Here is a 71,332-nt window from a genome sequence, read left to right on the forward strand (position 1 = left end):
GACCGACTCCCACCTGGCTGCAACCTCCTGTCAGGGAATTGTAGAGAATGATAAGGTCCTCCCTGATCCTCCTTTTCTCCAGACTGAGCCCCCCCAGCTCCCTCAGCTGCTCCTCATCAGACTTGTGCCCCAGACCCTTCCCCAGCTCTGTTGGCCTTCTCTGGATATATTCCAGCACCTCATATTAAGATTAAAAAACAAACAAACAACAAAATAAACTTTGAAGTAATAATTTTATTTTAAAGCAAAGTTTCTCTCTATATATTTATTCTAAAGCAACACTTTTATAAATGGGCAAAAAAAGGTTTTGTACTTGTGGGTTTGCTCATACTGAGAATGAAAATATACTGTGAAACTTTGACTTTTACCTTGAAATGGAAATGCTGAGTTTCAGGCAGCTCAAGTAAATTTGGTAAAGCCTTGCAAAGATGAACTGTACAACATCTTGAGCACAACCAAACTCATAAAGTGGCTCCACAAGAGGACATGTAAGTACCACTGCCAGTCTTTGTTGTGTCAGTCCGATCCCCTCCCACCAGATGTTTGTTGGATGATAGTCCAGACAAATCAACATAAAGTTTCTCATGAAATTACCCCAAACATAATAGAGCCCTTGCATATTTGAAAAGCTCTATTCAGAAACACAGCTTCTTACTTGGTACTTACCCTCAAAATATTCTTCACTGTCAGCAGCTATTAAAAACAAGAATAACAATGGCTATTTCTATAATAGCTGTGTTTTGAAATCTCAGAGCACTTTGTGAACTTAACAGATCTATCTGAGCTGTACGGACTCATATCAACTATTAGGGAATGCAGCTCCGTTTGGGGCAAGAACTGGACTTCTGTTCTCAAAAACTCTATAAAGAAATACAGATAAGCATGAAGACAGATTTATGAAAGCAGGGATACCTTCCACTATACCAGGTTTCTGGTCCAAACTGGCCTTAACCACTTCCAGGGATGGGGCAGCCACAGCTTCTCTGGGAAACTTGTGCCAGTGCCTCACCACCCTCACAGTAAAAATCTAAATATAAAGCCTTTTGACTGCTAAATCACCCTCGTAATCATCCTACTCTAATGAGCATTTGGTGAATGCTTCCATCACTTCCAGCATACTGTGTAATTGTCACTTGTGCCAGGCAAAATGATGGAAAAGAAAGAGTATTTTTTACTTGCATTAATTCACTTGAAACTAGATTTAGTACTCTGCAACATGCAGAGGAAAATCAATTCTGGAGAGAATTTTAGTATCACATAAAATGCCACTCGTGTTTTTCACATTATTAAAAGAATAACCTAAAGTATTTTAGGATGGAATAATCTAAGATGGAAGGAAAATACAAAAATAGGCTAGGAGGGACATGACCTGTTTAACCAGGGAAAAGGTCGCAAACACAAAAAGCTCTGGCTACTCCTTTTCCATAATTTTTCATCATTTTCAGTCTTGTCAGCATGAATAATACCATTGATTTTTACTATGATTGCAGAATACAAAACAAAGTTGAAAAACAGTCGAAAGACCATTTCTCTCTTTTGCTTTCAATTGAAACACCCTTTCCAAATGCAGACAAGTAACGAAGCTGACTAAGACTCCACAGAACATACCTGATCAGTGTATAGTCCAGGTTTTGAGGCAACTTTTTAAGAAATATTTTTAAACAATAAAAAAGAAGTTACTTGCATGTTATAGCAATCCTGTTTCTAGATGAGGTTGTCACCTGATTTAGTAAGGAAACAAATCTTCTCTGGTCATTCCTTCTGTTTGTTTCTCTGTCTTGCTCTCTGTCCTGGGAAATTGTCCCTGGGTCATGGTAACTCCTAAACTGCACCTGGAAATTGTGTAGGAGAGTTTTAGTTTGCCTGGATCCAAGCCAGAGTAACCTGGTCCAGTGGCAGGTGTCTCTGCTCATGGCAGGGGATTGGAACAAAATGATCTTTAAGATGCCTTCCAAACCAAACCATTCCATGATTTTATGATAAGCCAGGCCAGTACCTTGTTGACTATAGATGGATTGAGTTCTCCTGCCTTGTGCAGGTGTCTGCTGCTGTTTAATTTGTTGGTGTAGCCTGGTAGAGACAGAGAGATGGATGGATAACATCCAAATGGCAACTGGGATCTAGCCATCCAATTCTGGAGGGTGAAATTCACAATAGGGCATGACCAGATCACACCAAAAGGGCTCCAGCCAGCAAAAAAGCCCTGCCACATAGAATCATAAAATCCTAGAATGATTTGGGTTGAAGTGACCTTAAAGATCATCTCATCTTTGTCTTTCATATCAAAAAGGCACGAGAAAACTGCCCCATCCCTGGAAGTGTTCAAGGCCAAGTTGGATGGGCCTTGGAGCAATCTGGTGTAGTGGAAGGTGTCCCTGCTCCAGGCAGAGGGGTTGGAATCAATGACCTTTAAAAAGTCCCTTCCATCTCAAACTGTTCCATGATTCTATGAAGAGAAAAAGAGCAAATTCAGTAGAATGGACCATGCTCAATTTACCAGAGAAAAGGCTCTGTATTTCCAGGTTTTCCTGAGTTCTACCTTGTAATAGTTGTCTCCTGATTTAGGGAAATGCTGTGTATGTCAATAAATCAAACTTTGTTTCCAGTACTGAGAGCTGAAAACACATAAGAGCACTGCTCTGTTCTCTGTGGGCATTTGGTGTTAGAAGGCTCTGTCCCTAAGTGGTGCTCAGCTCTTTGTCCTCACTGATGTGTTTTCTCCTCTTCCCTCTGGAACAGACTTCAGTGGAGCTGTTTGCAAAAAAAAAGGGGGGTGGAGGGGGAAAGGTCAATGGCTTCATGAAAAAGAGAAACAAACAACATCCCAGCAGGTTTTACAGTAAAAGAAGCCAGTTAGTTAGTATGTCTTGGTTTGTTACTGCAACATCCTGGCTCTTACAAAGCTCTCAGCTCCTCACAGTCCTAACACAGCTGAAACTGTGCTGACAAACCCTTCTGGAGATATTTCCCTCTTTACATTACCTGCTCATGTAATTAATGACTTTATTTCCGACTTGTCCAGCCTTTTTTTCTATGCTTTTCTGGCTGGATTTGTATTCAGTTACCACCTCTCCTACTCTTATTGCCAGACCATAACTGCTTTTACATTATTTTCCCAGGAATAATTCTCTGACTTTTCCTGGCTTAAAAGTGACATTATCTTTTATCCCTGGACTTTCAGGCTTTTTGTTCAAGTAAGAGATATTTCCATATTTTTTGTTATATGCCCTGGCTGGCAATATCCTGAAGGATACTGATACAAGATTGTATGAAATTACTGTCACAAGTCCTTCCAACCTACAGCCTTAGATGCATGAGGATAAAAAACACTGCTTTAGCAGCAGCGTAAAGTGATTACACTCTCAAATTACACACTTTAGGTCAATATCTTATGTTAGTTGAGGTAAAGCTGGGCAACCATTCTGGCCACAAAGATGTCCAAAATCCATGCTTTAAATAATTACATTTTATTGGGGTTGCTTCAATTTCTCATAATGTCCAATATTTCACAGAATCACAGAATGGTTTGGGTTTGTGGAAGGGACATCTTCCACTAGACCAGGTTGCTCCAAGCCCCATCCAACCTGGCCTGGAACACCTCCAGGGGGCAGCCACAGCTTCTCTGGGCACTTTGTGCCAGGGCCTCACCACCCTCTCAGGGAAGAATTTCTTCCTAATACTCAACCTAAATCTACCCTCTTTCAGCTTAAAGCCATTCCCCCTTGTCCTATTCCTTCCAAGAATCTTACCACAACTCTTGTTGCGTGTTAGAGTGTGGGCATAAGCACTGTTGCAGACAGACTCTTCTCACTCCAATGCAAGTTGAATTTGTAGAAGGTAGTTTTGTGTAATGGGCTGGTAAAGGCAGCCGCAACCTTCCCCACACCCACTTTTCATGGCCACATTTATTCCTCAGCCATTGCATGATCACTTTATTCACTGGATGATGGCATCATGAAGAACTAGGGTGAGAGTTACAGTTTGTTCCTTTATGAAAAAGAGTGAAAATAGTTTCAAGGGAAAAGACTTGGCATTTACAGCTTTGTAAGGACTATGCAGAGTTTTTCAGGTTTTCTAGTGAAGGAGCTATCTTCTTTTTCAAAGAAGATTTTTTTAAAGTTCATGCTTTTAAAAAAAAAGGAAGAATGAAAGCAGATATTAATCTCCTTTCAGTGAGAATATGAGCAACTAAAATGAGCTGGGGGTGTTTATACTGGAGAAGAGCAGGCTCAGGGAGACCTTCTCACTCTCTACAACCACCGGGCAGGAGGTTGTAGCGAGGTGGGGGTCGTTTTTTTCTCCCAAGTAACAAATGATAGGACAAGACGAAACAGCCACAGGGGAGGTTTAGATTGGATATTAGGAAATATTTCTTCACAGAAAGGGTTATGAAGCATTGGAACAGGCTGCCCAGGGAAGTGGTGGAATCACTATTCCTGAATGATTGAAAAACATGTGCTCAGAGACATGGTTTAGTGGTGGACAGTATTAGGTTAACGACTGGACTAAGTGACCTTAGAGGTCTTTTCCAACCTGAACAATTCAGTGATTTTAAGATTCACAATGGGTTTCTTGCAATTTAGTCTCTTTACAACAGCTGAGGGCTTTTTTGCATTTTGAAAGTCACCCATGGAATGGGAACAACAAATGTGTGGAAAATGATCTTCCCATTAGCTTTGATAATTACAACTGAGGTTCTATACTTTCCCTCCTCGATTTCTACTTGAAACTCCGATCTTCTCTACTTCCCCTTCCCACAACAGACTGGACCAGTGGAACAGGGGTAGGATTATTGAGATCCGTCCAGTATTTCAGGTTGTTCCACTGCAGAGCCTGTGGCTGCAGAGCCATCTTGTGGAGGAGGCTCAGACGGGTCTGCCAGGAGGAGACTTTTTTATTACTTTTTTTTTTTTTTTTACATGCTACAGCTTGATCTGGCAGGAAGAAGTCTAGGCAAGACATCCTGCCCACCCAGCATCTACTTCACCCACCCTAGAGTAGCAACAAGTCCTCTGACTCTGTAGAGATTCCCAAATTCCCTGAGAGCTGAAACATAGAAGCCAATATTTCTCTCATCATTTCCTAATTTAATACTCCCAGTTTGGAGGGTTTTGACAATGCTCCTGTTGAGAGGTTTTGCCACTTCTACTTGAAAATAAAAGGATGCCATCTGAATTTAACACACTGAACAAATGTGCCTACAAATGGGTGCAGCTCCATGTATGCCAGGTACAAGGCTCTGAAATTAAGGTACGTAATTAGTTCTTTACAAGTTTTTTGGGGGGGAAGAAGACAGGAATAGGGGAAATTCCTCTCATTGGAATGGCTAAACATGCCACCCCTTCTGGAGATACCACTACCGAGTACAGGGTCTGGAAAATGAGAGCTGGGAATCCTATAGCAGTGCAGGATGTGGGATCACAATTGAGGGGGGTTATAAAATACTGCCAGGACCAGGCTGCTGGTAGCAGGGGATCCATGGGCTGACAGGACAAGGACTAGGCAGGGTCTGTCATCTGTTGTGTTCAATTCTGGTCTCCACAGTTCAAGGAAGACAAGGAGCTACTGCAGAGGGTCCAGTGGAGACCGTGAAGACGATGAGGGGTCTGGAACACCTCTCTTATGCGGAAAGACTGCAGGAGCTGGGCCTGGTTAGTCTGGAGAAGAGAAGATTGAGAGGGGATCTCATCAATACATATAAATATCTCCAAGGCAGGTGCCAAGAGGATGGTGCCAGACTCTCTTCAGACTCCCTTCAGCATCAGGACGAGGAGCAATGGCCATAAAGCAAAATACAAGAAGTTCCATCTCAACAAGAGGAAGATTTTTTTTACCTTGAGGGTGACAGAGCACTGGAACAGCCTGCCCAGAGATTTTGTGTATTTTCCCTCTCTGGAGACATTCCAAACCCACCTGGATGCATTTCCATGTCACCTGTTCCAGGTGACTCTGCCCCAGCAGGGTGTTGGACTGGATGATCTCCAGAGCTCCCTTCCAAACGCAACTCACAGAATCAGACAAGCAAAGAATCACAGAACGGTTTGTGTTGGAAGGAACCTTAAAAATCATCTCATTCCAACCACCCTCCCATGGGCAGCGACACTCTATATGTATATAGAATTTATATATGCATATACCTACATATTTGCACATGTAAATGTGTCTGTATGAAGATTTATGTATTTCCCACTCTCACCCTTTCAGCCTGATCGGCCAAGGGGAGGGAACAGGATGAAGCTTACAGTGCTGTTTGTGTTTCCACGAATTTCCTGACTTATGCCTGTGACTATTCTATGATTCTGTTAGCCCCCAGCGGGGAAGGATCCTTATTGTGAGCACAATCCCTGTCTTAAGACTCTTAATGATTATTAGCTGAGACCTACTTTTGCAGAAGGAGAAATAACAAAATTGCCTAAAACGGGAATAGGTTTCGCAGAACTTTTGAAACACCCCACCCCAACCCAGGGCGCATGTAAGGGGCAAGTTAAATTCAGTTTCAGACCAATAAAAGCACGTTAAAAACTGAGCTTTAAGCCACATTTAAAAGCCACAGCGCTGGGACAAGACGCCCCCCAAACGAGGGCGGGCGGGGCCACTCCTCAGGCCACGCCCCTCCGCTCCGTCCAATCAAGAGGCGGCGGCCCGGCGTCCCCTGGCCCTTTCCCCGCCGCGCACGCGCGCGGGGGTGGAGGTTGGATTTCAGCGCGGATCCGGACGGGCCGGGAGATGTCGGGCATTCCAGAGCCGGAGGGGGACAGCGGTAAGTGCCCGATGCCCTGGCAGGGACCCAGCGTGGCTCCCGCGGGGGATGAGGAGCCCGAGTGACCGGAGAGAGCGGGGAAGGTTGGGGGAGTGAAAATGCGCGGGGCCTGCTGGTGCTTGCGCATGCGCCCTGGGCACAGAAAGGTGGGGGTCTTGGGGTTTTCTGGGAATTGCGTTGATTGTCTGTCTCTGCCCGCAGAGCCAGACGTGTTTCAGATCGTGCTGCCAATCACTGTCTTGATGCTCAGCGATGAGGATTTTCTCCAGGGTGATGCTGAGGAGCAAGACGTGTCCTTTCCCAAGGTGGAGCAGGATTTTAACTTAAACAACAGCGTTTACCTAAAAGATGTTGTGGCACCTTCAAACGACTGTAGCAGTGTAGGCAGCTGGGACGAAAACAAGACTATTTCAAATGAAGATAGTTGTATTAAATACTCTGAAGAGAAGTGGCTTGCTGAGGGTGTGTGCAACGCATCAAAATCATCTTTAAGTGATGGGTGTGGTGCAGGCCTGGAGAAATGTGGCCAAAATTGCACGTTACCTACATCGCCTCACAAAACAGAAATAAACAAAAGCAGTGGTGGAAAAGAATGTGATGGTGGCTTTCAGAAGATTCGTCCTCTCCTCTCTGCTGGCAGTGAGGACAGAGATGATACCAGCCCATTGATGTTGCCAGTGGTACCCAAAAAAGAAGAAGAACCTGGTAGTGTTGCAGGTGTTCTTTGTGATGGCAGTCCAGAGGGACAACCAGAAATCCACAAGGAGATGGAGGCAGTTGCTGAAATGAAAGGTAACTTCTTTAATAAGATTAGTGCAAGAGTTTAAGAAATCTGGTAAATCTAAAGTTTTTGAAATAGGAAAGTGTATAAAACAATATCAAACCCATTTATTTTAGAGTAAGCATTTAAAATTAGATTAATATCATGTGCAGCAGAAGGAGAATATTGGCTGGAATAGGCTTAGTTCTTTCACACACTTGTGAAAAGTAGTGAAAGTCCAAGAAGTTAGTACTGTTTCACTCTACTGCAGTGACCAAAGGAGTGGCCTTTCATCAGGGAAAAGGTTCTGAAAATAAAAAAGTTGAAAAAGGATCACATGTGCAAGAATGGAGCCCTAGCAATGTTTGATGATAGTACTTTGATACGAATCCTGGCATGAGGCTGTTTTGTTAAAAAACTGTAAGGAATGCAGTGTTGTCCTGCGAAATTCAGCTTTGAGTGAAAAGAGAAAGTGGAAAAAAGGAGGCTTTTCACTGGGAGCAGCATTTAAATGTTGGGGGCAAAGGGGAACGTGAAGAGAGGCATTAGTAAAAAAAGTGGATAGAGGGAAATACTAAGGAAGCAGAAGAGTGCCAAGCAAGTCATTAGGCAATTTGGGATTATTACTACCAATTAATAATGAACATTTGTGATTGTATGAAATGTCATACATGAGTCTTTTTATATCTTCCTGTAGATCCTGATTCTTCGAAGAATGATAACGAAGCTGATACTGAAGCTGATAACAGAAAAATAAGCAAATTTGAAGATGAAACTCTGAGTTCTCTTCTGGAACATGGCTTAGAGGAAGAACAGAAATTTACCTATTGTTCTGATCCATTTCTTAATGGATGTTCTCCTACTTCTAAAGAACTTCCAAAAGATGTAGGGAAACTTGAGTTGAATGTTTCCACTTCTACTGAATCAAATACTACTGGAGAGCATATTTATAAGACATTAACACCGTTTCCTAGAAAAAGATATCGGCAACAAAAAGTTGTTTCTTCTCATGCAAACCAGAAAGAATTCCAAAGCCAGCAAGAAGGTTTAGTGTGGCAGAGTAATACTTTGACCCTCTCACCCCTTTCTAAAACATCTCGTTCTACAAATAAGCATGAAAGATTGAATTTCAAGTGCAGGTTTTGCAGCTCTATGTATAAATGCAGTGCACACTTAAAGAAACACATTTATTCAGCTCACAAAGATGAGAAAATACATAAATGCTGCTTTTGTAAAAGAACCTTTTTCTTCTTTTTCAACCTTAAGAATCACCTTAAATTGCATAAAAAAATTACCAGGTTGCAAAAAGCAAGAAAAAACAGAACAAGTGCAAGAAAAGGGAGGCAGAGAGGATCTGAAGAAGGGACATCTGAGACCAAGAAAAGAGAACGTAAATATGAGAAATTTTTTGTTAAAATTGAAAGGGACTTTACACCTCTGTGTGTGCCAGTTAGTTTTTCCTGCAGAATGTGTTTCTTTGCTTCATCAAATCCAAGGAGTTTTATTCATCACATGAAGGGCCATAAAGAGAGACCACCATACCAGTGCCCTCAGTGTGACTACTCCTGCACTACCTTTTCCTGCCTGTTAACTCACATGTACTGGCATGCTGGGTATAAGCTGTACCAGTGCAGATTCTGCAGCTTCTTTTCATTATATTTTGCAAGCATGGTGAGGCACAGCTCCATCCACACAGGGGCTAAACCATGTTCCTGGGAGTTCTGCCAGTCAGCTTTCAGCAGCAGCTTGGAGTTAAAGAGACACAGGAGGCTCCACACAGGGACAGAAACGTGCCAAGGGCAGGAACTTGACGGTGTAAGTGGAAGGAAGAGAACTCGAAGATCTTTAAAGAATTATTCATGTGATGAATGTAACCTGGTGTTTTACACTAAAGGAGATCTCAACTTGCACAAGAAATCTCATGAACAGTTCAAGGCTAATGGTTATACAGATCAGAGCAATAAATACCACAAAATATGCAAAGCTGAGAGTGATTCTCAGGGCCACGTTTCTCTCTTATGTAGAGAAAATGATTGTCTCGGTGGGGCAATGCTGACTTCAGAAGTAGACTGTGAGCAAGCAGGTGATGTGCAGGGCAATAAAAAAATGTACTCTGGAAAGAAATTCCCTGAAAACAGTCTTGGAAGCAACAGCCTGGCTATTACTGGGAATAGATCAGAAGTCGCTCAGACGTCACACAAAATGGACGCTGTCCTTTACAAAGAGGAACCTCTCTTCAAGTCAGAGGCCTCTCATTCACAAGTGCAAGATGACAATGCATACCATAACTCTGTGGAAAACTCAAAGGATTCATGTTCTTCCACTTTAAATACATTCAGAACATACATGTGCCAACACTGCAGTTATGCTACTGATGTTCAGAACAACTTCAGGCTACACCTAAAGATACATACAGATGAAAGACCATTTGTATGTAAAGATTGCAATAAGACATTTAAAACATCAAACCATTTGCAGAAACACAGCCTTCTTCACGTAAAGAATGAACAGGAGTTGGGCAGTTGCCTCTATGTAGAGAAGTGTTTGAAAAGTCTTGAATTGCATCGTGAAATTTATGGAGGCACGTGTCCAGAAAGGGATTTTGGTTCCTCAGAAGGTTCAAACAGCTCCTTCCTTGGTTCAAAAGTCTTTGGAGTACAGCCAGATGTTCAGAGGGACAGCAAAAACGATTTGCTAGCACAGAGTCAGCCACCATTCTACCAGTGTGCAGAGTGCAGGTACAGTACTTACAGTTTAAGCAACCTTGAACTCCACATAAGAACTCACACGGGTGAGAAACCTTACAGCTGCACTGTTTGCCAGATGAAGTTTCGTACTTCCAGCCACCTGAAGAGACACGGAGTGACACATTTTAACACAGAGCATTTCAAGTGCAGGAACTGTGACTACTCCACAAACCAATGGCTGGCCCTGAAAAGTCACCTGGCTTCGCACTCGGGCGAGGGAAGCTCATCTCTGGGCACAGCTGATCTCTGCGATCACAAGATGCTCCCTGTGAAAACGTACCGGTGTGAGGAGTGTGGCTATTGCACGGCCCACAACGGGAACATGAAGCCCCACCTGCGGATCCACACGGGGGAGAGGCCGTTCAAGTGTGGGCAGTGTGCCCTGGCCTTCCGCACCTCCAGCCACCTCAAGCGCCACCTGCTGACTCACTCGAGGCTGCGCTGCAGGAGGTGTAAATACTCCACGCTGGATAAACGGGCTTTCCAAAAGCACACAAAAACACACAGAAAAAAGTACATGTGCGGGAGGTGTAATGTGGCACTGCCTACCCAGAAACTGCTGGAAAAGCACGAGCGGCAGCACAAGGGTGGGATATAAGGTTGGGAGTTGGCACTTGGTTCTAGAGTGGTTTGTGTGTTCTGAATTTGTTGAGGCTTTACGTTTCAGAACAAGGGCTGGTAAGGGATACATCCAGCATTTTGGTCCAGAGAGTGAAACTTGGAGGACTGGTTTGCTCCAGGTTTTTCAGAGAGGTTCAGTTCTAGCACAGGCTGTGCTAAAAATCTTGGAGACACTTCTTCATGCCTGAGTAACTGCTTAATACCATGAGTCCTGTTAGGATTTGACCATCACTTTAAACAGTTACTCTGTGCCACTTATTTTCTTGTAAAAAATTAATAAAAATCTTTTTTCTAACTGAAAGAATGCTTAAAGGGAGGGAAAGAAGTACATGTTATATAAAAATTATCAGTGCATCTGGAGGCTTAATGCTACCTCCCATCTGCTGAAAGTTGCCTCCTAGGTTCTTTTGCAATACTTGTAAGAGAAGAAAAAAAGTCTCTCACAAAACTATGGAAACAAAATATTCATGTCATCACTGCATAACTGTGATATGAAGATGTTTTCTATATGTATATAAAAGGTTTATTAGGCAGTTACCTTGTTTGTAGTTTTGATAATTTTGTGAGCAGTCTGACAGAAAGGGTAATGTCCTGAATAATTTATTTTATGATACTGAGAATCCTTAAATTAATCTTCAATTTTATGTTAGTGTCTAATGTTAATAACTGTGGTAGAAAATGCCTTACCTTTTCTCAGGCTGGTAGTTACTGTGTTGTTTGTTACAACAGATGATGTAGTTTTCAAATAACTTCTGTTATTTTGAGCACCTGCTGATAATTGTGAATGCTATTTAGTTACACTGAAAACCTTAGGAATGTCTTGAACTGCTTAAATTTATTTTAAGAACTTAACTGTTCATCTAAAATACCATGTAAGAGCCACCTGCACCAAACAGTTGGTACAGAGTATGGTGAAGGCAGGTGGGTGCTGCTTCCAGTTTCTATTTATATCTAGACAAATCTTTGATTGTTTTACAGTTACAGAGTGCTAGAAACTTTGAGTGGACATCACTGACTGTGATAAGTGGTTTTGATAACAATGTTTTACTCTCTTGTGTGAGGAAAGACAACAGCAAAGGGCTGGTGTGAACTGTCCCCTGATGTTACAGCTCAGTCCATGAAGAAGCAGAATAAGCCTGTAGCTTAATTTAGAGAATGTAAACATGGCACTCGTGGAGCTTTTCTGTTGTTCCTAAAATGTGTGCTTTTCTTTAGAAATATAGGTAATGTCTTGCAGAGGGTTTCTGGTAAAGCAGGAGGGAGGTTGGATATTTAAAAGCCATTACATGATCCTGGGCAACCAGCTCTGGGTGGCCCTGCCTGAGCAAGGGCTTGGACCAGATGTTCTCCAGAATTCCTGCAGCCATTCCGTGATTTGGAACACGATTTTTCAAGAGTGGACTGAAACTCATGAATAGATGCTTGGAGTTAAGGCCAGATCAGCAAAGGTATTCAAGTGATCTAGTTCTTTGCAGCTGAGGTAAAGTCAGAAAACTGCCTGAACCATGGTGGTTACCAGATGTTTGTAGTACAAGCTGGGAAGTCACCATTTGGGAATGAGTCATTCAGATCTTGGAATGATTGAGGCAATCACCTGATACAGTTGTGAGAAGAATGTTATCCTGTATGAAGAAAGAAAAGTATATTAACAGTTACACAAATTTGGAGGCATTTTTACTTGCATTACTGTACAATTCTGATGGTTTATTTGAAGAAAAATTCCAAAGAACAGGTACGAAGAAGAAACAAAAACAACGAAGAAATTGTAAGCCTTTATATCAGATGAGACTAGGAAAGCTAAATCTGGTAGAGTTTAAAAGTGTGGTGTACAGTGATAAGGGAGCCCAGTTTATAGGGATAAATTAATTTCAGTAAATTTTTACAAGAGTTGGTAAACATCAGTTTCTTCAAGATGTAAGAACAACAAGATATTTTCAGATGGAGCTTGACAATTTTGTTAAAGTATTCTAGGTTGTTGCTTCTAATAAACAGTTTTTTGACTCCTGACATTCTCCTCTGTTCTTTATACACTGCACTGCATTTTGAGGATTCAAAGGTATTCTCAGTCTGCCAAGTCAGTGAAATTTAAAGGTAGAGGCCTACTCAGATAAGACATGGGCTGTTCTTGGTAATTTTTTGGTAGCTAAAAGTGTAATACTTTTTATTCCTGTGTACTTTAAACAAAAGCCTTTCCTAAATCATATTAAGACGTTTCCTATTTCAACCAAAAAACTGCTTTATTTTCTCTTTGAACATATCTTGAATAGAGACAAACAACTTGAGCAGAAGGGTGTCATTTTAGCTGCTGTGCATCTTCTAAATAAGTGAATAAAAGTTAAAGAGAGGGTGAAGTCAGTGAATATAGGTCAGACCTCTGTGGTGTGGTGGTGCATCCTCCCTCTCAGGCCACACTCTGAACTCAGAAATGCTCCTTAGGCCTCAGCCTTGAACAGCACCTGGGCTCAGCTCCTCTTGAGCTTATCAGAAACACTGTCTGCTCCTGGGGACTAGTGCTGTCTAATGAGCTCCTGGGTTTTAACAGCCTTGGAAAGTTATTTTTAATGCCTGAATAACAACCCAAGTGGAACAACATTTTTGTTACTAAACTCTCAAAGTTACTGACCCGAATTGCAACCAGGCTGGAAAATCAGTGTGACCAAAGCCAACTCTCTTGTGACCCTACAAGCAGTGGTCCTAAGGGAGACCCTTGGAACTCTCCTGGCCCACAACAGGCTGTGACCAGCACCTCCCTGTGAGCAGGATACCTCTCAGAGCCAGTGGACTCTCAGGTTTGCTGTACTTGGAGGATCACTGCCAAACAATGGCAACAGATCCTGAGCTGATACCCCCACTCCTCAAGGCTCAACCCTTCACCCATTGAGAAGATTCAAAGGCATCCAGTGTGAGTATGTCTCTGAACTGGAGGGGAAATTTTCACAGATATACCTTTTACACACTCCTTTAGGTCTGTGTGCGTGTGTGTGTGTGTGTGAATATGTCTTAGCAAATGTGCTATGAATGTTTTTCTCCTAGATTCTTAAGTACTTTAGACTTGTAAATAAGATAGGCCTGTGAGTTACTGTTCTGCCTATAGTAAATTCTACATGAATCTTTTGTTAAATTGTTTAAATTAAATTATTGATTAAGTGCTGTTGTGCTGTTAAGTTTAAGTGCTGTTAAACCTTCAGGCCTAAACCACTGGTCAAGCCTGGGGTTAAGTTTGGCAGCAGGGTCCCCTCTGAACCTTGTGACTCAACAGGATGGTCTCATTCCTTTTTATTGTTCCCTTTCCCATCCTTACCGTTTTTTTTTTTTTTTGTCCCCAGCATCCACATCCATAATTTTTGGTTGATTTAGTTTTATATTGATTGATTGTTTTTAGATATTCAGATTTCTCTTCCTGTGCTTTAACCACAGAGTAAGTAGTAGTGTGAACATTGCCAGCTTTTACCTTTATATTAAACCTGCTGTAGCTGATGCCTTTGTCAGTGATACTCTGAGTGACCTAAAGGACTCATTTGTGACAAACTGGTGTGGTTGGCAGGAGATATCACTGACTACTTATAAAAGCATGGAGTAAGTCCAAATCCTCAGTCCTCAGATGAATGGGCTCAGGGTAACTGGCATGACTGGAAGGGTGTGGAGGAACATTTAAAAGCAGCTGGGTATAAAGTCTGGGAAAGACTGCAATAAAAAGACATATGGTTAACCACCAGCCAAATTTACCTACAACGGAAGGAAATTAGACAATTTGGGGTTTACTTTACTGAACATTATTATGTGCTGCTGCCTCAGTGTCCATTTGGGCTACATGGAATGGTTTGGGTGGGAAGGAACCTTAAAGACCATCCAGTTCCAACCCCCATGGCAGGGACACCTTCCACTATCCCAGGTTGTTTCAAGTCCCATCCAGCCAGTCCTTGAACACTTCCAGGGATGGGGCAGCCACAGCTTCTCTGGGCAACCTGTGCCAGGGCCTCACCACCCTCACAGGGACGAACTCCCTCTGTACATAAATGCACGGGTTTTTTCCTCAGATTAACAAAACACACTATAAACATGACATTACGGAAACCTGATTTCCCTCCTGCCGTTCCTACCCTTCCTTATTTGAGTCCCTTGGGGAAATGTGAAGGGATTTATAGCAAACCCCCTTTACTTCTCCGGCGTCGGACGGGCCCCTCTGCCGGGCGCTCCTCCGGCCGTTAGGGGGCGCCACCGCGGAGAGCCGCACAGGGAGCGCAAAGGTGGTGCGCATGCGCGGAGCCGCCAGACCCGCTTCCCTGGAAGAGCACGGGCCCCGCTTTCCGGGAAAACCCGCCGACCCCGCTCCCTGCTTCCCTGGCAGATCAGCCGGCCCCGCTTCCCTCGCCCTCGGCACCCCCTCCGGCGCTGAGGGCGCCTGTGCGCGGTCCGGGCCGGCCCCGCTGAGGCGAGCGGCGCTCCCGTCCCCTCTCCGCTTTCTCGCTCCAGGGGCTCGCCCCCCCCTCCCTTCGCCGCCAAGATGCCGCGGATTATGATTAAAGGCGGCGTGTGGCGGAACACCGAGGTAGGACTCGGCGGGGTTTGTTTAATGCCTTGTTTCCCCCTCAGGGCCTGGGGGGGAGCCCTCCCTGGTGCGCAGGCGCGGGGGGAGGGGGGGGAAGAGTGGAGAGGGGTCGTGTTGCGCTTGCGCAGGAGGCTCAGGTTTTAGGGTGTCTTTGGGAGGTTGGGATTTGCTGGGTCCTGCTGGATCCCGCTGGGTCCGGGCATGCGGAGGGTTTGGGGGCTGCAGGAGCGAGTCCGGAGGAGGGCAGCGGAGCTGGGAAAGGGTCTGGAGCACAAATCCAATAAGGAGCGACTGGGGGGCTTGACCTGGAGGAAAGGAGCCTCAGGGGAGATCTTATTGCTCTCTGCAGCTCCCTTAAAGGAGACTGTAGCCAGGTAGAGGTCGGGCTCTACTCTCAGGCAACCAGCGGTAGGACAAGAGGACAAAGTCTTAAGCTGTGCCAGGGAGGTTTAGGTTGGGCATTGGGGGGAAATTCTTCACAGAAAAGGTGATTAGACATTGAAAGGGGCTGCACAGGGCGGTGGTGGAGTCACCATCCCTGGAGGTGTTCAAGGAAAGACTGGATGTGGCTCTTAGTGCCTGGTCTAGCTGACAAGGTGGTGTTCAGCCATGGGTTGGACTCCATGATCTCAGAGGCCTTTTCCAGCCTAATTGATCCTGTGATCCTGTGGCTCTGTTGGACTGCATTTCCCAGCAGCCTGTGCCTCCCTCCTCACCTGCTGCCTCAGTGGGCAAAGGTCACATTGATGTTGTTTCTCCTGAGGGCTGCAGATTGGGAAGCTCAGCCATGTGTGTGTTGTGTCCTTTCCTCCAGGGAAACCATCCCCACAGCCCTGGAGGGAAAGGGTGAGCTCTGCTGTGCTCCAAGATGTCCCTCTCACAGGCTTGTACTACATAGTCAGGTTCCTTATGCTCTAGGGGAATGAGGCAGCAGAAATCTCTTGCATTTGGAGGTCTTTCCAAATGTGAAAATGGCAGAGTCATAGAATTTTTTGGGTTGGAAAAGACCTTTAAGATCACCCAGTCCAACCATCAACCTGGCACCACCACCACGGTCACCATTAAACCATGTCCTCAAGTGCCACATCCACCTGTTTTTTTAACAGTTCAGGAATGGTAACTCCACCACTGCCCTGGGCAGCGTGTTCCAATGCTTTACAACCCTTTCCATGAAAAATATTGTCCTAATAAGTAATCTAAACCTCCACTGGTGCAACTTCAGGCCATTTCCTCTTGTCCTGTCAATGGGTATGGGCTCTTCCTCTGCAGCCCCAAGTGTTCTGTGTGTTGTTCCAAAAAAGAGCAACTCCCCCTTCCCCCCTATTTTTGCTGTCACTTGCTCTCAGAACTACAAGTGGTCGTGAAAAGAAAAATTGTAACAGGAGAAATCAAGGATGTGAGTTTTTTTAGAGACATGTTTAAAGCAAAAGGATGTACCTGGCACTGTAAAACCCAGAACTCTGTCACTGCGTGCTGTGAACACCAGGCATGTGCACAGTTCCAGAAAGCAGTGAAGAAAAAGTAACAGAAGATAAAATGTGCTGTGTGTGCTTTTTAAGCCCTTGTGACATGTCAGTGATGTGCCAGGAGGCAGCTGAATTGGGGGTCAGCAGAGGACAGGAAAACCCAGGTTATGTTCACCCCATCCCTATGGCCTTCCATAGCTGATTAATTTTGGTGACTGTGCATTAAATAGAATCATAGAGTGTCTTAAGTTGAAAAGGACCCAAAAGGATAATCGAGTCCAACTCCTGGCCCTACATAGGACACCACCAACAAACCCACAGCGTGCCTGAGAGCTTTGTTCAAATGCTCCTTGAGCTCTGTCAGGCTTGGTGCCATGACCACTGCCCTGGGGAGCCTGTTCAGTGCCCAAATAGGTCACTGTTTTACCAGTTTTTGCTCACCAGAGATAAAATAGGTGCAATTTTTTTTAATTAACATTTTGGTTATACATACAACATTAACAATACAGCGTGGAACCAGCTGATATCAAGTCATTCATAAAATGACCAGTTACTTGCAAAAAAGCCTGTTAATGCACCAGTGAGGCTCCTGTGTCCCATAAAGTGCCAAGTGAATTTGGAAAAAAACCAAAGGGAGGGTTTATTATTTATTTCATGACAGTAATGACATGAATTGTTTCCTGTAGCAGCTGGAGCCAGAGCTGATCATCAAGTCACAGTTAAAGCTGCTCTGGGAGGGGTCTGTGAGACAGTGCCTGTCCTTGATGACAAACATGTGCCCGGTGCAGCTGAGCACACTGAGCACAGCTACGCTCCCTGAACGCTCACTGGATATGGAACAGGAGCATCTGTGACTGATGAGACTGCAGGAATAGTTTTGATTTTAAAATACCACTTGATTTAAAATACCACTTTCTCTGAGTAAACCGGAAATACTGAACCCATGTATCTGTGAGGAAGGGAGAGAGGGACTGATGGATGAACTGACAGACAGCTGATAGACTTCTGGCTTTTGATCAGATCTCAGTGCACACTTTGATGTAGGTGAACAACATGACTCCCAAGCTGCATCCATTGCATTTTCACTCCATTTGAATTAAGATACGAAATAAGGAGATAATTTTATGGTATTATTTAAAACAAGCCACCCAGAGGTGTCATCAATTCTACTTTTTTTTTTTTTTTGCAATTGCGATGCCGTTACCAGACAAAAACTTCCCTTCCTCTTTGTTACTGTCCTTCAAGGAAGGCATACAGAGCCTTTAAAAACTAGTGCATTAGAGAGCATTGAAAGTAATAATTTTGGAAGTTCTGTTGGATATATGAAGTTTGGAACACTAATCATATGTCTTTTTCATTTAATCTTTATTGATTTCATTGGCCTTCGAAATACAAATCCGTATTCATCTTGAGAATAAAATGTGGGAAAGAAGCAGCAGTGCTGTGCTGTTTCCACTGGGTCACCTGTTAGATGAAATACACTGTGTTCTCCTTTGGTTGAGCTCACGTTTTCTGTTTTGTAAGTTTTTGTGATCCATAACAGTGTTTATTTATTTTTCTTTTAAGGATGAAATTCTGAAAGCAGCTGTTATGAAATATGGCAAAAACCAGTGGTCTCGTATTGCTTCCTTATTGCACAGGAAATCAGCAAAGCAGTGCAAAGCCAGATGGTGAGTGAGAGGTGCCATGTCTGGAACATAAGGTTCATAATTAGTGGAAGTTTAGACATTACCACAGACTAATTTATGTCCTCAGAGCAACAACAGATTAAAAAATGTTTAATTTTATTGTGGGTGTTTTGAATTCTTATTGTTTGAAAATAGTTGAACAAAAGTAGCCAGATGTTTTCTTTGCCAGTGACTGCACTGTTAGCAAATGCAGGATCACTTAAAATTATATACTTAAAATTTTTTTCCCTGTATTGAAACATTTTTTTAATCAGTGGGTATTGCCAAGGAAATAAAATTGTAAGATATTAATCTCTTTTACATATAATTTTCTAATTTCTTGTAATAGGAGTTTGTCTTGAGACTAAATGTTTAGAAATTGCACTGTGAAATTTAATTTTTTATAAAAAATAGGAGCTTAAAACTAATTCAAATACATACAGTATGAGTCTGTTTGAAATTCAGGCTTAGTTTGTCGAGTACTGAACTGCACATATTTATTATATTACTTCTTATGAAGGTAACAGTAATGGAACAGTTGAGGATTAGTAAGATAATTGTTGAAGGCTCCAGACCAAACAAATCTACCATTTCTGGTATCTTTGATCGTTGCAATTTTTAATTTACTTTTTCAGGATTAATTTTGTGACTCCTTACTTTTCCAGAGTAGAGTCAAGGAAAGGAGGAAGAGGCAATATTTGTATGAAAAATGCTTGATAAATAATACATTTTAGAGCTCAAATACATATGTCATAAAAATGCTTGAAGACAAATCAGTGGATAACTTGGATGTCATCCTTAATTTTTTCCCTTTTTCCAGGTATGAGTGGCTGGACCCAAGCATCAAAAAGACAGAGTGGTCCCGGGAAGAGGAGGAGAAGCTGCTGCACTTGGCCAAGCTGATGCCAACCCAGTGGAGAACCATTGCCCCCATTATTGGGAGAACTGCTGCCCAGTGCTTGGAGCACTATGAATTTCTCCTGTGAGTTTCTGTTTGGCCAGAGGTGGAGATACTTGGAAAATCTGTGGAGTTTGCTGTAGGGATGGTGTGGAATTATTGTGGTTTCAAGTTGACTGAGTCCTTTTGTAAGGAAATCTTTAAGGATTGTTTCTTCTCACTCACTGTGTCTAGCTTGAAAGAAGAAGCTCCTGGAACCAGGAGAACAGGCTGCAATAGAGAGAGGTGTATATTTTCTTGCTCCTGGTCATCCTGGCTTAGAGGAGTATCAAGACTGATGCTTTTATTAGGCTTCCATTTCAGGTTTATTTGGGTAGTTTTGGCTGGCTGATCAGCAAGAGTGGATGTGTAAGAGAGGAAAAAAAAAAGAGACATCTCTGTATGAGAAGAGAAGGAAAGTGCTGTTTTCCTTTGTGACTTTTGGTAATTCTGGTGAGATTGGTTGAGTATAAAAGCATAATGGGAAACTTGATATTTTGTTTTGTCACACTGCTTGGATTCATGGTTTTATTGTTAAAGATTACCTGAGGAGATTTCCCTATTACAAGCTGTATCAGTATTGTATTTTATGTAATATTTTGATGTTCTGGTATGTTGGTTTCTTTCTCGTGTCTGATTTAAGATTATGTAACTGTACCACACTCATGAATTGTATAAGAAATGTAATGTATTGTCCACAGTACAATTACAGATTAGTTTTTTATAGTCAGTCTTTGGGGACATATATTATTGGAACAGATATTATTATGAGCCTGGGGCAAACAAAGAACCAGTGGTGAAATACCTACAATGTGTTTTTAGGGACAAAGCTGCTCAGAGAGACAACGAGGAAGAAACTGCTGATGATCCTCGGAAACTGAAACCTGGAGAAATCGATCCAAACCCAGAAACCAAACCAGCCAGGCCAGATCCCATTGACATGGATGAAGGTGGGTTAGGAGGTTGTTTACTGCTTTTGACAGAAATCTGATCTCTTTCATTTTTCTGTTTACTCAGCCTCTGTACCCTGGTTTCTTCTGTCTTTTTTTTCTCCATCCCCTGATCATTAATTTTCTTACAGGTTTTGTCTTACTTCTGTATCTGGCCAGTCAATTATACTTTTCCAGTTTTCCTTTTCTTAGTGTGTTCTGCCTCCTTATCTCTCATCTTCATCTCTTACAATGACTGACTGACCTTTGCTTTGACAACTGCTCTGCTTGTTTGCATTCAAAGTTGTGTATATTTGTCTTTTCCCATCAGCTCACACCTCTCAGATGAATCCATGCTGAAGCACTGGAAAACTACATGACTTTTTCTTTGCTTTGCACATAGCAGTGTTAAACTAACTGTTTACTAACTGTTAAACTGTTTTTTGTTAAACTAACAAATGAATATTTCTATATTCCATGAATGGATCAGTTTTAAACAGTCACAGGTTCACAAATACAACGGATGAAAATGCAATTAACAAGTTCTCAATATAATACTCTTAGATAAAGGTGTAAATGAAATTTTTCTTCCATTAATGTGGTCAGTTTGCCTCTTTATGTAAGTATTTTGATTCGCTGTAGGTATTAGTTGAATTGTTTTCAACATTAGGCTTTTTTCTAAAAGTCTTCATTTCATCTGGCCAATGATTTAGTAAATATATTGAGGCAACTTGAAGAAAACTAGTTTAGTGATGATGCAGAATGCCCTGTGAAAATATTGATTCATTCAGCTTTTAAAGATTGTTTTATGATCTCAATGTCACTTTTTTCCTTGCCCTCATCTTGTAAGTGCAAAGTCATATTTGTATTTATCTGTACTGTTGTAGATGAGCTTGAAATGCTGTCTGAAGCCAGAGCACGTCTGGCTAATACCCAAGGAAAAAAGGCCAAGAGGAAAGCCAGGGAGAAGCAGCTGGAAGAAGCTAGGTAAACTTTTGTTTGGTTTCATAAACTGGGACTGCTTTTCTTCCTCCTGCACTTTAAATCATATGATGTTACTGTTCCTTTAGACGTCTTGCTGCTCTCCAGAAAAGACGAGAACTTCGGGCTGCTGGGATTGAGATCCAGAAGAAAAGGAAAAAGAAGAGAGGTGTGGATTACAATGCAGAAATTCCATTTGAAAAGAAACCTGCCCCTGGTTTTTATGATACATCAGAGGAAAACTACCAGTCCCTGGATGCAGATTTCAGGAGGTTACGTCAGCAAGACCTGGATGGAGAATTAAGATCGTAAGTGTGTGTTATACTAAGGAGGGAATGGTATATTTGAAAAAAAAACAACCCATATATATGTGTGTTACCTGTATATATATATATATACACTTATGTATTTATATATTTTAATTATGTGGGCAGGAAATGTGTTTTCCATAGGACAGATATTAGTGCAGATTGATTCTACCTATTCAGTCTCCTGTATTTTTATCTTTCCAAAGGGTCCAGTTCACCTTTTATCTATAATCACCTTTTATCTTTCTACTAGTTTACCCTTTGGCTATGAGAATGAAGTTCCTCATGCATGTTCTTCCTCTTTAAATGGAAATGGTTTTTGAGGTTTGTTTTCTTTTAGCAGTTCATTTGCTTGTGTATTTACAGTCCTTTGTCTAAGTAATAGCCTTATTGAGATTGCTTACAGGAGTAGATTTTGCTTGTAGTATTACTTTTGATGGAATTGGTTTTAAGTTGAAGGTCCTTAAATGCTTAATTTCTCCCCACCCCTCAAAAAAATCCCCAAGCATGCAGCTGAGAAGTTAAATGGATCACGAGCAGTATGGTACAGATTTAATTCTACAGTTGTATTTCCCACTGCTTCTGCCAACTGCTTTTTACTGAGAGTCAGTCCAGTGCCTTGCACAGTTTGGTTTATTAACTTGTGAACTGATTTTTCTGTATGGCTCTTAATTCAGAAGGTCGGGCTGGAGCTTCAAACTGAAGCTTATAATGTCATAGTCTACCTCCACTGCTATTTGAAGAAAATACCATTTTTGCTAAATAGTCAAGAGAAGTTGGTTCCCATATCCCACAGAAAATGTTCATCTTCCCTTAGCTGTTGCTGGAGAAAAAGAGACTGTTCACATCTCCTTATTTTTACTGTCTCAGTTCTTGGCCTGACATTTTCCTCTTGCTCCAGTGACCCTGTTGATTGTAGTTGAAGCAGCCTAAGAGCTGGACCTGTTGGGTAATTCTACAATTTTGAAGCAGGTTCTGCTGCAAGATCTGCAGATCACATCTAATCACTGAACTTCTGCCCCTCAAGGTGCTTCACTCTTCCTGCAGCACATATCCAACTTTTGATTAGGGTGCTCTTTGTTTGTTTGGTTTACTTTGTAGCTGTTCTGTGTGTTCTGAAATGATTCTGTTGTCCACATGACAGGGAAAGGGAGGGAAGAGAGCGCAAAAAGGACAAGCAACATATGAAACGGAAAAAAGAGTCAGACTTGCCCTCAGCTATTCTGCAGACAAGTGGAGTGTCAGAATTTACCAAAAAAAGAAGTAAACTCGTGCTTCCAGCTCCTCAGGTGAGGTGTTCATTGATAATAAACAACTTATAAGTTGTGCCAAACAATGATTTCTGTTTTACCAAGTGGGGTTGTATCCTATCTCACTGTGCCTTGGGATTTTCTCTTTTAAAGATCTCTGATACTGAACTTGAAGAAGTTGTAAAAGTTGGCCAGGCCAGTGAGATTGCTCGCCAGACTGCTGAGGAATCTGGAATTACAAACTCAGCTTCCAGCACTCTTCTCTCTGAATATAATGTGACCAACAACAGCATAGCACTGAGGACTCCCAAAACTCCGGCAGCACAGGACAGGATCCTACAGGTAGAGCATCAATTTACAGAAGGAGTTCTTAGTTTTAGAGCAGTGGTTGACTGAAGGTGTAAGTACCACAGAAACATTCCTTGGATTGTGTGCAATACTGGGATTTGAACTGACACATGATCTCCAGGACACACTGAAGGGCACAGAAGTAGATCCTCTGCTACCTGATCGGTTGTCACTATGTTTCAGAACACTACCATACTTTTCCCTTTAATCATGTATTGCCTGAAGCTGTTAACCATTCTCCTAGTGTCTTCTGTAATTTCCCTTTCTCTTGGGTGTCTCTCAGTGTCGAATATATATTTATGAGTTCATGTCCTTAAAACAGTGTATTTTGTGTTGTTCAGCTTTTATTTCAGTTAACAAGTAATTAACTGCAACAATATTTTACTAGCGCTTGATTGGCTTAAAACCACTTAAGATAAAGTTTGCCAAAACATTCCTTTGCAACCTCCAAATTATATTTGTGTTACACTAATTGTGTGAGTGCCTGGATTTTTTTCAGAAACCAGTAGTGTTGGGTATTGTTTTGTTGAGTGTGGGGAAATGGCTAAATGGAATCGGTGTGGCTGGTGTGTAAAATAAACAAAATTCCACCCCAAAAATCCCACCTCGAAACAAAACCCACCCCAAACCTCATAATGAGCTGTATTTCAGCAGTTTCTTGATAGGAGAAAAGGGAAGGTTCCTGACTTTACAGATAATGATCTAAGTCTCTATGCAGTATTTGCAGGAATGGTCATGTTCATCTTCAAATGGAGTATTCTGATCCAAATTTATATCACAGTATTGTGCATATATGCACAGCTCTCTAGATGGATTAGTGTTCTGGTAGTATAATTTCTTCAGCTCATTTTCAGAGTGACTTAATTCTTCATTGTAACAAGGAAAAAGAAAATAAATATTAGGAGGATATTCATTAGAACCCAAATTGGGTCATGGACCAAAAATCAGAATAGTGACCATCTCTTTTGGACCATTCTCTTTGAAATGCAGCTTGGGTAACTTCATTGAATTTGGATTTCAGAGTGTAAGTGTACTCTTCCCTCTGAAAATCAGATTCCTTGGGATGACTGGAGTATTCAGTCACTAATAAATCTTTTAGATCTATAGAGTCTGGCAAACTGAAAGAAGTTGAAACAATAAGTAGCCCACTCATTTTTGCAACTCCAGTTTATAATATATTTTATTGGAAATGAAGATTCAAATCCCTTTCAGTGTTTGTAAATATCAGTGTATGGGTGTTAAAGTTTTGAACTTTTAAACATTTTCCACAAACTGATGTTCAAATGACTCTTCAGCTTTTTTTACTGCTACTGAACCTGTTAAACATGTAGCAGAGTGTGACTGTGAATGTTGTAGTCAAACACTGCATGTTTTCTGTTACACAGGAAGCCCAGAATCTGATGGCACTCACCAATGTGGATACCCCCCTGAAAGGAGGTCTGAATACTCCTTTGCATGAAAGTGACTTTTCAGGGGTAACACCACAGAAACAGGTTGTTCAGACTCCAAATACTGTGCTTTCCACACCTTTCAGGTAAACAGACTCCTTTTCTGATGGGTGCTTGGGTGGGTGTGTATCTGTTTGGAGGTGGGTGGACAGAGCACATTTTGATGTGTGAGGTAATAGCTCATGATCAGTCCTTCAAAACAGATTTTAATTCGCTTTTATTCGAAGCCCTTGTTGTACAAATTTCTCCTTCTCCATGTCTTTAGAAAGCTCAACCATGTCCTCTTCATTTGTATTCATACAGTGTATGGCTCAGTGGAGTTTTGGTCCAAAATGTGGCTTTCTGTGGTCTGGAGCAATATAAAATATACTGGGGTAATACAGGAGTATAAATAGTAAGATGGAGAGTCATTCTGTGTGTGGATCCTGGCCTTTCCAAAGTATTACCTCGGAGTCAAAGGTGTGGGAGGTCCCTTAGCCAAACCCACACTGAATTTTTGAAAAGCTGGAGTAAATATTTTATAAGCCATATATATCCAAAATAAAATATTTCTTATATTGCCAGTCTAAATAGTACAGAATTGCTGGTTTAACTCTTACAGTGGGTCCTGAACAAATATATATCCCACAAATGCCAAATACCATACAGCTAAAACATGTTACACTTGGTACATTTTGTCTGTCAGGTTTTTCTACTTAGGTTCTAATTTTACTTGTATCATGCTAGTAGGAAAAGTGGAGAATGACATAAAAAGGACCTTTATGGCAGCTGTTCCAAAGCAGCTTTATTTTGTTTAGAAGCTGTGTGCAAAAGCCCTACTCTTTTAATTAAAAGAGCAGCTATGAAGCAATGAATCCTTTTTTTGGAGATCTATTGGTGTCAGTGTGGTGCAGAAAGAATGTAGAATTTGGCCTGGAGTGATCTGGCTGTTTATTTGGGTTATTTTATATTTAAAAATGTAAAGACATTCTGATTTTGTTGTTTGACTGAGATTTTTGTTTGTGGTGGGTTTTTAGCGTCTGAAGTTCAGAATTGCCCATGTTATTATGGTGCCTGTGTATCAGCTTGGCTTGCTCACAGAAGTGCTCTATCAGTGGGAAAATCCAAGACCTTGAGCAGAGGGAAAAATAAATCCATCCGTGGAGTGGCACAGGGTTCATGTAGTAGGTCATTGGGATAGAGAACAATAGTCCTTCCCAATCTCAAGGAGAAGCTGAGGCCCACAAAATCTAAGACTTAGTCCATTCTTCCTATTCACAGGTGCTTAGAAGTAATTACTGTAATGTAATTACTCCTTCAAGTGTCAGTGAAAGCAAAGAGGCATCTTGAGGGTGATTCATTCGGTTGTAAGATGGGAGAGCTGTTGAGCCGGATGATTCTGGAGTGAATGAGCTGCCCAGGTGCTGGGGAAGTCAGAGCTTGCAATTCAGTCCTGATACTGTATCCCGGGATAATGCCTGGTGACTGGGAATCTCTTCTCTCAAAAGCAGCAGTGGGAGTTTGTGTTGGTGTAGTTCCTGAAGCTTCTCTCAACATAATGATGTGTCTGCATTTTAGCTTGTCAGGTCCTTGGTTACACCTTGGCAGGTTTAAACAATGTGTTTTTTGGATTCTTCTAATTGCACATCACAGTTTCACTGCCTCCCAAGAAAAAACTCTAAGTGGAGTGTATTGACTGTGTTTATGTAACATTTTCCAGCATTCAGACTTCAAGTAGAGCTCTTTAGGGAAAAAAGTACTGACTAACTACACTTCTCTAGAACACCCTCTCAGGGATCAGAGAGTTTAACTCCTCGAGGAGGGCTAACTCCCAAACCTGCACTTGGCACAACTCCTGGAAGAACTCCACTGCGGGATAAACTGAACATCAACCCAGAGGAGGGAATGGCAGATTACAGTGACCCATCTTATGCAAAACAAATGGTAAGAAGTACTTAAGCAGTGGAATTCAGTGCTCTGTAATTTGCAGGATTTTTAATTTTCATCTGCGGAACAGAATTTTATTTTATAATAAAAGCAAGTGTTACTTCTTCCACCTGTCTACAGGTCTGTCCTCATCACATGATAAAATCAAATCTTTATGTGCAAGAATAGAAATCTTGCCACTTAGAGTGGCTTTCAGTGTGCTCAGTAAAGCACTCTAAAGCTGTTTGTCAAAGAAGACAGTTAAGTTTCCATCCTACTTGTATCTTCGAAGCTGAGTAGAAAATATATATCGAGCAAAGATTGGTTTTTCTTGCAATCCTGCACAGCCCTCAAATCCCTTGTCATTTTGGCTTCCCCATTTACCTACAGGGCCTTTTCATCAGTCTGTTGTGTTGACAACACTGAGCTAAAGGAGTTTAATTTTTGCCATTAGGAGCACTTGGATTTGAGATGTGCAGTAATCTGAGTCCCATCCAGATTCTTTCATCACCTTTGGCAACAGATGTTTCCATTCTTGGAGATGCAGCCAGATGGACCCTGCCAATTAGACTTGATATAAAAGGACCTATCCCTAATAGGGAGCACCTTGGGAAACTCCTTTTATGTGGCTGATTCTGCAGCCTCAGCTGTGGCTTTGGATATCTCCCACCTGAGCTATTGACAGTTCTCTTTTTGGCCTAGGTGAGGATATCCACTCCAGGTTTTTGGCTAGTTTTCACAAAAATAACTCAAGTTCAGAATTTCAGATTTCCTCTTGACTTGAAGGAGTCCCTTCCAACTCAGAATATTCTGAGAATATCTGAGAAGTTTTATTGGATGTCTGTGATTCTGTCCTAGCATTTTTATAGTAAAAAGGCTTTTTGTTGCTAGAAGGAAAACTGGGATTTCAGTTTCCTGATGGACTCTGCTGGTGCTTTCTGGCTTTGCAGCAGACTAAGATGGACAGGTGATATTAGTAGTGTACTGTTCTATCTGCTGATGTAGGTGATTGGATTGCACCTCAGTGCTTCCAGAAGCATCACATCTTCCTGCTGTTCCAACAGGAGAGAGAGTCTCGTGAGCACCTGCGCATGGGACTCATGGCCCTCCCTGCCCCAAAGAACGACTTTGAGATTGTGTTACCCGAAAATGCAGAAAAAGAGCTTGAAGAACATGAAGTAGATGAAACCTTTGTAGAAGATGCTGCTGATATAGAAGCCCGCAAACAGGTTGGTGTGTGTGAGATGTGGATACAGCCTTTTGTTTAAAATAAAACGTGTTCTTTGTATGGTTCCTGTAGTTCAGTGGAAACTTCTTCTACAGGATAACAAAGGGGAGTGTACCTGTTTCCTTTGCTGCCATCAGAATATACGTACACAGAATAAATCAGTTTTCTCTCTAAATCCTATTCTTAATTTGTTAATGTTACATATCACATAACATTTTCTATGATGAAATGTCTTTGAGTTTTGTTCCCCAGAAGGTAAAAATGTGATAGAGGCACATGCTTGATTTTAAGCACGTGAGAATTGTGCTTTTTTTTTTTTTTCCCAGTTAGTTTTAGGTTATCCTCTCAAGGCTGAAAGTTGCTGAAATGCAAATTCAGGCAGGCTGGTGGCACACAGAATGAAATGTGCCATGCAGTGAATTGGTACCTTTGACTTGTACCACAGGATTACCCAGACAGCCAAGTTGTGAATGTGTCCCTGTTGTTTTGTTTTGTTTAAGAATCAAGGAAGGCTAAGAATCAATACTTGATTTTATTTAAGAATCAAGGATAAAGTACTAGCTTAAATTCTACCAGTTAAATGATTGTACTGGCCAGTACTTAGAGACACTTCAAATTTTTATAACAACAGTCCCTTTTCCATTTATTGCTTATCCTAATTTTTGTGATGCAAATACCTTCAAATAAATGGGTTTTTTGACTCCAGAGAGGTTTTTGCCTATGTCTGTGCCTTGACAAGGGAACAAAATATTTTAAAAAATCCTATGCTTTGTTATCTTTGAATAGGATAAACATTTCCCAGAATTTGATTCCTAGCATGCCCCATTTGGAGAGGAACATGTTATATACCTGTATATGTATGTCTTGTGCATAAAAAGTCTGAATAAATATTAGTAATTTATATTTTTATAACAGAGAAAGAATTTGAGTTGTACCATCATACAGGAGAGGCTTCCTGCCTTTTCAAGTGAAGATGTGATGTGCTGGGATTAGAACATGGAAGATCTTGGTCATTGTTCCTGAAGTTTCATACAACACTGACTTTTCATGTTATTTATTGCCTAAAAGTGTATTGTAAAGAGAACTCATGTTTTTACACTTTGACAAGTATTGCTTTAGTGAAAAACATACATACTTAAAGTCATTGAAGATGACAAGTAGAGTCCTGGCTGTAAATTTAAGAGTCTTTCTTTTCCTGATGGATTTCATGTCTGGAGAGTTAGAGCAGTTGTCAAACTTGATGTGGAGAAATGTGTAAAGAATGATGGAGTTGGGGCTGAAAGAGAGCTTGATGGCTGGAAATGAGTTTGGAAGATCTCTTTTCTTGGAGTTAGTCTGCTGTGCTCTTCCCATTCACTTTAGAGGCAGTAAATTATGTTGTCATCACATTATTTAGCTCTGGCTTCATAACATGAAGTCTTTATTCTTTAAGGAATCTTCACTGCATTAATCAATTAGTTTTTATATCATATACATTTCTAGGAAGCATCTGATTGTGTTACAGTAGCTGGAATAACTCTTGGCTTGTTTGTGTAGGCCCTCCGGGAAGCAGAGCGTGCCAAGGAGCTGAAGAGAATGCACAAAGCTGTGCAGAAGAATCTACCACGGCCCTCAGAAGTAAGTGGAAACAAAATTCACTCTTAAAGAAAGAAAAAAAAAGAAATAAAGATTTTAACCATTATAGGAGAAAATACAGTCTAAGTAGATCATGAGAAAGTGAAATCTTTATTTAAGTGTACTGATTTCAGCTTGAAGGGAAACTCACAGCAAAGTCGTCATCTCCACAAATGTTCAGATTGCTGTATGTGTATCACACCACAAGGGATTTTGGTACCTGTTCTCCAGGGCTTAGCTGATACATAAAATATATACTTGAGTGGAGATCTATGAACTTAATGTGATCTTTGGTGTATATGATGTTTATTAACTTTCTTTTTATTCCTGGGCAGGTTAATGAAACAATACTGAGACCCTTGAATGTGGAACCACCTCTAACAGACTTGCAGAAAAGTGAAGAGCTAATAAAGAAAGAGATGATTACTATGCTCCATTTTGATCTTTTACACCACCCATTTGGAGAACAGCTTAGTGGTAAGAAAGGGAAAGGCCCAGGATTTGGAAGCAACAATGCGGAGCACATGGCTTACTTGGAACAAAATCCTTATGAGAAGTTCTCTAAAGAGGATCTCAAGAAGGTGAGAACTATGTGGCCTAAAGAGACCTAATATCTCCTTATTGACATCGTACTGTAATCTTACAAAAAAAAGGAGAATCCAAGCCTGCACAGAATTCAGTTAGGAGATCTCCAGAGGGCTGTATGAAGAGCTGTAATCATAGAATCGTTGAGATTGGAAAAGACCTCTAAGATAATCAAGTTCAATCATCCAGCACTGCCAAGTATTAAGTAAGGATAAGTTATGAAGTTATTAAGTGAGGACAATTTAGGTGCACATTCTCTTTTCTGTGAGTTGATGTTAATCTGGGCACACAGCAGATTGGTGGGGATGCTGTATTTACCCGTAGACATTGTTATTTAGATACAATTTTGAATATGCTTATCATTTTAAGTAAGGGTAGGAGCTGTAATACCCCAGTAGTTACCAAATTCTACTTCTTTGTTTCTGTTTAGGGTTAAATCATTGAGGCTTTAACTAGGTGTGCAATCCACCATCTGCTGCCTCTGTATTTTATTAATCCAGAATTGCAAAGCACTTTTTTTAAAGCAGTGCAGACTAAATAGGGCAGTGGTATCAGCTTGTAACTTGGAGCAGGAAATCAAGTTGTTTAATTATGCTTGTCAGGCTTGATCCAGGAGAGCTGTGCTGGTGCAGAGCCTGCTGGGCTGTGGCAGCTGATCTGACAGCATACCTGGTTGCAGAAGTGCTGAGCAGGCACAATGGTTGCTGGCTGGAATGAGTGGGTGTTCTGGGCACTCTGTCCTGTTTTGCATTGTGATCCCAAGTTAAACAGCAGCCCTGGACCAGGGTTCCGGTTCGGAGTGTTCAGTTATTTAAGCAGCTACAGATGTTGCCTTTTGCTGCCAAGTGACAGGCAGGCAGTTCAGGCACACAGGGCTGTGGTTTGGGTCTTTCAAAAGAGCCTCACCTGTGAAGCTGTGCCAGTGACCTTTGACCAAATGCTTACAGGAATAAAAGTGAGTGGAAAGGACAAACTCACGTGCCACCAAGTCGTCTGTTTTATGCAGAGTCCTGCTTTCTGAGACCTGTGCTCTGACAGGAGGTCTAGTGTCTCTACACCTAAATCCCTTATTATTTTCAAGTGACTCTAAAGATACACAAGCATTCTCCTTGACCATATCTGACCAGTGAATCGAGCCTAAAATGACAAACACTGAACAGTATGTACTTCCAATTTGCTGTTAAAAGAAAAATTTTACTTGAAGATTTCTTACTAGGAGAAGTTAAAGATGGAAAATACCGTTAGATCATGAATTTCACTGCCCTGCCAGTGTCAGATTGTTCCCTTAGGAATGCTCTCCAATTGCTTTCTCTGGTTGTTTTGAAGTTCAGCAAGAATAAGGTTTTCTGTCACTTCCCTTAGAGACTATTACACGGTCCAGTAGCTTTTATCTGGAAACTTTCTTCAGAGTCCCTGGAAATTCTGTCTCCTAACTGATGGGCAGAAGTTCTTTTGCATCCTTGCTCCTGCTTACTCTTTAACATTCAGCATAATATTCCCTCTTTGTCTAAAAGCCAGTTCAAACCAAGAATTTTTCCTATCTCTCTGCTCTCATCTGGGGCTTGTTTATTTTTCTTTACTTCCATTTGTTTTTAGAACAACTTCCTCCTAAAATCCCTATACAGAATGCTCTTTTCTTTTCCTGATGTGTAGTGTCTTTTGGGGAGGATTAGCAGTGGTGCTGAGCACAGTGTGCTGAGCTCTTAGGGATGGGGAACTCATCAGTGTCACAACTAAATAGCCTTAAGTAGTTCCTCACAGTGTACTAATAGAGGCTAATTGAAAGAGAACCTTTATAAGAGTCAGCTTTGTCAGGTGTGGTTAGATGATTCCTATTTTATCTGTCTTGACCATCAAGGACAAGGAATTAATTTTCCTTTCCCTGAGATCATCTGATCTGGTGATGCCTGACTTACTTCCTGGGCAATATGCTGTTATAAAATATAATGTCTGCTTGAAGATACTGACTGCTGATATGGATATTTTTGATGCACATGCAAATCCTGTTGAAAGAGAGGACGTGGCCATGCACTTAGAACCAATGAAATCCAGATCAGCAAATATATTTTAGCTTTTTGATTACAAATAAATTCAGATGGACCTGGATGCTTGTGTAGTTTTGTGGGCCAGGCTCTTTGTCAGAAATAGTAAGAGTTGTGAGAACAACTCAAATCGTTTCAGTTCACTGTAAGTTACTTTTTAAGCTGGAAAGAGCAGAGTGTTCATATCTCACTAGTTCTCTAGCCACAGAATGTGTTCAGAGGAGTGTTTCCTGCAGTGGAGCTTACACAGCTCGCCCCTTACTGTTTAGACTTGACTTTCCAGGTTGTGTGGACAAGGGCAAGCAAAAGGAAATGAAAAGTGATTTTTGTTTCACAGAACAGCTGCTTCTGTCTGTACAGTTCTCCCTCCCCTCAAGGTCCTTGCTTTTATCTCTGTTCTTCTGCAGCAAGATGAAGTATCTTGCTGTGCCACAGCTTTCATTAGCCACGGCAGAGTGGTGTCAGGCTTGGCCAAATTATATAAAATGAGGGATAGTTGCACTGTGAGCAGTCTCCCAGCCTGGGTTTCATTTATAATCCACAGCATCTGTCTTTGATTTCATAGTTAGCTTAACCTGGTGGTGAGCTTTTAGTATGAAAGGAAAAGCTGCCCCCATGAGTTGCACATTGAAGGATTGAAAAGAAGAAGAATTTTCTTGTATCCTGTGTACTGTAACTGCAATTTATTTCTCATCCTTTCCCAACAGGCACAAGATCTACTGGCACAAGAGATGGAAGTGGTAAAGCAAGGAATGGGGCATGGAGAGCTGTCAAGTGAAGCTTATAACCAGGTGTGGGAAGAATGTTACAGCCAAGTGTTGTACCTGCCTGGACAGAGCCGATACACGAGGGCCAACTTGGCCAGCAAAAAAGACAGGATAGAGTCACTTGAAAAGAGACTTGAGGTCAGTGTCACTTTTTTTCCTGTTTTTTGCACCTGCTTTTGGGGTTTTTTTTAGAGTTTCTCTCCTTGTGTTTAGTTTCTTTTTTCTATGTAAGAGAGGTTCCTGTATAAATCAGTCAGGTGTTTTGGTGGGATTCCTTTGAAAAGGTCATTGAAGCTGTAGCACAGCTCATCTCACCCACTTTATTCTCATCTGGAGAGAAAGTCAGGTTCTGCTTTCGTAATTCCATGTGGACTTTTTTATTGTTTTCCTAATCTCCACTGTTAACAGATCAGATACCTGATCTTTCTAGCTTTGCACTTTGCTCCTAATAGTGACCAGTATGAGATATTTTAGATAAAGATGCTTAAAACCAACATTTCTGGATCAAAACTCCTTTCAAGTTCTCTTTCCAACTTAACATTTGGTTTCTGATTGACTATGACATAAACGAAGGTCCAGATAGTCCTGAATTCCTGCCAGACTGGCATCCTTTGGCAATTCCAGTGATTCCCTCCAAAAAGAAAACGATGGGTGTTTGTGGTCCCATTCCACTTTATCAGACCCTTTCCCTGTGCCCTCTCTAGAGCTTCACTCAAACACTCCACACAAAACCCCACAAAATAGCATTTATGATAACAAGTGAGCTGATTTGAAATGGTTTCTTCCCACAGAACATGTGTTTGTTCTGACTTGCAGTAAGTCACTAAATGTTTTCCAAAATACCGTTTTAGCCTAAAAGTCTCTTTAAATTCTGCAGGCATCAGATTATTTTGTTCCATGGTAAAAGGAAACTTTACCAAAAAAGTTTTTCTGTGTTTAACATCAACATAGCTACTGTTACTAGAAGTAACCCCCCCCCCCAACAGCTGTTGCCACAGAAAAACATGAGAGAGGCCAGAAAGGCTGAATTTTCACTTGATTCATACACATGAAACACAGTGTGAAGGTGTTTTGTGAAGCCTGTCAGTCAAGAATGTCATCCAGGTATAGACTCAGTAGTTGTTTGTCAACCTCTCAGGCCAGGAGCAGTTCACCTGTGTGTACAGTGGTAGTAAGGGTTTAGTAGGAACGGCAGAGCCCTTGTTGTGCTGCTGCTCCCCCAGCAGAGAGCACCATTGCCTTGCCCAACGCTGCCCAGCTCTCACTCTGCTCTGCTTCCCTGAAACTGCTGTCAGAGCACAGCCTGGCTGTGCATGGCACTGCGGCCAGGTGGGCACCATGCCAGGAATCAGAGGGCTGCACCTAATTTGTGTACAAATGCTTTTGAAATTTAAATATCTCAGGCCCAAAACGACATTAGAAGGGCGTTACTAAAGTTGCAAAGTCAAACAGTCCAAGTTAGGGAATGCACAGCCTTAATTTGCCTATGCATGTGCTTTATGAGACAGTCTTTAATTTTGTGATTGCAGCCCTAGTTTTTCCACAGACTCATTTGCTGCACAGGGTGGATGGTACTTGCTTAATGAGTAGCTCTTGAATATTTTGTTTTCTCTTTATTGTTCAGTGTGTGGCCCTGTGCCTTTATGCTGTGTACTGTTTCTCCAGTCTAAATTGGTTACTTCTGTGTGGGCTTTCTTATGCTGTTGATCTCTGTCCATCTTTTCCCAATATTTGAATGAGTAGTTGGTGGTGGAATGCTTATTAAGGATACTGAAGCAAAGTAAGTCAGGTCAAGTCATCTGTTCATCAGATTCCTGTATGTTTGTTCTAAGTGTTTGTTGCTCTATAGTCACAAGACAGTCACCCAGGAAGCAAAATATAAATCAGAGGTCTTGCCAAAAAAAGTAAAATTGGTTTTTATTTGCTGCCAACATTTGCATGGGACTCTGTGGAACACACTGAACAAAATCCATTGAGCTGTGTCCCATCAGGTCAGGGAGGCAATCCTGCCCCTCTGCTCAGTCCTGGTGAGGCACATCTGCAGTGCTGTGTCCAGTTCTGGGCTCCTCATCACAAGAGAGACGTGGAGCTCCAGGAGCTCTATGTGGAGGGTGACAAAGATGATGAAGGGACTGGAGCATCTCTGATGAAGAAAGGCTGGGGGAGCTGGGGCTGTTCAGCCTCGGGAGGAGGCTGAGAGGGGACTTCATCCATGTCTGTCAGTGCCTGCAGGGAGGGGGCAGAGGATGGACCAGGTTCTGCTCAGGGATGCCCAGCAATGGGACAAGAGGCCATGGACAGAAACTGATGGTCAGGAAGTTCTACCTGAATGTGAGGAAAAACTTCTTTCCTGTGCAGTGACTGAGCACTGGAACAGGTTGCCCAGAGAGTTTGTAGAGTCTTCCTCACTGGAGATATTCCAGAACCATCTGGCCAAAATCCTGTGCCAAGTGCTCTGGGATGACCCTGCTTGAGCAGGGAGGTTGGACCAGGTGACCCACTGTGGTCCCCTCCAGCCTGACTCATTCTGTGATTCTGTGACAACAATCAGTCGCTGCAATCATGGGATTCTCTCCCTAATGCAGCTGCATCACTTGGGAGCTCAGAGTGCTGCTGGATGAGGCTGATGGCTTGGTGCACTTCCACACATAATCCTGCTCTGCTGTTTTATTGTGTTCCAAAATCCCATCCCCCAGCTCAGTCAGGCACTGGGGCCAGCAGAGCTCTCTGTGCCCCACAGCTGCAGGTGCAGCACTGCCTCTCACAACTCAGTTTCCTGAGTGCAGGTGGACTCTTTGCAAAGTTAAATTTGAGCTGAAAATTTCTCCCAAGTGTGTGCAAAATACAGTTTAGTGCAGCTCTGTGGCCTGACCTATTTAAAAGGCCCATTCCTAAAAGCAAGATATGCATATACAGTTTTTTAAGCATAGGTCACCTGCTGAATTGTTTTTTAAATAATGAATAAAAACCATAGCAGTTTAATGAACAAATGAATATGCAGTAAAAAAGCACAGCAATTTTTTTTTCTCTAACCCGTTCTCAGCAATGGCAAAAGCCACCTTCATTTTAATGTTTTTCCAAGGAAAATTTCTGAAAGCAATATCAGTTGAAATAGATATTTTAATGGGAAGTATCAGACAAGCTTAATGAAAAGCAGGGACATTAGCTCAGCTTTCAGTACCCTAAGATACTCGTTTTACTCTTAACTTCCTTTGAGGGAAGAGTAGAAACTGTAAAATAGAGTTTGCCAGCAACAGCAACTGATGTTGGTCAGCTTTGGGGCTGCTGCTTCTGCTTTATGTTGTATTAAGATCATTAGGGAAGAAAAAGCCATGAGAGTTTATTGATATTTGGCACAGCTGCACCTCAGGTAATCCCTGTCTAACACTTCCATATGGGACTGCTGACACCCTGCAGGTCCTGTGCAAAAACTTCCAGCTCTTTCTGGGACTGTTCATCGCTCAGAGATTCCTGGCTGGATTGATGGTGTGGACACACAGTCATCTTCCCTTAATTGGCCTGTTCTCACTGCCTCAGTGATTCCGTGGTGGCAGCCTGGTGTATGTTGACACGACATTTATCTTTCTGGAATGGATGGTGATACCACAAACAGATTTGGGCTGTTATTGATGAGCTTGAGGAGGGAAAGCAGAGCGGTTGTGGAGAGCTTCTGTTTGGCTGGGTTATCCTGTCCAGGCACCACCAGCAATAGTTCCAATGTTGGAGTGTCCTGCTGTGTGTTAGTAATACTTTCCACTTCTCTGTTTTGAGGGTTTTGGACTCTTTGAATGTGTTACTTACTGTGGATAAAGTGTGTTACAAGATTAGTATGTGAACTCTTTTGCATTACAGGGGGGGAGTTTCAGGTCCATGCAAGTGAATCTCTGTGACCTCACCATGTGTCTGTGGTACAGCTTAGATTTGTGGAATTTTCTGATGTTTCTAGTAGCTTTGAGAAGTCCAGCATATTTTTTCAAGGCTAGGCTACACTGTAGAACAAGTCATTTCAGAAATGGGAGTTTGCTGATGCTTACAGTACATTTACTACTTCATTTCTCTTCTATAGCTTGTATTCCCTTCTCTTCCAAGCAATATATTTACAAAGAAAAGCATTCCTGCTAAGGTGTGTGTTGCACTAGGGACCTCATAAGATGAAATGAGATAGCAGAGGCATCTATTTAACAAAATAGTTGCTTCCCTTTGTAGTTCATAACTTAGAAACTTCCTGCCAGCATTATTTTTTCTTTGAAGACAGTTCATAAAGTTCGCTTGCAGCATACAAATATTTTTATTAAAATTGTGGTAGTTAATGTTATCATTTCATTTGATGGTTAAATTATAAACACTATTGAAAGCCCACAGGGGAAGAAGCTCAAGGTACATTGTCTATGCAAAATTTAGTAAATTATCTATTCTTTGCAGTATCCAAGATATATCAAGGTGATAATTTACCAGTGTCCATTTTTGCTTTTGATTGCAGCCCAAGTCCTCTGAATTAATTCAGATTGAAAACCACTTGCTTAACTGGAGTTTTATGGTTTACATGGTACATTCTGCTGCAGGGTGTATCACTTACTAGTTTATTGGAGATTGTATTTTAATTTCTCTGTAGTTTACATGCTTCTAAAGTTTGCAGTTTCTTTTGCATTTTCAGATATGCTGTTACTGAGAAAACACCTGGAGAAAATGAGAGATTTTATAAGACTAGGAATAGAGAAAATACAAAACTAAAATATGGTGGAAATCCTGAGTAGTCTTGCTTTTATGCTCACATATTTTATTTTGTGCTAATGTGTTGCCTCTGTGGAATAGGCTTTTTTTAATAAGGTCTCTTGGGAGAGTAATTGGAACCAGAGGATCACAGCAAAGGGTTATCAGTGGTCTTCACTGCCAAGTTGTTCAGAATCTGATAATTTACAATGCTTAGAAATAAAGTTCAGCATTGACAAAGCTCTTCATTGCAAAGGGCCTTTGCACACCATCACTGTCCAAAATTGACTGCTGCAAGCTCACCATGAGGCTTCTGCTGGGTATTGAGAGGGAACCAGGCTGTTTGCTGACTTGTTTAATACCTGAGCTTCTGCAGGATTGTCAGGAGACCAGTGCAGGCAGTCTGGGTTTGCAGGGGTGGTTTTTGAAGGCAATTACACTGTACTTGCTGCCCTGTTACCTCACAGACACAGCAGTAACCCATGTTTGCTTACAGGTAATCAGAGCTCTTGGCCTCGGTACTTGTTGCTGTCTGTGATCTTACTGCATTTTTTTTTTTTTTTTACTTTTGAATGGTAGAGAGTTTCCAAAAAAGTTTAGTAAAAGTAAATTATTTGTTTTTCTTCTTGAACTGTACTCTTCTAGACAGGTTTCTACTGCGATTGAAGTAGAATTATAGAATCATTAAGGTTGGAAAAGACCTTTGAGATCACCAAGTCCAACCATCAACCTGACACCACCGTGTTCACCACTAAAACATGTCTAAAAGTACCATATCCACACAATTTTTGAACACTTCCAGAGGTGGTGACTTCAGCACTTCCCTGTGCAGCTTGTTCCAATACTTGACAACCCTTTCTGTGAAGAAATTCTTCCTAATATCCAATCCAAACCACCTCTGGTGCAACTTGAAGCCATTTCTGCTTGCCCTGCAACTTGTTACCTGGGAGAAGAGACCGACCCCCACCTGGCTCCAACCTCCTTTCAGGGAGTTGTAGAAAACATGTATGGCTATCACTGATAGTAGTGCTAGTCTCAGAAGCAGTTACCAAATAAAAATGTTCTAAGTGGGCTTTAATGTCATCACTGTAGATCAACAGTGGCTGCTAATTTACCCAGTAACTTTCTAGATTAGTCTAGTTCTGAGAAGTTGGATGCTATGAACTCTGTGGGAGCACTTGCTCTTGATATACCCTGTACTGTCTTTACTCAACAGTCATTCCAGCTTGTGTTACAGTGTTTGAAGACAAGTCATTATAATTTAAGGAATGTAGTTCAGGTGGAGAATGCTCTTGGCTTATTAGATTTGGCTGTGAGTAGAGGAAATAGTGTCCTACAGACATCAGTAAGTTGTAATGCTGTGTGATGTACATGGCAAATATAGGAGTTTATATCCAGGCTTCCCTATTCAGTTGGGTAAAAGTGGCTCTGTATTGGTATTCAAGCTCTGAACATTTGATCTGGTTTCAGTTGTGAAGTTGCAGCTGCTTACCAGCAGTGCCTTAATTTGAGGATCTTTTGTAACTAAATCTTCCATTAAAAACTTGGTGGGATCCCAGTCAATCAGAATTAATTCCTTTTTTTCTTTTCTCTTTAAATTTGCACACCCTGTCCCTCTTTGACTGTTCTGATACCGATCAGCCCTTTTTCTTAATGAGCCTTGTTTCCCCCTTGTACGTTAAGTAAGTGTTTTACTGGAGATGGAGGCGTTCAAGGCCAGACTGGATGGGACTCTGATAACCTGCTCCAGTGGAAGGTGTCCCTGCCCATGGCAGGGGTTTGGAATGAGATGATCTTTAAGGTCCCTTCCGACCCCAGAACATTCTGTGGTTCTGTGATCTTCAGTGTTGCAGCAGAGATGTGAAATTGTGTCAAGCCACGGAGTGGTTTCAGTCGATGAGCTGAGCTCATGTCAGTTTGACAGATTTGAGCCCATATTCTTCTACACTGGAAATGCAATTTTTGTTTGATGTTAATCCCAAGCCTCGGTTTGCAGCAGTTGACTGTTACCTTTTACTAACTCAGGGGTAAGTGAAAGGCAGAGCTCTACAGAGAGTTTTCCCTGATCAAACTGTAGAAAGATGAAACAGTGTTTCAAGCCAAAAAATGGCAAATCTGTCCAAGGGCATGGAATTGGAAAAGTATTTTTAAGTAGAGCAATTAATGAGTTTTTGTTTAAAAAAAACTTGCTATTGTTGAGTGCACTATAAAGGTTGTGAAGGCAGATGACCCCACCATGCCCAGAGGATGCTGTGGTGTTTTGGTCATCATTGTCCCCAGGGTGGTTGGAAATGCTGGTGAATCCCGCTGGGTGTCGTGGTGTGTTCTCATTCCAGCTCCTCCAGCTGGCTGAGCCAACATGAGGCAAGTTCACAAACCCTGCTATTTAAACTGAGTTAATCCATGTCCTGCCAGCAGAATTGGGTATGGGAGGGCCACTTGTGGGTCTGAGGTGAGGAAGGAAGTTACAGTAAAGTTTAGAGTAGTGCTCTATATGTTCCAAGAGTAACCTATTCAGCGGAGCTGGAGCTGGCACAGGATTTCTGTGCACAAGTGAAGCAGCTTTATGATGATATGTTGATTCTCCAAGGTCATGGAACAAGTTGGTTTACTTTTGACTTTGGCTCCAGTCAGAGCATGCAGCAGTTTTTCTTCCATGTTTGTTTAATCCATCAGGCATGATTAAGATCAATTAAAAGACAAGAGAGCTTAAATCTTAATGCTGTTCAGGGATTACCAGAAGCTCCACATTTAATAGAAGGAAAACAAAATAGTCAGTACAGGGAAAAAGCCCTTTGAACTTAGGAGGGGTGTCCTCAGTAGACTTGGTGAGATGAGGAGCTCTGAAAATGCAATTTTGAAGGCACTTGAGCTCTTCCTTCCTCAGGGTCAGTTTTTCTTAAATCTTTCCCAGTGGATGTTTATTCTCATTAGGAGTTCTTCCCTCTTCTTTGTTGTCCTTAGTTAAACCTTGCAACTAACCTCCTATCTAAAATTTCCTTGCCAATTTAAATCCCTCTTTCTTTCTCAGTGGCCATAAAACCAGATTAATTTTTCACAATGACCTTTGAGATATTTAAAGCCCAGTGTTGTGTCTTTATTCTTTTTCTCTATTTTTGTTAGACAGAGGAAAAACAAACCAAAAAAACACTGTTTTTACAGTCAGTCTCGCTTTTCTAGATCATGTTTTACGAACTTCTGGTTGTGTCTGTTGCTCTGTTTTGGTTTCTCTTCCTCGGTTCTCTAGTGCAGTATTGAAAACTGAACACTACTAGACATGAGGAAAGGCTTTTACATCAGAGATTTGGGATGGTATGAGGCTCTCACACTTGCCCTGACATCATATATCGTCTTACCCTATGTCTGTACATGCTGTTCTCATTTTGCTGTAGCTGGTATAGAAGTCAGCAGAACCAAAGCTGGCCAAGGAGTAGTACAAAATAAATAAGTAGAGAGATCTTTCACATCTTTCCTTTTTTCTGCTAGGTTCAGGGGGGAAATGGTTGTCAGATTTTACTGAAATCTATTTCTTAGCTTTAAGCAAATAATGTAGACTACTGTTTAAACACACCTTTTCATAACTGTTTGGAATTTTTAGCTCGGTATCTGAGCCTTAAAATTTTATGAAGCTTGAACTAAAATTATATGCAGTTGTTGGCATTTATGCAGCAGTCAGCAATTTTTCATAAATAGTATTTGTTACAAAAGCTAAGACCTCCCTTTGACCTTTTCGTAGTAGGTCCTAAAATCTTGTAGTTGGGAGGGAGGAGGAAAGGTGGTGAGTGTTCACATTTCTCTCTACAACCGGAGAAGGAAGAAAGGGCTGTTATTTCTGAGTTTAGATACGTGGGAGGCTTTTTTCTTTTTTTTTTCCCCTCCCTTTTTTTCTTAATTTTTTCTTGCAGCAGTGAAGCCTCTGATAATCCAAGATAGACAAGGAACTGAGAAAAGCAAGGGCTAAGAAGCAGCATAAAACCTAAGGGCTCTAGTAGTTAAAAGTAAGAATCTGTATCCAGAACAACTCAAAAAGATTAGGTCCAATTCTCATTGTCTAAAAATTTCAGGAGTGCTTAAATAATTGGGGTCTAATAGGCATTAGACTTGAACTGGCTTTGTTTTTCTTGGAGAAAATAAAGTGCTTTGTTATATATAATACCTTAAAACAATAAACACTTAGAGTGGGATTGGTCCACCTGACCTTGAGTAACGTGCCTGAGCCAGCAGTGTGTGCTCCTGTTACAGTCAGTGAAGAGCCCTTCCGTGAGCTCTGGATCAGATGAGCCACGCCCTGGAGTTGCCAATTTCTCTCCTGCTTGTGGAAGGGCCTGATGTGACAAGCTCAGATGTTCATGTCTCAAGCCAAGCAAAGTGAATCCAAACTGAAGTGTGTGAAAGTGAGAGACCAACCCAGTGCTGCCACCACTACTGGTGATACTCAGAGCATGTGGATAATGCAGGACTTCTGCCCACAGTGCCCTGGTCCAGCCCCTTTTCTGTATGGTGGAGTTAGTGCTTATATCTGTGTTTATGTCCTCAGGTACTCAGTGTTTAATGTTCCATTAGAAAATTAGGTTGTTGAGAGATCACAGAATCACAGAATGGTTTGGGTTGGAAGGGACCTTAAAGACCATCTCGTTCCAAGCCCCTGCCATGGACAGGGACACCTTCTACTAGACCAGGTTGCTGCAAGCCCCATCCAACTTGGCCTTGAACGCTTCCACGGATGAGGAGTCCACAATTTCTCTGGGCAGCCTGTGCCAGGGCCTCACAACTCCGATAGTAAAGAATAAGATCTTCGCTCAGGACGACAGAATAGTGGAACTTCTCTAAATGATCTTTTTTAAGCTGCTCTAGGACAGTGACAGTGGGAGTTTCATTTCACACCAGGCATACTCGAAGTTGTCTATAATGCTGTGGAGCAACATGGACAATTGACTTTTGTTACATTAAGCCTCTGTTACAAACAAAATTCTGTTTACCTGTGCATCCATCTATTCCATGATCTCTAAATGTCAGTGGCTCTCAAGACACATTTCTCATCCAAGGAACAGTAATTGGAAAATAGTTCGTTGACCGCACAGCTGTATTTGTTGTTGCAGTAATAGCATATTATTTACCAGTGAAGACATTTAAAGCTTTCATACTTTTCCATCAGAGAATATCCTCACAAATCCCTAATCTATTTATTTAATTTTCTCTAGATTTATATAAATATTGAAAAAGAGGCGCCTTTCTGTATGCTTAAAGCACCTTGGGCATAGCTTAAGTCTACATTGCAAACAGAGTTTGAAAAGCACAGCAGTCTGCATCTCTCTCCCCAGGAGCAAACTAGACAGCTCAGAAAGTCAAATTTCTCTTTCACTCACCCATTAACAGTTTGCTCCCCTGACCATTCACTTTGTTTATCTCTGCGCCACCAACTAAAACTGTTTCAAATGAGTGAGTAAATTGTTAAGGAGTAGGAGGGCATGTTACAGAAACGTGCAGCTGTGTAACAGAGGGTACTTCAGTGCAGTTGGAGGGTTGGAAGGTTGATGAAATGCACTTTACAGTAGCTTGGTCCATGAGACTGTGATGGCTGACTCTGGTTATCACTGTAAAGGCGGATCAGAAAGTAGTTCCTTCCCAATGGAGTTCAGTTTCATTGGTAAGAGATGATGTATTGGGTAATCATAGCAGTGAAAAGCTTCTGCTTTTGGTTGATCATTGGTAATTTCTTTGTGTGTAAAGAAATTTCTTTGTGTGTAAACGTTCACCAGTAAAGCTTTGATTTTTAAAGAAACAAGGCGAGGGCTGATGACTCAGAGACTGTGGTTCTGAGTTAGCCTTTTATATTTTATCACTTGAGAAACTTAAATATTTTCTTCCTCTCCTGCACTAATTTATCTTTAACTGTGCCAAGAATCAAAATCTGAAAAGCCTGATTCCTTTTTTTTTTGTTGAGTTTGGCGTCATTCACACAATGCTTTCTGAAAAAAAAAAAAAAGGATTCTTTTTTAAGGAAATAGCATTAAAAAAGCCTCAACCAGAAACTTTTTGTCCCTGTTCAGAGATGTGAACTGCTGCACCTCTCCACAGTTGTGCTCAGTGGTGTAGTCCTGTGTTATTTGTTGGTTTCATAGGATCATAGAATGGCCTAGGTTGGAAGGGACCTTAAAGCTTGTCCGGTTCCAACTCCCTGCCATGGACAGGGACACCTTCCACTAGACCAGGTTGCTCCAAGCCCCATCCAGCCTGGCCTTGAACACTTAATCAGGTCCAGCATTCAACTGGTGTGAATCCAAGAGTCTTTCTGAGATGCCTTACGATGACACCAGGAATGAGGCATCACCACCTGTCGAGTTCTCATCATGGCACCTGGGTTGTTCTTGGGATGATGACCATGTTGTATTTTTGTTTGTGTTTTTTGGTGGGATTTGCTTTTCATACCCTTTAGAAGCAGGCAGTAAGTAATTGGTGTCACCATCCTGTCCCACCTCAGTGAGTTACCAGGATTTTGTCCTTTGTCTCCTGATGTGGCTGTCCTGGGAAAGCACATGCAGGGTGGTGATAGGAATTAGTTCCCGTTCAAATAGTCCTGCTGTTCCTGGCAGTGTTTCTATGCCCAAACACTGCCATTCATTTGCCACTTACACCAGTCTAAAGTATCTTCATTATGGCTCTTTGCAACAGAGAAGGGTTCAAAGCTGCCTTAACATTCCCAGTGGTCTTCTCCGGTGTGGAATATGATTTAGATGAATTCTGTTGGGATAGGCAGGATTGATAGATGTTTTTGCAGACTAAGAATATGATTTTGAAAAGGTGGAGCATAATATCTTTATTTAGTTTTCCATTACTGAGGCAGATTACATCTCCTGTGTAAGTGGGATATGTCCTCACAAGCAATCGTGTGACTTGGCCACTTAGCTCAGCAACTGCAGCAGTTCCTGTGTGTGAAGCTGTGCTCACAGTGTGTCATCAACCCTCTTTGGTTTAGTGGACTTCACTCCTGGAATAATGTGTTTTGTATATTGTAAAGATTTTAATCCAGGTTGGTGCAAAATGTGAAGAACTGTTTTTTAATAGAAATCAAAGAACTCAATCAACTCCATACAATTCTACAGATACATTTTTACTGATTTTTTTTTTTTTCCCTTGACTTCTGAATTCTGGGTAAATAAAACAATTCTTGTGTTCCTTGTGGCAGATAAACAGAGGCCACATGACAACCGAAGCAAAGAGAGCTGCCAAGATGGAGAAGAAGCTGAAGATCCTGCTGGGGGGTTACCAGTCCCGAGCCATGGGCCTCATCAAACAGCTGAACGATTTGTGGGACCAGATCGAACAGGCCCACCTGGAGCTGCGAACTTTTGAGGAGCTGAAGAAACACGAGGATGCTGCAATCCCCCGGAGACTGGAGGTGAGATTCCTAAATGTAATGCCTGAGGTCAAACACAGGCACTTTGTGGAGAAGATGTTTTTACAAGATACGAGCTCTGAGCTTCACAGCCTGAGTTGGTATCAAGTTTTTAATGTTCTTTTAAAATTTTGGCTGTTACCAGATTCATCTGCTGTTTACTTCAATATCAAAGATTCTGTGATACATGTATTAGAAGCTGGGACTAATCTGCCAGTGTGTTCTTTAACTTTGGGGTTTTTTTATTTCCTCGTGTGGTTTATTTTATAAACCTTCTGAAATTCATATCAGCAGAAGTTCCATGTCTCTCTTAATTTGACTTGTTTTGGTTTTAATTACAGTTAGAACTTGTAAAACTTGTGTAAAATCCCTTACTTTCATAAAAGTCAGTGGACCAAATGCTGGTATATACCTGAAATCAGTGCTTTGGAGCCACTTTTCTTAGTTCAAGGTTCTCCAGGATACTCTCTTTTTATTCATCTTACCGAGGCAACCCTCAACCACGACTCAGTCCTATGTCTGAGCGAGTGCCAGGCTTGCTTTCCGAGGACTAAGTACTCACCTGAGCACAATTTTTCTTTTTAACACTTTTTTTCTTCCAAAACAGAGGGTTCCATTGAGACTCAGATCTTCTCAACCTTTTGCTCTAAAAACATTAAAACAGATCAATCCTTAAAACTGGTGGTTTAGAAATGCTGGTAGATGTTTTTACAAACTCCAAAGTGATTAATTGATTTAGTGAAAGATAACAGTAAAAACATATTAAATCAGATGATAGTTGCTAATAGCACCTGTTTTTGGTAAGTGGCAAGGTTCCAATTTGAAATCTCTCCCTTTTGAAGCATTTGATCTTAACTGCTGCCAAAGACAGGGTGAGATACCTGAGATTTGAAATAAGATAACTGTGATTCTTGATACTTTACATCAACTACCCTGTTTTACTTTTCTATTTAAAATAAGTAATTTTAGCAATGTCCTGTCATAATTCTGACCTCTTCCTCTGAAGCAACTAAACTATAACCTTTGGTAAAGCTCTTCATGGGTGTGACTGTTGGAAAACTGACTGGTTGTTTAATGATGTTTTCGTTACAGTGTCTGAAGGAAGATGTGCAGCGACAACAGGAAAGAGAAAAGGAGCTCCAGCAGAGATTTGCTGACTTCATGTTGGATAAAGAGACTTTTCAAGCAAAGTATTAAAGCACAAAATTCCATTTGTCACTGATGTAACATTTTTAAAGTGTGCAGATACTTCTCCAGCAGCTTTTGCCAGCAGTTGCAGAAATCAAGTGTAGTCTGCTGTTTGCATCTTGTCAACTTTTGTTCCTTTAATGGACTGTTCCAAATGATCTAGGTATGAATAGCTCTGGCCAGTGTTAAAAATAGGTTTGAAATGTCCAAAATTTTATTGAAAGAAAACAAAAAAATCACTCTGGTATGATTTTAGCCATGTCTTTATTTGCTAGGGAACTCACATTATTCCTAGTGTTTTATCAGTCTTAAGACCTGTAAGATACATGCCTGCAGAATAATGTCTTTTGAATAAACCTGGAATGTTAAAAAACAAAGAAGTAGTAATATGTCTGTCTTTTAACTAAAATTGAATCTTCCCCTATCCCAGCCCCCTTTTGTGTTTCTGGTAAATTGTCTTCCCTTTACCTGCTGTGCCTTTATTTTCCAAGGCTGTAATTTCTAATAGGAAGTACCTGTGCAGGATAATTGTGGCCCAGGTAATACCCTGATTCTTCTCTGTGGATGTGACTAAACACTCCCAGCTTTATCAAGATGCTCAAATGGTCATAGTGGCATAATTTCACAATCCTGAAACAGGGTAAATGTAAGTTTTACAAAAGAACCCAGCACAGCCTGGTGGTTCCCACAGATTTCAGCAGTACCATTACATTTTCTGAGTATTAATTCTTTTAAAACCATCTGCTTTGTTGCCCAGAGCAGCCATGGTGTGGGTTGGTAAAAAAAGCTCCATATTTGCTACTCTTCTCCTTTCACCCCACCCCAACAGGATACAGTTTTCTCATTGCTTTGACCTAAAGGGTAAGGATAGGCTTATGGAAGGGGATAAATTCATTATTTCCTATTCTTTGATATTTTTCTAAATTTTATTCAAAAATCTTCTTAGTACAGTTGTCACACCACACTTGAGCTAGATGTTGCTGTTTAAAGTTTTGTGTACCGTTCCCAATGTCTTTAATACAGGAATTTGCCACAATCAGGCATCTCATTAGAGATTTCTATAAAAATTTTTCTTAAAAATAAAGACACTTTCACATTTTTATTTTTGCAGTGGTGTTCATCACTTCTTCAGAGATCCATCTTACTCCCAGAGTAAGTCTTTTGTTTGGGGCAATGCACTGGAAAAAAAAGGCAAAACTGTATTTTCAACAGCACAGAACTCAGCAATTAAATACATCCAGTTGGATGCATCTTGCAATTTTACTTGTACATATTTGGATTTAAATGAGGATTTTGCTATTTGCAGTTTTACCAGATTAGTGTCACTTTGTCTCCACTTGGGAATGTTACTGGGGGACACTGTCAGGGCTGTGGCTGTGTAGCTGTTTCAGTACCATCCATAGAGACCAATGATAATCATATTTTTTTTTAAATGTAACCTGTCCAAATTCTGCTGATCACTGGCAGGAGTAGGTACGCAGCCAGCCTTGGAATATCTTTCCCTTTACTCACCAGGACATCATTCTTCTGAAGTATTAATGCAATTATAGACTACATACTTCCAGAAATGTGTTAAATATTTAACTAAGCCAGAGCACATCTGGAACAAAGTATTAAGCATCAATCTTGTAGCATATGGGGTATTTTAGCTTGGATGGTTATACCCAAAAGGAAAAATCGTGGCATATCATGACAGTTCTTGTGGTTGTGTGGTAGCTGGAGATATTAACTGAAAACCCTTGTAGGTTTACCAATACCACAACTACAATTATTTCCTTTCTTTTTAGGGCTGCAGCAGAGTCTCTTTGATGTTTCCTGTATTTTTGACAGCTTGGGATGGGAGCTAGACAGATACTCAAACATTTGGCCTTAACAAATAGTTTTAATGGCAAATTCGGAAGGACTGATCAATCACAAAAGACTTTTCTTGAAATGCATGCAATTAACCAGTCATTAATTGCAGCAGGTAGGGATTTGTGGCATGCAAAACAGCAGATATCAGGTGGTTATGTTTGAGAGGTACCTGCAGGAGGTTTGCTCAGTGTTTTCTGCAGTTCAGTTTGTTTACACAACACTTAAGTTCACAGTTTTCCCTGTCTTTAGTCAGAGTTTTAGTAATGAGGTTTCTGTCCATCTCAATATTGACAGAAAACTAATGAATTCTCCTACCTTAACTTTAAGCTTGATTGTGCCCTACTTAAGGCTTTTACTTGCCCTTAGCTGCCCTAAGGCAGCCAGTCCTAGATCTGGTGAAATTACCTCAAAAACTGCGCACTGGGTACTCTGTGCATGTGACTGTTGGATCCAGAGGGATGTGAATGGAGCAGCAGAGCCTGGCTAGAACATGTCAAGATGAAGAAATTCAGGTGTGGTAGCTTAAACTGGGGTGCTTGGAAAATCTGTTCAGCTGAATTTGAATGCTGGTAGATGTCAGTGCTTCCAGCCACAGGTGATGATGGAGCTTGGGCTTGCCAGATCTATTTCTTGGGCTTAGGCCCGGTTTTATGTCCCAAACTGCACTCTCTGAATCTCTTTCTAAGTTGCTTCATAATTGACTACAGATGTTTGGTGGACATAAGTGACCAGCACACCTTGATACCAAATTTTTATTTTAAATTTCTGAAGCCAGCCACTGATTTGATCTTTCTTTCCAAAACAATAGTAAGTATAACCATAAACATTGCAAACTAGTGAACACTTTGCTGCAGTGGGTAAACCCTACCCTGACTGACTGACAGAGGTGGGATGGGGGTTGTGCTGTGTGTGTTAACAATTATTTTGAGAATTATTTAACATTCTCCCTGAGAAATTCATTTCCATTTAGCATGCCAAGATATATCTGCAAGCCTTTAAATAATTTCAGCTGATGATTTTCCTCCCTTCCTGGAATCAGACTTGGCGTTTACATATTGGATCAATCCCGTAGCTGGAACCTGCTTCAAAGTCCGTGGAGTTGATAAGACCGTCATTTACTTCAATTGAGTTGGATTCAGGTACCTGGGAAAGCCAAGGGGACAGCAGGGCTAAGTTATAACAGCTGGGTGTCTCATCCATACCCGGCAGATAACAGCAATCATGAGCTAGAGGGAAGGGGGAGACTTCTCTAAAGCACAGGAGGTTCCCTGTGAGAAATCCAGCGAAGCTGGAGCCAGCTCTTCCAAAGATGGCAAATCTCCAGAGGAATAAGAACTTTGTAACGCTGCAATCAGTCACTGCAGCCAGGGATGGCCAGAACACACCGGAGTTCTCTGGCTGCCTTAAGCAGAGACAACAGAAAGAGCACCTTGTTGTCACCCATTGCTGCTTATTCTGGTTGTGCACCGTTGTTTGCTGGGGCAGCACATTAGGTTTAAAATATGTTAATGCAGCTTGATTGTCCAATCCCCTGCACAGAACAAACATGAGCCAGGCCAGATTTCACAGAATCACAGAATATGCTGAGTTGGAAGGAACCCACAAGGATCATCGAGTCCAACTCTTAGCCCTGCACAGGACCATCCCCAAGAGTCACACCATGTGACTGAGAGTGTCATCCAAATGCTTCTTGACCTTCAGCAGGCTTTGTGCCATGACCACTTCCCTGTGGCCTGTTCCAGCCCCCAACCACCCACTGGGTGAAGAACCTTTGCCTAAAATTCAACCTAAACCTCCCGGGACACAACTTCAGGCCATTCCCTCCAGTCCTGTCACTGGTTACCACAGAGAAGAGATCAGTGCCTGCCCCTCCTCTTCCCCTTACAAGGAAGTTGTAACTGCAATGAGGTCTCCCCTCAGCCTCCTCCAGCTGAACAGGCCAAGTGACCTCAGCTGTTCCTCACACAGCTTCCCCTCAAGGCCCTTCACTATCTTCGTTGCCCTCCTTTGGACACTCTCTAACAGCCTAATATTATTCTTATATTGTAATACCCAAAACTGCCACAATATTCAAGGTGAGGCCACTCCAGTGCAGAGCAGAGCGGGACAATCCCCTCCCCTGACCAGCTGGTGATGCTTTACCTGATGCCCCCTCGGACACGGTTGTCCCTCCTGGCTGCCAGGGCACTGCTGACTCATATTCAACTTGTCCTCAACCAGGATCCCCACGTCCCTTTCCATGGCACTGCTTTCGAGCATCTCATTCCTCAGTCTGTATGTTTGTTGAGGTCTCTCTGCAGGGCCTCCCTGACTTCCAGGGAGTCAACAGCTCCTCCCAGTTTTGTGTCACCACCAAACTTGCTGTGTATCCCTTCCAGTCCTGTGTGCAAGTCATTTATGAAGATGTTGAAGAGCACAGGGCCTAAGATGGAGCCCTATTGTACCCCACTAGTGACAGGTCACCAGTCTGATATTACCCCATTCACAATTACTCTCTGTGCTCGAACTGTGAGCCAACTGCTCACCCACCACATGATGTGTTTATCCAACTGTGTGATCCTGTGAGAGACTGTATTGAAAGCTTTACTGAAATCCAAAAAGATTACATCAACTGGCTTCCCTTGATCAACTCTTGTCATAATCAAGGTAGGAAGAGCAAATGAAGATGGAAGTGGTGCAGAACAGCGTGTCCAATGAAGGGCAACAGAGCTGGGGAAGGATCTGGAGCACAAGTCCTATGAGGAGCAACTGAGGGAGCTGGAGATGCTTAGTCAGGAGAAAAGGAGGCTCAGGGGGGACTTTATTGCTCTTTACAACTCCCTGACAGGAGGTTGTAGCTAGGTGGGGTTTCTTTGCCAGATTACAAGTGATATGACAAGAGGAAATGGCCTCAAATTGCACCAGGGGAGGTTTAAATAGGATATTAGGAAAAACTTCTTCACAAATGTTGTCAGGCACTGGAACAGGCTGCCCAGGGAGTCACCACCCCTGATAGTTTTCAAAAAACATGCAGCTGTGGTGCTCAGGGACATGGGTTAGTGGTGTGCTTGGCAGGGATGGGTTAATTGTTGGAGTCGATGATCTTAGAGGTCTTTTCCAACTTAATGATTCTGTGATTGCCTCTGTCAGAGGATGTCCCACTTCACTGTCTTCCTAAAGTGAGTGAGAAACAGTGCTCCAAGGCCATGAGGCAACTACCCACAATTAGCTCCTCTAACCAACTCAACTGGATCTGAGCCTCTGATGAAAACGCTGGAGATTCATTGTTCTTTGTGATCATGGCCTGAACATCGATTTCCACATAAAATGCATCAAACACCATGTCTGAACTTTTTGTCTTGGCTGCAAACTAGCTAACAGTATCATAAACCAGTGTGTGAACTTTGGCTTGCCTTCGGCATCCCCGGACAGTGATGTTGCTGGAGAAGAGAGATTATTGTGGTCTGGACTTAATCTGCCTCACATTCATCTCAGAATCCAGCTTGCAGTTATCTTCCATAATGTGGGTTCAAAGCAACACCTGTCTTCCAAGCAGGATTTAAAAGTGAAGTATCAAATAGCATTTCCCCCATTTTCCTAGCTGAGTGAAATGCATATTGAAAAAGAGCCAGAAACTCATCTAAAGGCAAAATGTCCTCATAACTGATTCCAGACCTGTGCTCTCTACCTTTCTAGGGCTCCAGTTTGTATCTTTTCTTGCAAACACGAAATACCTGGTTCTGCTGGTCTTGAAGACTTGCACGGACACCAGGAGTGAGATCAGGCTCTGAAAATGTCTTAAAAGTATGTTTGACATATATCTAAGCCAATTCATCCTTGTATCTCCACTAAGTGCACACAATTGTCTCACTCTTAATTTAAAAGTTCAACACGAGCTCCAAACACTTTGCTGAATCAGGACTTTAACAATTTTGAAGGAAAGGGAAGTAGCAGTGGATAAAAAAAGAGGAGCTTCACTTCTCTGGTTGCATGCAGGCCCTTAGATAAGTCATATCCCCTCCAGCAAACCTCATTAACGTTTTTATGCATTTAAATGAGGTGGCTTTAACCAATTCCTGCTACCTCAGGCACAACTGATGCACACAGTAGGTGAAAAGGTAAAGGAGTGGGTATGAGCAGCATTTTGCAGCATCGCTTCTGCTGCTGGTGTGATTACTCATAGCAGGTTTGATTGTTTGCCAGTTGTTGGGGGGTGATGTCTGGGTTTATTATAATTTATTGAGAGATGCCTTAGTGTCAGGATTAGAAAAATCTTGCTTTCAACTCAAAGTCAGAGGTTTTTCACATATCAGGTTAGACAGGGTCTGCCTCATTAGATCACTTTCAAGTTTCCAAGTTACAACCGTGGTTCTGATGTATTTGGATTCCTCACAGATTCCTCAAAGGAAATGCAAGTACCTCTTTTAAGATCATTTATGTGCATTGAAAGCATTTATGAATTGCGACATGAGGAAACACAGACTATTTTATTATTTATTCAGTTCATATATCAGATCTTTTGCCAAGTACATGCTACTGGTAAATGCCTCATAGGATGAGACAAATGTGTGTTATGTTCCCCTCTTCTCTCTCCTGGAACAGAAATGTGGGCTCTATTTTGTATAATTATCAGACCAGTAGCATTTTAAAGCGTGTTATGCAGCTTAGGTGAGACTGTGGCCCCAGTGAAACCGATGGGAGATTTGGCTTCAGCTTCAATGGAACTGAGATTTCCTTCCCTCTCCTCTTCTGTCTGTATTTGATGAGCCTTTCTGTCAAGAGAAGAAAGAGATCCTCTTTTGAAAAATAGTCATAGATGCTTAATAAAGCTGAATGAGCCAGCCCAGATTACATTTTTAGCTCTATAGCCAGCAAAATCTATTCCAGAACTAATTCTGATTAAAAGAACTGAATCTACTGGTTGAACCTCAGACACAAAGGCACCCCTAGAGTAATTCAACTGTATGACATTTATTTTTTAAAAACAACTAATTATTGCACTGATCTTTGTAATATCTGGCCCTTGTGTAAAGCATTGATTTCAAAGCTGTCTCTCTCTTATCTATTATTGTTCATGAATTATCTTAAGGCTTGCACAGGACCATCACTGTAACTGACCTTTAAAAAAAGAGTGAGTTTACCAGCCACATTAATTAAGCTGCATGGCAGATCATAAAATAACTATAAATAGAAGTTAAATTATTCCACAGACTGTGTCCTCCCACTTTTTTTTTTTCTTAATTCTGACTCAACCAGATCAATCTCTAGCACAGAACAGGCTTGTCCGTTCTTGGTCAGTGCTTCTCCCAAACACTTCCGAAGGTCTGGGAAGGGTAGGGTCTTTCATTAGACCATATAGATGGAGAACACAGATATTCACGAAGTCCTGAACTCTGAAACTAGACTTTTACCTCCCTTTTCCAGCTGGTTTATTCAAAGATATTCTCTACAGAAGAACTGTGCTGCTTCTACATCCTGAGCTCATCTTGGCTCCAACAGTGACCGCAAAGGTTTTCATTCCCTGTATTCCTGGTGCTTTAGTTGTAAAGAGACAATTCTGGTCATCTTGCTTCAAGTTCAGAGGAAAACAAGACAAAACTAGGAACAGTAGTTTGGTGGAAGTAGAGAATGCTCTTACTAATGTTCCCCAGCTCTCAGTGGATCCCATGTGCTTCAAGACCACTCTCTTGATGTGGAGGGAAGGAACTCTGAGCACAGAACCTTCACAGCCAACCTGCTTATCTTCCACCAGTGTTGAAGAGCTGAATATGGCTCCAGTACCCAACAGGTGACTTGGGAAATGGGAGAGGTGGATTTGTCAGGTCTCATCTCTGTGGGTTGAATCCCAAGGGTGTTGCTTTGTGGTGCATCTTCACATGTCTAAACTCAGTCCTGGGCTTTCTGGGGTTGCAGAAACCTGCCTCATTACCATGTAACACCTCTGTGGTTTCTCTCTTGGCACCCATGACCAGCATCCCAACAGGATTCACACGTGGCCCTGGCCAAGCTGAGTCCTGCAGGGTCACCAACCTGTGTAGTCTTTGATGGAGAAAGGACCAGGTTACCATGAGAGCAGAGGAGAAGCCTCACCATTCCCCTGACTGTGTCAGGACTGAAGCACTTCCTTAGGGAGGCAGAGCAAAAGTCTTACAGATGTAACCTGGAGCAGAGCACAAACCCTACTTTTCCTCAGGCCAGAAGAGCCCCAACCCTGCACTGCTCCCTCTCCCCATGGGGTGTTTTCACCCCGTTAAATGACCAGTCATTGCTTTAGAGGGTCCTGACCAGTTTCTATCCCTGTTCTGGCAAGATGTTTAGTGACACAAATGTGTAATTTCACTATGATAAAGTACCTTTCTGGGGGAGATGCCAAACCTTCAGCCTTGTCATGGATTTGAAGGTCCAAACCTTCGGTGAAACTTTTGCCAACCCCAGAAATCAACCATCTGGCATCACTGTGTTGATTGGAAAACATCCAAATTCTGGTGAAGGCAGAAATTTTTGACTCTGGCCTTCTGCCTGGTCTCTAGACAGGAAGATGGGAGTAGCTGGCCATCCTCTACCTCATGGAAGGATTGTACAGCAGGGAAAGAATTGTGGTTTATATATTTCATACTTGCTATAGCCCATCCTGTGGATTTTATAGAATCATAGGATCATTAAGGTAGGAAAAAACCTCTGAGATCATCAAGTTCAACCATCAACCCAGCACCACAACCATATGTCCCTAAGTACCATATCCACACAGTTTTTGAACACTTGCAGGGATGGTGACTACACCACTTCCCTGGACTGCCTGTTCAAATGTTTGACCACTCTGTCTGTGGAAAAATTTTTCCTAAGGTCGAATCTAAACCTCCCCTGGTGCAACCTGAGGCCATTTTATGCTGTCATTCTTAATAATGGTAATGCTACCAAAGTCCAGGGAAGAAAAAAAACCCCAGAGGTCCTTGAACCTACAATCAAAATAAAATATCCCGGCTAATTCTAAATCGCATTAAACTGGGGGTGAACTTAATCATCAGAGTGGGGATAGAATAGTGAATTCAACTTCCTAGCGAGTTTTTAGCACTTTTCCTAATGTGTTTTTAGCAACAAAACAACCCCTCTGGCACTGTGTTTAACTTCCTTTTATTGCAGATGCCTTTTGGTTAACAGCAAGGATCTGATTTAGTTTTACAGTTACCCAGTGACCACAGGAGGCGGATTGTGCATCACCAGGGAATGCTCAAACGTCTGTCTGCCTCCCCTGCTTCCAGCAGGAATGAGGGATCCCAGGAGCACGGCCAAACCCATGTGGCTGTGACAGTAATTGAAGAAACTGCTGAATCAGCCAAAACAAGGGTTCACAGCGAAGCTTGAGCCAGGCAGACACATGTCCTGGAAGCGCCAAGCAAAAGATGACCATAAAGACTTGGCCAGGAGAGGTCAAGAGATGCCAGGTCACTGGAAGGCACCTCCTGGACATCAAGTGGTTTGCATCTTCCTCATGAGGGGAAGAGGAGGGACGCACACCAATCTCCCTGATGATCAGTGACAGGACTCAAGGGAATGGCATGAAGCTGTGTCAGGGGAGGTTTAGGTGGAATTTTAGGCAAAGGTTCTTTCCCCAGAAGTGGTTGGGCACTGTAACAGGCTCCCCAGGGAAGTGGTCACAGCACCAAGCCTGACAGAGTTCAAGAAGCGTTTGGACAGCTCTTTCAGGCACATGGTGGCCTCCAAACTCAGGCTCAGGTAACCCCTTCAGAAGACAGTGCTCAGCATGGATCAGCCTTTCCCCACCCTGGTTTAGGGAGTAGAAGCCCAAGAACAGCTGCTCAGTGGCTGAGAGCCTGTCAGAGCCCACAGATGGAAGCAGTTTTCTTCCAGAAGCTGAGCGCAGCTTCCAAGTCCCAGGGTGGAAGGAGGATACTGCAGGGAAGCAAGGCAAGGCAGAGGAAGGGAGGGAGACAAGGAGGAGTAATGAAGTGCACACATGCGTATGTGTGAAGGAACGACCTGACACACGAGATGTGTGCCAGCGAAATTAAAAAAAATAATAATAAAAAGTGAGTCCTGATGCTTTCGTGCTCATGCAACACATGCAGGGCTGACCTCAGATGCCTTCTGTCTGGCATCACCACACTCCCACAGATGATGGGACTCAGGTGACGTATTTGGTCTTTGGCCATCTCTGGCTCAAAGCTCCTCGACAGAGAACTTGGCCCAATAAAAAACAAGGGAAAGGGCAGCCACAACTGGAAGACACTCATCGTCATAATTCTCTGCTGCTGAGCAATGCCTGGACCAGGAGCTGCCTCGTTTTGTGCTGTAGCAACAAGGCACTCAACTCCTCTTCACCCCTTCCCAGACCAGGCAGACAGGAGCTCTTCAAGGAAGAGGTTAGGAGGCTGTGGCCAGGTTTGTCTTTGTTTATTTTATATCCAGTCACAGTTAAATGAAAAATATCTGAGCAGTCCTCAGGCCTGGGTGTAGAGTCCAGGGCTGTTCACTGCTTGCTGCCTGCCCCCATGAGGTCACAGGGTGCTCTGTGCAGGGCACGGCCACGTCTGGAGAGACTGAGGTCACTTGTCTTCTTCAAACCGGAGAAAAAGAGGCCGAGATCTCATTGCAGTCTACAGCTTCCTTGTGGGGGGAAGTGGAGGGGCAGGCACTAATTTCTTCTCTCTGGTGACCAGTGACAGGACTGAAGGGAATTGCATAAAGCTATCTCAGGGGAGATTAAGGTTACATACTAGGAAAAGATTCTTCACGCAGAGGGTGGTTGAGCACAGGAACCTCTCAAGGGAAGAGGTCACATCATTAAGCCTTCCAGAGTGCAAGAAACATTTGGACAACACTCTCAGGCAGATGGTGGGATTCTTGGTTGTTGTGTGCGGGGCTGGACTTTGATGATTCTTGTGAGTCCCTTCCAACTCAGGATATTCTGCATTGGGCAGCCCATTCCCATATCTAATCACCCTTTTTGTGAAGAATTTCTTCCTAATGTCCAACATAAACCTCCCCTGGTGCAGCTTAAGATTGTGGCCTCTTGTCCTATCTCTCATTATTTGGGAGAAGAGACTGATCCCCACCTGGCTACAACCTCCTTTCAGAGAGTTGCAGAGAGCAATAAGCTCCCTCCCCCAGATCCTCCTTTTCTCCAGTCTGAACCCCTCCAGCTCCCTCAACTCCTCCTCATCAGACATGCTCCAGACCCTTCCCTGGCTCTGTTGCCCTTCTCTGGACTTGCTCCAGCACCTCAATGTCCTTACTGAACTGGGGGGCCCAGAACTGGATGAAGGACTAGAGGTGCCTCAGCAGTGCTTAGGTTGTGTCTCTGCCCTGCAGCCCTATATCCTGATGAGCACAAACCCTTCCCAGCTCCATCCAGCAACACTCCATTTCCGCAGCCTGAGGCAGGACACCCTCCCCCCAGACCACCTCTGCAGTGCCAGACACTGACTCTCCTGGCTGTGTAAACACCACGGAGGGACTAAAAGATAATGCCAGATCATTGCTCAAAATCACATCTTTTCTTCTCTGCAGAGGCTAGAAAATGGCAAATAGGATGCAGGGTTTGGCTCCACAGTGTTCACTGTTGTCATGACTCATGAGTTATTTTTTTCTTTTCTGTAACAGAACAAATGGCTGCAGAAATTATTCCCTGTCTGTTCTGACAAAGGCCTGGCCAAAACACATTATGTTTTTATATACTGTCAAGATACGAAGAGAAGCACAACAACATCATGTATGTGAGTCAGTATTTTAAATATTTTCTTTAAGTGTGTTATTTTGCATGTTTAAAATACACTTATTAAATAAAGTCAAAATGAGCAACAAGTGCTGCAGCACAGGTTAGCTACACAGCTATAAATCTCTGTTTTGAAGCTCAACCACGTGTGAAACAAGAGCTAATCAAATCATGGCAAAGGCAAAATTAATGTAAGTCTTTTCAAGAGGATCCAATCCCAGCGGAGGATTTTACTCGGCCAAGTTCCTTCCAACTTTATTGGATGATAATTATTTCTGTACAAAAAAATGTTGCAATCAAACACTCCCTGAGCAGTATTTTGTTTTCTACAGAGCTGGTTGAGCAATGAAAAGATTTATTAGTGGAGAATATATTAATGAGGAATTTGTGGAGAAACAACCAAAAAGTCAGTGAGTGGAATTTCCACAAAATATCTCCAGGGTGTGAATTTGCCAAGCACGAAACTTGAAGATGCCCAGTGCTCCCTGTGGGGTAACAACCATACCTCAAACTCTGGAAACAAGTATTCTTGCCACCCAGCATGCCCAAAGGAGAATACCAATTTACAGTAACATCATAGCATCAGAGTATGGTTTGGGTTAGAAGGGAACTTAAAGACCATCTCATTCCAATCCCCTGCCACGGGCAGGGACACCTTCCACTAGAGCAGGTTGCTCAAAGCCCTGTCCAACCTGGCCCTGTGTAGTCCAGATCTACTGACACCAACTGTGAGCCCAAAGGAGCAAGTGTTTCATCTTCTGAGTTCAGGCTGCCCCTAATTGTTGGCTGAACTAAATAATCCTGCACAGAACCGCTCATCCCATAAGCATAAATTATGGTTTCTTGTCCCTTCCTATGAAGCTCCATGTTCTCATGGCCAAGCAGATATGAGAGATATGAGCTGGACAAGCCTGTCTCATAAACATGCCTCTGTGGGACAGTCTCCTTTGGGACAAACACATACTAAAATAAGAAACATCAATTTTCCACACCCGTTACTCACTACTAACATACAGTCTGAACTGTCTTGCCATCTTCTTATTTAATGGAGTTTTCCTTGCCATGATCCGTGAGATAGGACACTATTTAGGCTTCTCCTTAATCGCTCGAAATCTGTTGCCTGATAGGACATTGTTATAACTCCATCATTTTTAAGATCCAGGAAGAAAATCCTCCAAGCCTGTTGTAGCAGTAAGCGTGATGCTTTTGATTCCCTCAGACACTGTAAAAATGAGAGGAAAACTTCTTTATTACAATATTTAGGCCTTTCATTTGAGTTTATCAAATCAAACAATCCATTTTGGAGTTGCCTTTTCCTTCTACCTGTGGGAAAAAATTGCAGGCTACATATCTGAGTTCTTCCAGTGCTGGGATATCTGTATTTGTGTTGAAGATAAACAGGGACAAATTTCTCTTCTTTCCAATTTACAGAGAGTTTGGACTGATGTATTTCCTGGAACTGATGTATTTCATGGAACTGATGTGTTTGATAGAATTCAGGAGATATTTTTTGAACCATTAAAGGAAAATACACAAGTATTTCCTGAATTTGTTTCTTCTTATCCCATAGTTTACATGAACTGTTCAGCAAAGGGAAGCAAAAGCTGAGCTTCAACCAAACCCAGACCAAAGCAGAGCTTCTGGTAGAAACCATGTTGGGATTAAATGATTTCCTTTGGTTTCCATCCAAAACCAAGCTGAACGTGGATTTCTGGGTTGAGTTTCACTTTGAATTTTTGGTTTTATTTAGTTATGAAGAATTAAGTGAAACTTGGGAGGTTCAAACCCTCATTGAATGATCCTGAAAAATGATCTGCAAAACCCCTTGCTATGGAGTCCAATTTCCTACCTTTGATCTCTGTGGATGCTGGGAGCAGCACCAGTATCTCTTCCAACCCATAAAAAACAGGCCGGTGAAGCTAAAATTTTTTTTTTATGTAGAAACTTCGCTATGCAAGAGACAACATCCAGTCCCAGTCACCACCCTGGGGCTAGCTGGAAAGCAGGAAATCCCTGAATTTGCCCTTCTCCAAGACAGGTTCCATCAAAGTGAGCAGGTACCACCCTGAGCATGTCAAGAGAGAAATACAGAGAAAGGCACACAACTAGGGGACCTGCTGATTTTTTTCTCTGGGAAGAGGAAAGCATTTACCTTCCTCAGCTCCCAGCTTGTGCCAGAGTCACAGGTAGTGCTCTTTGGGCTTCCCATCATGGTCACTATGATCCATGAGATCCCAGTTGTGTGATGCAGCTGTCACTGAGCAGCCCGTCCCACCTACCAGGAGCCAGAGGGCTACTGAGCTGGTGGCCACCCGAGTAACAGGCATTTTAGTTTGTTTATCTACCCATCTGAGGTGTAATCCCATGTGTGCCAGCTTTGGCAGGAGAGATGGTGAAAGAACATCCTGCCCCACCATCTTGTATCCTCATAGCTTGCTTTTTAACTGGAGTAATTTCCATGATCTGACTTCAAACCCAGTATGATAAAACTGGGGAGGGAGGTAATTTTATCACAGGTTGAGAAGTGTTTGAAGCTGTTGTCTCCCCCAGAATACCCTCAGGTACTCCTGTTGGACCCTTCCTGTGGATGTATGACATATGTCTCCCAGTTAAGTCATCTTTATGGAACACGTACTCCCTGCTCCCTTGTGTTTTTATTTTCTTCTCCCTCTTCAAATGCTTCCTGCCTTTGGCTGTCTGTGACTTAACTTCTTGGAGCCTTAATAGTTTTGGAATCCCTCCACTTCTATAACTTGATTTTACTATTTAGGAGAAAGTTTGATTCATTCCCCCCAAACCAGAAAGAGAATAAAGGAAGGGGAAAAAATCCTATTCATCCACCAGCAAAGAAGCAAGATACAAAAAGACAAGATTATTCTCATTCAGCTATTCATGGCTTTGGAGTGCATTTCATTTCAGTGTCTGCACAGGCCTTTGTAGAACAATCTGATTGAACATTACTTATACTGCATATTATAGGCACTAATGAGAAAATTATTCTAAATTGCCCCTAGGGATGGTTATGATTAAACTATTTGCCTTTGCTTCCTCTAGTAAATTAAAGCAACCAAAAGAAAGAGAGAAAAAAAAAGAGGCTCAATCTGGAAAGCAGTCAGGAGAATGGTTTGGTAAAGTTTCTGAATTCCTAGGAACATTTTTCCTCCTAAACCTGGCGATTGGGTGCGTGTTTCATGCTGCAATTTGGAGCTAAAAGCTGTGACAAATATGTGACACAGGGAAGCGTTTTGGAGGGCTGAACTGGGCAGGATTTTCTGTGTTGTCAACTATTTTGAAGCCCTGATCAACTTTAATTGCACTGAAGCTGCTAAACCCCTCTGTGCCACCGAGCATCTCCTCCAAGGCGTCAGACGTCTGTCTCTTAAAAAGAGCATTTCAGAGGCTCTCACACACACGGAGCCTCATTCAGACGTTTTATTTAAACTCTTAAATCTTTTGGGCTTCGGGTGAATAAACGAGTCCCTGAAATGCAATCCATTCTTGCTGCTCAGGGTTTGCAAGTGGGGTTTTTTTCGCGTGGAAGAAACAAAATGTCATTTGTGTTTCCTTTGGCCTTTTTAAGGCACAGCGGGATTTGGGGAGCCGGGAGCAACGTTCCATTGGATGTGCCTGTGCCTGTGTGTCCACATGCACTGGGACTTCGGCAGGACTTTTATACATGATTGTCCACGGCTGTTGAATTAGCTAATGAATTAATTAAATCTGTGCAAACTGCACAGGGTGAAATGACAGGTCGCACATTTTCTGGAGCACTAGTTAAAGTATCCGAGCTGAGGGGTCCCAAACCTGAGCCCACGTCTCTCTAGTGGTTCCCAGGTCTCTGCAAGGTGGCCCCCATCATCTTCACACTCTCTTATCCTGGACAGTCTCACTTCCATCACCCAACCCAACACACTGGAGTCAACTGCGGGTACTCCTTTTGGTCTGTGGGTTTGTGGGACACTTCTGTGATCCCAGTGACAGTGAAAGGCCCTAAGTTGACCTGACAACACCTCAAAGCACCTCAGCCTCTCTGCTACAACCTGAGACATGCACACCCCCTCTGCAAGAGTTTGTATGACCAAGATACCTTGGTGCTTCCTCAAAAGACAGCAAGGTGCAGCGCTCAGAGACCCAACAGAACAACCAAATGCTGCATTGTTGAATTTTACTATAGAACTACTAATGATTTTACACCCCAACTGTCAGCAATGTGTCCCAGGTTTTATTCTTTATGTATCAGAGGGACATGAAAAATAATTATTGAGAGCCTATCTGTATGATACCTGAGGCCCCATGGGGCTTCAATTAGCTAGGGATGAGAGGAGCCTGTTCTTGCTTTCCTTTAGGCACAAAGAAGGGACAACTGAGCAACTCAGATGCAGTTGTCTGTACCAGCAACATCTGAAGCTGGAGGAGTTTTGTGGGTAAACTCCATTTTTCTTGGATAATAGAGACAACTCCATGCTCAAAAGATCTCTAAGGGGACAGGCAAGATCTTGTCCCAGTGCTTGTGTCAACACAGATGGTCACTGGGGTTTATTCATACTGCTTAATTTTGGGTGGGCTACACGGAGCTGAGGTCCGTGTCACTGAGGCCTCAATCTGTGCCAAGACTTCAGGTGTCTAATTGATTTCCTTGAAGAAAACCCTTTCTGTCCACATACAGTCAGTGGCAAGAGGAAAAAAAACCTTTGAACGTCTTGCAGCGAGCATAAGTACGCACAAACAGTCCCAAACACAACATCCAACTAACCTGCCTAGCCATGGTAGACAAGATTTTCCTTTAGAGGCTCTCCAAGGTGCTTATCATTAATTACCCAAAGAAATGTGGATCTCGGTGAGAGAAACATCTGCAATTTTGTCATTAGTTAGATGCCGAAATAGGACAGAATTTGGGCTACCTGTCATGTTCCAGTACTTCACAAGCCCTAAGAGGGTGGTGAGATGCTGAAACAGGTTGTCCAGAGATGCTGTGGCTGCCTCATCCCTGGAAGTGTTCAAGACCATGTTAGATGTGGTTTTGAGCAACCTGGTCTAGCAGAAGGTGTCCATGCCCATGGCAGGGAGAGTGGAATTAGATGACCTTTAAAGTCCCTTCAATCCAAATCATTTTGTGATTTTATGGTTCTTGTTTAACAGGGACAAAGTCTAATTTCAGGTATTTGACTGATCCACAGGTATCTGCACCACCAGGTCACTCCCGTGGAGTCTGAACATGTGTGTTTCTGTGCACAAGTGCAGTGAGGTGTATGGGTGAAAGGAGAGAGAGAGGAAGAACACAGACTCTTCTGGACATAGTCATTACAACCAAGAACTGTCCCTTAAATGTACTGTCCCCCTATGCAGAATGATTCTGGCTTTGGTGTCAGGAACGCGTTTCCAGTTGACCCCATGCTCAAACCAGAAGGCAGAGTGTTCATTGTTTCCTCTCCACACCACTCCTTCCCTATAACTGGAAGGTTATGTGTTTCTTAGCTACTGGTCAGACTGGTAGTGCCTGCCAAGAAGCTTTCAGGGAATTTCCTCACTATGTAACAAATTTATGAGTCATATGAAAATCTGGGAAATGATTCAACCAGCTGTCTTTCGTTGACTCAAAGATTTTTACAACACCTCGGTGCCTCATCTTTGATTTGAGCCAGCAGAATGGTTTATTGTAACATCAAATAGTCTTATGTTCACTGGAAGGATGCTTCCTACTACAAAAAAAAAAAAAAAAAAAGGAAGAAGGAAAAGCTATAAAACAGTTGAAAGCAGCCCATCATTAGGTGAAGGATGCACAGAGCAACTATATTCATTCACTATGAGCTGATGAATGCTGTTTCCCTCCAGGATGGCTGCAGAGGTGGCTGTCACTGAGAAGAGTGGCTCATCTCAGCTGCAGCAGGTACAGCCTTCCTGCATGGCAGGGATCAGGCTTGCAGAAGCTTTTGTTCATATTTGGGTTTAAATGGCTATTTCAAGGAATTTGAGCAGATCCAGACTGAGCAGCAATGCACCTAAAGCCTGGAAATGTTTTTCTTGTTGTGTACCCTGTCCAGATGGGAAAGAGGTTGCATCCACTCAAAGAGAGGCAGGAACTGGACCAGGACCTTCCATCAGTCTGGAAGATGTTCATTGTAGGAGTCAGTCATAAAGAACATTCTTTTCATCATCCTTTCTGAGCAAAACCACCCAGAGCCGCTCTTTGCTGAGCTGGAATCACTGGCACCCCTGAGCAGAAGCAACAATCACAGACTGGCTTGGCTGGGGGGCAGTGGGGATCCTCATCTTACAGGTGCCTTGGGATGGTCCAGGGCATGTGGAGCACTTGGAGAACAGAGCTTCAGCTGGAAGAGAGCTGGACTGGGCAGTAGGCAGATAGCCACAGCTATGTAAGGAGCTAGGCTGAGGAACAAAGCAGGTTAACCCTTTAATTGAGGACATTCACCTGGGTGAACCAAAGAATGCCAGACTGGTTTGAGTTGGAAGGGACATTAAAGACCATTTCATTTTAAGCCCCCCTACCACGAGCAGGGACACCTTCCACTACACCAGGTTGCTCAAAGCCTCATCCAACCTGGCCTTGAGCACTTGTAGGGATGGGGCAGCCACAGCTCCTCTGAGCAACCTGTGCCAGGGGCTCACCACCATCACAGGGAAGAATTTTTTCCTAACATCTAATCTAAATGCCTCCCTCCTGAGTGACACAGCCAGATTTGGACTCCTGTCCTCTTCTTAAGGGGACTTCAAGTACCAAAAATCTGTGTGACTCTCAAAGAGTCACCCGGCACAAGGACAGCCAACAGCTCATGTGTCCCCCTTGGCAGCAGCCTCTGCTGAGGGAAAAGGAAACCTCTGGAATCTCCATCAGCAGCCTGTGAGCAAGATCCTTACCCTGCAGCGAGTGTCAGGAGCCCAGTGCTGACAGCCAGAAAACACTCTAATTTTAGAGGTCTTGGAGAAAAAAAAACAGGTCCTGCCTGGAGCTTGTTGTGCCCTGGTGCCCAGGACAGCACCCTGAGATGGCTATTGAGGACAGTATCACCAGCAACCAGTCTTGGCTGGAGGCAGAACAGGGCTGTGGGTCTTCTGCTGCTCACCCAGGCACTGCAGGCAAACTCCAGCAGCCAGGGCTATGCTCAGAGACCTCACTTCTCCATTACCATTGCTGCCAATAATCCTCATTAATGAGAACTGTACCTTTTGCTCAAGAAAACCAGAGTAAGAGCAGGAGACTTTGGCAGAGTTACCTGAGACCTGAAAAGACATCTCACCTAAATAACCAGAGCAAAAGGGAGTTTTTAAGCAACTTCCGCCACAGTTTAATCACTTAGGACTCATAGATTCACATCCTCTAATTTTATGTACTTACAAATGTAGAGAAATTGCAGTGCTCCCACGCTTTTAAAAAACTATACGTGTGGATAAATCCATTTAATAGATGGCACTAGAGCTAATCAGTAAGCAGAAAACAAAAGTAGAGTGGAAATTATTCTTCCAGTAAGAGTTAAATTGCAGCAAACAGAAAGAAAACTGGAATCTATTATTACGGAACTAAACCAAGACTCTATGTAAAATATCCAAATTAATTTAATTGTTAGAACCATGTTTTCAGCACATTGATGAAAACCATCAGCCACACAAAGAATTGTTCACAGTAGCCCCAAATCCTTCATTTTAGCCACTCGATTTAACTGCCAAAATCACAGAATAGTTTGGGCTGAAAGGGATCTTAAAGATCATCTATTTTCAATCCCCTGCCATGGGCAGGGACACCTTCCACCAGACCAGGTTGCTCAGAGACCCATCCAACCTGGCCTTGGACACTTCCAGGGATGGGGCAGCCACAGTTTCTCTAGGAAACCTGTGCCAGGGCTTCACCATCTTTATAGGGAAGAATTTCTCCCTGATATCTAATCTAAATCTACTCTCCTCCACCTTAAAGCCGTTCCCTACAAATGCTCGTAGCAAGCAGCTCTCAGCATAGCTGAAATGAATGCACCTCTGCAGCAATCACCCAGCACTTTACAGGTGTATTGTGGCTTACAAACCTTGAAATGCCTCATGTCAGCACCTGGAGAATCCACTGTATGACAGAGTAAAGGCAAATATAACATACTTTAAACACACAGGACAAGTAAGGGTTCAGAGGAGAGCAGCAGTATTTTGATTTATTGATGGTGTGTTCGGTGAACTAAACCACCCTTCTCTGTCCAGGGCCTTACTGCAGCTCTACTCTTTAGTATTCAGATAAGCAGTATAAATACTTGTCAGAGTTTTTATCCATATCACAAATGGACATAGACCAGCTCACATGAAACTCTTGTTTCTATCCATTTCCAAAGGATACAAAGCTGGGAACAGTGGAGGATGAGGGAATTAGAAACTTGGGGCAAAGAAAAAGAAATCCTAAACGGTGATATTATCTCGTGACTGCTTTCTGATTGAGAATTCCCCTTTCATCTTTCCATCCCCTTCCCACTGAGCAGCGTTGTGGCTGCCATTTTTAACAGGCAGAGAGATCAAAAATATCTGACTTCAGGGAATTTGGCAAAGGTTCTGGACTTGGACCTAGCAGCAGATACACAACACTTGTAACATTCAAAACAGACCCTCTTTTTCTTGACCTTTCTGATTTTTATTACTTATCTGGGTATATATAATCATTTTAAGATGTCTCCCCTTACTTACCATAAAATAACCACGAATTATTTTTTAAAAGGTAGATAATAAGCTTCAGAATGACTCTTAAATGTACCCAGGCAGACAAGGGGGAATGTGGTTGCTGTCATGAAGGATAACTTCTGGCAACTGCTCTGAGAGAGACACTAATGAGTTTAATTATCATTTGGAAGCACAATCCCCCCATTCTGAAGCCAATGCCCTGCTGGCAGTGATGACTCTTTGGAAAATTGACAGCAAAAGACATTTTCTGTAATGAGGCTTCGTACAACTCCGTGTGTCATGCAAGGAGGGATTTATCCCTGGTAGAATTGCAATAGGAAAGCTGGAGCTGGAAGGTTTTCCAGCTGTGGACCTCCAGCAGGTAACATACGTCCTCCCCTGGGTAACGGGGGATTAATGACCAGGCACTGAGACCTGGCACTGTCAGGTGCAAATCCAAAAATCAGCTTTTCCTCCTGGCAAATCACTTCACCTCCTAATTCATTTCATCTCTTTAGCTTATAGACTTTTCAGAGGGATGTTAATCTCTACCTACATGTTTGCACAGTGCCTAGAATGTAGTAAGGGATTAGTCACTGTTGGGACTATCATGCAATGGCAACAGGAATGGTGAGGTAGCAATAAACTGGGAAAAGCAGCCGTAGATGCTGGTGCCTCAGAGGGGGTTGGAATAAGGACCAAAGTTGGATCACAGTTCAGCAGGGAACAGTGAGTCTATTCTAGTGAGGAAAGTAAAACAGGAAAAAGGTATTTAAAAGATATTTAAAGTATTAAAAAAAAATTAAATTAAAGACCTTTACCTACATGGTTTTAAGCTGAAGGAGGGTAGATTTAAATTAGGTGGTAGGAAGAAATTCTTTACTCAGAGGGTGGAGAGGGCCTGGCACAGGTTGCCCAGAGAAGCTGTGGCTGCCCCATCCCTGGAAGTGTTCAAAGCCAGGTTGGACGGGGCTTGGAGGAAGCTGGGGTAGTGGAAGGTGTCCCTGCCCATGGCAGGGGTGTTGGAATAGGTGTACTTTGAGGTCTCTCTCAACCCAAACCGTTTTATTATTCTCTGTCCTTGTGCTCAACAAGTAATAGCTACTACAGGTAATAGCCCTCCCAGCCTGTGGGGTATTTGAATATTTTCAGAAAAGACAAGGAGAAATCAGGAGATGCAGAGGTGGAATCACCAAGAATTTTGAGCTTAACATGACTGATGCAATCACAGATAGGTAGATATTGAACATATTGTTTAATGCAGATCAAATCAAATCAAAGAGGAATTGACCAGAATTTTCACAGAAAACTGAAATCTGGGCTTAGTTTTTTCTACAACTTAGAAAAAAATTGAGTTCCTTTCATACTTTCTATTATAAATTATCAGGCCCAGAGCACATGTTTAAGTGCTTTTGTTGAATCAGGGTCATTATGAATAAGAGCCTGGCAATGCTCCCCTGTTAATGAGCTTCCAGGAAAGGTACAGTTGTTTTTAGAAGAGTCTAATGAAGACAGATTTGTAGGGGATCTCATTTGATGCAGCCAGAAAACCCAAACTCATCAAACAAACAAAAGCATGAGAGTATTTTTTTAATTTTTTAATTTTTTTTTTTTTTTGGTGTCTGATTATTCTTCCAGGATTGCTGGTGTGTAATGCTTTCAAACTTTCATTGAACTTTACTCTCTCACTCCAGGCAATTATTTTTCCTTGATGTCTGATGTGGAATGATATACGTGCACCTGTGTGATAATGGCTGGTTGGATATATCTTTACTGACTGGGAAAACCCAGGATGTCACCTCTACACTTAACCATTTTATGTCTTTTATGGCTCTGCGATGGATCCCCTCACTAAAAGCTACCGGTGGAGCTTACATTTGTCAGGGGAAATGGGGGTGTTTTATCATACCAGCTGTTTAAAGTCTCCTACAACTTTGCAAACTGCTTTAAGAGCCCTTGCTTTTATCACTGCTCAGACTTCCAAGCAATCACCAGAACAAAGGAAAGAACAGCTGGGAAGTTTTAAAAGCAGCAATGTTTGCCATTTCACTCAGGTTCAAGCACAATAATTAATAAAACTTCCCCTCCTCTTCCACCTCATCTCAGTGCACAATCACTTTGGAACAGGACTTCTTGCTGGCCCCTTCTGCTGAGTTACAGCTGTTACATTTCCCTGATCCAAAATAGAAATTATTATTATTATGTCACATCCATATCACCCTGGTGTCCCGCGTCAACTTGTAAGAGGAAGCGTGCTCAGGGCAATTTTTTGTTAAGCATAAGCAAATCTTCTGGAATTTCATTCATATGAAGAAGAAATGCTGCAGAGGTTCAGGAATAGAGCATGTATGGCCAGGGGAGGTGAAAAACACCTCGCTCCACTACAGCTGTGGAGAAGTTTGGTATCTCCCAGAGATGAATCATGTGGGCTCCACCTACACCCAACACAGAGTTGGGGGCCTCCGAAGGGTGATTTATTTTGGTTACCTCAGACACCTCTCTTAGCATGGGATGAATCATCCCCTGACCCTCTCCCACTCTCTCCACCAACTAAATATATCTGGCATTAGCCAAACTTGCAGGCAGCCACATTAGGTCAGGCAAATCCCATCTGGGCAGGCTGGTGGTCTGTCCAGCCTGGTTTTCCGTCAGGCTTTCCATCAGCAGACATGACGGATGCTCCACAAGGATGCAAAACAAAGAGCAGCACCAGATCTGTAATGTAGGGGTTGCACAGTAATAAAGTGTGAAGAAAATTGCTTCCTTCCCCTCTCTGGTGATAAACGTTGGGTCTGACCTATGAGGGCTGGATTGATGGGCCTCATAATTTTATCCAAACTGGAGCTCCTGGAGCAGATTTGAGGGGCAGAAATAGTGCTGCCTATCCCTGGAAGATGGGGCTGGATCCTCCAGAAGGACCCAGAGGCTGGAAACAATGCTTGTAGAGTAACCAAACTGTGGGATTTTAGCAGGAAATAGCAGTGACCATGTTTTCACACAGTCCATGCTCAGAATCATAGCAGAAGCAAGTACAATTCTGAGTATTTCCTGAAGTCACTTAGAAATCTTAACTCCCATTAAATACAAATATATATTGAAATAACTGGGTTTTTTCCTTTCTCTGCCAGTTAATGCCAGGATTTGTGGCATTGACCTTTTTTGTTCTGCTCAGAGTTTCCCCACGGCTGCAGTTCTCCACCCCAGTGGGACATTCTCTGTGCCGTGAATTGAGTCCTCCCTCTGACAGGTGAGATGAGTCCTTTATTGACACAATGGTACATCCAGCTGCAGTAGCAGCAGGGATCTGTCAGGGATTGCCCTTGCTCAGAAATGACCCGGTGAGTTCCCCAAGATGTTCATCCCCAGGGTAACGTCAACTGCTCCCCATGGTGACATTCCATATTCCACCGAAGAAATGGATGTCTGGATCTAGCCCAAGACCTTGGCCATTCAGCAGAGCATCATTTCTCTGTGGCCACACAGGCTCATGGCATTAACAGATGTTATTGCAAAGGAAAACACTCAAAACACGTTAGGAAAAACAAGGTGCCTGTGTTTCCCAGCCCACTTTTCCAAGATAGTGGTAGCAATACTTAGACAGTGTTTACAAATCATTATTAACCAAACAAAGCTCTTTAAAGAGAGTCAACCCAGGGCACTCTGGCCTCCATTAAAACAGATTTTCAAAAACATTTATGGACTTAAATAAAACTCATTTCAGAACAACAGGGAAATTGCCTCCAGGTTACACTCTGGTTTTGCTACCAGTCTAGTCCTTAAAATTACTCACCAGGAAAGGGAAAGACTATTTTCCCAGCTAAAGGGTTGCCGTGTGTGCTGCTCAGCTGTGAAAGTCCTGCCAGAATGCAGCTGGCCAGATGTGGGTGGCTGAGATTTGATGCAGTGTATATACCAGATTTTCATTATTGTTATTGCTGCTATTATTATTATTGTTATTAGTATTAAAACCTTCCCTGAAAGTTTTCATAGGCAAAGGATTGGAGTTGGAAATGCTGTAGTACAGGAATGAGACCAAATTATTTGTCCCTGGACACACAGGAGGTCAGTGGCAGAGCAGGGAAATAAGCTCAGCTTTCCTAGAAACAAAGCAACCTCTTTAAAACAGGTCTAACTACGCCATTTTCAAGGTGTCCATCACACTGACATCCAAGTTACTGTCCTAGGAGCACAACCTGCAGAGAAACTACTGTGCTCTGGAGCTTGTTCTTTATCTTCCTGCCAGTAGATGCAAAAACCTCATCAATAAGAGTGGGAGAAATGGTTGCAGAAATGCTTTTGCTGGTAACTTTCACTCTCTAGCTCATATTGTTAACACACCCGACTGAATGCTGGATGGCAGATGGAAATACTCACTGGCCTGATGGATTTATGGATGTCTGAATCCTTGTGGCAGTATATATTGCCTTCAGAACAACATTTTCTTCACAGTGAGCCAAGTCCTGGTGCAGTCGAAGTTGTTGGAAGTTTTGCCACTAACATTAATGAGATCAAGATTTGGATTTGTGTCTGCAGAGACAAAAATAACTCACTACTGCAAATTGGAAAGTAAGAGTCGAATTAAATGAGGTGAGACTGAGAAAAAGACAAAGAAAGACTGATGCTCTGGTAAGGTTTAGGATGGAGTTTTGCCCCATCTCTGTGTTTCCTTCTGCTGAAGAAGGTAGTCTCACAACCAGGCAGATCAACATTTGGCCCAGGAAAAAATGTTCAACTACCATCCATGAAATGCAACCCCAGCCTGTACCACTGGTGACCAAAATCTGTCACAAGTGTGCTGCATGAACCTAGGTGTTGTTCTCTGCTAGCTTCCAGCAGGTAATTTTCCACACCACAGAAAAGTTTCTAAATCTGAGTATAAGATGGACATACTGGTAGGTTAGTCTCTTCTGCCAG

The 71,332-nt window shown here is 42.4% G+C and overlaps 2 protein-coding genes across 4 annotated transcripts; both read left to right on the top strand.

Annotated features, from left to right (window-relative positions):
• The first annotated feature begins 6,617 nt into the window (after positions 1–6,617).
• On the top strand, positions 6,618–12,895 carry LOC113956624 (zinc finger protein 493-like). Its single transcript, XM_027663386.1, has 3 exons — positions 6,618–6,760; positions 6,962–7,552; positions 8,218–12,895. Exons 1-3 carry the CDS (start codon positions 6,727–6,729, stop codon positions 10,863–10,865), a joined length of 3,273 nt encoding a protein of 1,090 aa, XP_027519187.1. The 5' UTR covers positions 6,618–6,726; the 3' UTR covers positions 10,866–12,895.
• Positions 12,896–15,215: 2,320 nt separating this feature from the next.
• Positions 15,216–46,583, top strand: CDC5L (cell division cycle 5 like). Of its 3 annotated transcripts, XM_027663387.1 has the most exons (16): positions 15,216–15,437; positions 18,470–18,573; positions 19,391–19,552; positions 20,330–20,457; positions 21,324–21,423; positions 21,507–21,725; positions 22,870–23,014; positions 23,129–23,317; positions 24,709–24,857; positions 26,532–26,694; positions 27,741–27,905; positions 29,441–29,521; positions 29,854–30,099; positions 32,853–33,050; positions 44,809–45,021; positions 46,111–46,583. In XM_027663387.1, exons 1-16 carry the CDS (start codon positions 15,393–15,395, stop codon positions 46,213–46,215), a joined length of 2,412 nt encoding a protein of 803 aa, XP_027519188.1. In that variant the 5' UTR covers positions 15,216–15,392; the 3' UTR covers positions 46,216–46,583. The 3 variants fall into 3 exon arrangements, with proteins under 3 accessions (XP_027519188.1, XP_027519189.1, XP_027519190.1); XM_027663388.1 differs by lacking the exon at positions 18,470–18,573 and having other exon boundaries at positions 19,398–19,552; XM_027663389.1 differs by lacking the exons at positions 22,870–23,014; positions 23,129–23,317; positions 24,709–24,857.
• Positions 46,584–71,332: the final 24,749 nt, after the last annotated feature.

This window comes from Corapipo altera, unplaced genomic scaffold, assembly GCF_003945725.1.
Source record: "Corapipo altera isolate COAL_440 unplaced genomic scaffold, ASM394572v1 116, whole genome shotgun sequence".
NCBI classification, from domain to species: domain Eukaryota; kingdom Metazoa; phylum Chordata; class Aves; order Passeriformes; family Pipridae; genus Corapipo; species Corapipo altera.

Bases quoted from the DNA above. Each gene is read 5' to 3' on its own strand.
- LOC113956624 (XM_027663386.1), top strand. From the start codon at position 6,727: ATGTCGGGCATTCCAGAGCCGGAGGGGGACAGCG. The intron at 6,761-6,961 runs GTAAGTGCCCGA...CTCTGCCCGCAG, and splicing joins AGAGCCGGAGGGGGACAGCG to AGCCAGACGTGTTTCAGATC. The intron at 7,553-8,217 runs GTAACTTCTTTA...ATCTTCCTGTAG, and splicing joins GGCAGTTGCTGAAATGAAAG to ATCCTGATTCTTCGAAGAAT.
- CDC5L (XM_027663387.1), top strand. From the start codon at position 15,393: ATGCCGCGGATTATGATTAAAGGCGGCGTGTGGCGGAACACCGAG. The intron at 18,574-19,390 runs GTGAGTGAGAGG...CCCTTTTTCCAG, and splicing joins AAGCAGTGCAAAGCCAGATG to GTATGAGTGGCTGGACCCAA. The intron at 23,318-24,708 runs GTAGAGCATCAA...TCTGTTACACAG, and splicing joins CACAGGACAGGATCCTACAG to GAAGCCCAGAATCTGATGGC.